The sequence below is a fragment of the Symphodus melops genome (genome assembly GCF_947650265.1).
Source record: "Symphodus melops genome assembly, chromosome: 2".
NCBI lineage: Eukaryota > Metazoa > Chordata > Actinopteri > Labriformes > Labridae > Symphodus > Symphodus melops.
The window spans coordinates 25345301-25417389 of NC_136692.1; the positions used below are offsets into that span (position 1 = coordinate 25345301).

Sequence of the window (72089 nt, forward strand, 5' to 3'; positions counted from 1 at the left end):
ATGCAGTTGAGAAAAGTAAAAAGCTAACGTTATGCTATAACGAACTACACCGCGATGGGTTGATTTCAACAAGTCCCCAAATCTATAGGACCGTAGAAGTCGTCTGTCATGTAATACGACCAATAGGAGCGTTTCCCAAATTAGCGCCCCAACCAGGGAACGTGGAAATGCCAGTAAATCTTCACCCTGCGCCGTCACACTGCTTGATGTGCTTACCAAGGTAAGTGGTAATTAACTATTAAGTTAGCTAGCTTGGACTTAGGTTTGGGTTAGGGGTCAAACGTCATTCGATAACAAACACACATTCACCGGATCAAGGTTATTTATACGTCCGCGAGAGGTCACTTGCATCTAAAATGTAAATATGGGTCGTAATTTGACGCTCGCACAAACAACCAGTGGAGTCGTATAGGTTGGAGGACAGGCTAGTTGATTTTGACGTCACGACTGTGCTTCATCGATCTAATCAGCGGTTTTGACAAGTTCGCGAAACCGTAGCTTATTAAGTTGTTTTTTAACCTAATATTTACAAGAGCACTGAAAAACATGACTAAAGGCTGTAAGGTGGATCAGAGATGAGTTCCCTGCGTGACAACATTTAATCTCCCCGACAACCACTGTAGTTTCAGTTAGCTACTTTTTAGCAACTGCCGTTTTAAGTTGTTGTTAGCGTCTCTGTGTTTCCCTCCGTGCTTTCGTCTTTTATTTTTGGACTTTCGAGATTCAGTAACTAAGTAAGTTTTTGTTTTTGCCTTTTTGTTTAAATAAATATTTTTTTGTCCAATATCTGCACTTGGGTCGAGTTAGCTCTTTCAACTCGTGACATATATCTCTCCATGGAGGAGGTTTAAAGAAACATTTCACGCCCGAACACCTCTGCTAATGCAAGTGTCGGCAACAGAGATAGTGCCAACTCTTTCATTCACCTGAGCAAAGCGTTGTCTTCTGCCCCACAGAATAACACTGAGGAAATAATAGACAAAAACATCAGAGAGTATGAACCTTTGGAGCCAAGTTGCCTGAGACAGTCCAGGAATAAACTGAGATGACTTGGGACTCATCCAGGGACAGACCAGGAATCAAATGAGACAGTACAGGAATCACTTCAAAAAACTGAAGACACTACAAGGGACCAACTTGAGACAGTCCAGAAATTAGCCAGGACAACTGGGGACACTTCCAAGAACCCATTTGAGACAATTCAGGAACATGCTGAGACAACCTGAGACACTACGAGGGACTGGTTTGAGAGACCAAAGTTCAGGTTTGGGAAAAAATGATGTTTGACCCACATCCTACCTGTTATTATTGAGAAGGTGGGGTGTATGACCTTGTCCCGTCCATTTTTTTCGCAGTCTGTGGCCCGGATATGTGAATGCTAGGTAAGCAAGCTAATAACGTTTACAGTAACGTAATTACTAAAATATAATTTCTGGCAATATTCATAACCAAAGTCTAAAATGGAATTAAATGGGACACAGCTAGTGTGTATTACATTTTGGGTTGTTTACATTTATATAATAGAAAGTGGCCTTTGATCTATGATGTCACAGGTCGGAATCTTAAACCTTAGACAGAGGCTGATTAATGTGACTGACTGACTTAGTTAGGACGTCAGTATAGACATTGACCGGTATAGTGATGACATATTTTTGTTGGCCAAGAAATGGCGCCGGTGGTTCCTAAGAGAATTCGCCTATGGGATTTTTGCATTGGATTTTGGATGATTGCAGAAAATAAGCTGTGTCAAACACACATTTCTGATGCATACTTTTTTGTTCAGCTGCATAACCTTTACAGATGAACACCATTGTTATGAAGTTTGAAGAGTTAATGCAGTTGAGAAAAGTAAAAAGCTAACGTTATGCTATAACGAACTACACCGCGATGGGTTGATTTCAGCAAGTCCCCAAATCTATAGGACCGTAGAAGTCGTCTGTCATGTAATACGACCAATAGGAGCGTTTCCCAAATTAGCGCCCCAACCAGGGAACGTGGAAATGCCAGTAAATCTTCACCCTGCGCCGTCACACTGCTTGATGTGCTTACCAAGGTAAGTGGTAATTAACTATTAAGTTAGCTAGCTTGGACTTAGGTTTGGGTTAGGGGTCAAACGTCATTCGATAACAAACACACATTCACCGGATCAAGGTTATTTATACGTCCGCGAGAGGTCACTTGCATCTAAAATGTAAATATGGGTCGTAATTTGACGCTCGCACAAACAACCAGTGGAGTCGTATAGGTTGGAGGACAGGCTAGTTGATTTTGACGTCACGACTGTGCTTCATCGATCTAATCAGCGGTTTTGACAAGTTCGCGAAACCGTAGCTTATTAAGTTGTTTTTTAACCTAATATTTACAAGAGCACTGAAAAACATGACTAAAGGCTGTAAGGTGGATCAGAGATGAGTTCCCTGCGTGACAACATTTAATCTCCCCGACAACCACTGTAGTTTCAGTTAGCTACTTTTTAGCAACTGCCGTTTTAAGTTGTTGTTAGCGTCTCTGTGTTTCCCTCCGTGCTTTCGTCTTTTATTTTTGGACTTTCGAGATTCAGTAACTAAGTAAGTTTTTGTTTTTGCCTTTTTGTTTAAATAAATATTTTTTTGTCCAATATCTGCACTTGGGTCGAGTTAGCTCTTTCAACTCGTGACATATATCTCTCCATGGAGGAGGTTTAAAGAAACATTTCACGCCCGAACACCTCTGCTAATGCAAGTGTCGGCAACAGAGATAGTGCCAACTCTTTCATTCACCTGAGCAAAGCGTTGTCTTCTGCCCCACAGAATAACACTGAGGAAATAATAGACAAAAACATCAGAGAGTATGAACCTTTGGAGCCAAGTTGCCTGAGACAGTCCAGGAATAAACTGAGATGACTTGGGACTCATCCAGGGACAGACCAGGAATCAAATGAGACAGTACAGGAATCACTTCAAAAAACTGAAGACACTACAAGGGACCAACTTGAGACAGTCCAGAAATTAGCCAGGACAACTGGGGACACTTCCAAGAACCCATTTGAGACAGTTCAGGAACATGCTGAGACAACCTGAGACACTACGAGGGACTGGTTTGAGAGACCAAAGTTCAGGTTTGGGAAAAAATGATGTTTGACCTACATCCTACCTGTTATTATTGAGAAGGTGGGGTGTATGACCTTGTCCCGTCCATTCTTTTTGCAGGCTGTGGCCCGGATATGTGAATGCTAGGTAAGCAAGCTAATAACGTTTACAGTAGCGTAATTACTAAAATATAATTTCTGGCAATATTCATAACCAAAGTCTAAAATGGAATTAAATGGGACACAGCTAGTGTGTATTACATTTTGGGTTGTTTACATTTATATAATAGAAAGTGGCCTTTGATCTATGATGTCACAGGTCGGAATCTTAAACCTTAGACAGAGGCTGATTAATGTGACTGACTGACTTAGTTAGGACGTCAGTATAGACATTGACCGGTATAGTGATGACATATTTTTGTTGGCCAAGAAATGGCGCCTGTGGTTCCTAAGAGAATTCGCCTATGGGATTTTTGCATTGGATTTTGGATGATTGCAGAAAATAAGCTGTGTCAAACACACATTTCTGATGCATACTTTTTTGTTCAGCTCCATAACCTTTACAGATGAACACCATTGTTATGAAGTTTGAAGAGTTAATGCAGTTGAGAAAAGTAAAAAGCTAACTTTATGCTATAACGAACTACACCGCGATGGGTTGATTTCAACAAGTCCCCAAATCTATAGGACCGTAGAAGTCGTCTGTCATGTAATACGACCAATAGGAGCGTTTCCCAAATTAGCGCCCCAACCAGGGAACGTGGAAATGCCAGTAAATCTTCACCCTGCACCGTCACACTGCTTGATGTGCTTACCAAGGTAAGTGGTAATTAACTATTAAGTTAGCTAGCTTGGACTTAGGTTTGGGTTAGGGGTCAAACGTCATTCGATAACAAACACACATTCACCGGATCAAGGTTATTTATACGTCCGCGAGAGGTCACTTGCATCTAAAATGTAAATATGGGTCGTAATTTGACGCTCGCACAAACAACCAGTGGAGTCGTATAGGTTGGAGGACAGGCTAGTTGATTTTGACGTCACGACTGTGCTTCATCGATCTAATCAGCGGTTTTGACAAGTTCGCGAAACCGTAGCTTATTAAGTTGTTTTTTAACCTAATATTTACAAGAGCACTGAAAAACATGACTAAAGGCTGTAAGGTGGATCAGAGATGAGTTCCCTGCGTGACAACATTTAATCTCCCCGACAACCACTGTAGTTTCAGTTAGCTACTTTTTAGCAACTGCCGTTTTAAGTTGTTGTTAGCGTCTCTGTGTTTCCCTCCGTGCTTTCGTCTTTTATTTTTGGACTTTCGAGATTCAGTAACTAAGTAAGTTTTTGTTTTTGCCTTTTTGTTTAAATAAATATTTTTTTGTCCAATATCTGCACTTGGGTCGAGTTAGCTCTTTCAACTCGTGACATATATCTCTCCATGGAGGAGGTTTAAAGAAACATTTCACGCCCGAACACCTCTGCTAATGCAAGTGTCGGCAACAGAGATAGTGCCAACTCTTTCATTCACCTGAGCAAAGCGTTGTCTTCTGCCCCACAGAATAACACTGAGGAAATAATAGACAAAAACATCAGAGAGTATGAACCTTTGGAGCCAAGTTGCCTGAGACAGTCCAGGAATAAACTGAGATGACTTGGGACTCATCCAGGGACAGACCAGGAATCAAATGAGACAGTACAGGAATCACTTCAAAAAACTGAAGACACTACAAGGGACCAACTTGAGACAGTCCAGAAATTAGCCAGGACAACTGGGGACACTTCCAAGAACCCATTTGAGACAGTTCAGGAACATGCTGAGACAACCTGAGACACTACGAGGGACTGGTTTGAGAGACCAAAGTTCAGGTTTGGGAAAAAATGATGTTTGACCCACATCCTACCTGTTATTATTGAGAAGGTGGGGTGTATGACCTTGTCCCGTCCATTTTTTTCGCAGTCTGTGGCCCGGATATGTGAATGCTAGGTAAGCAAGCTAATAATGTTTACAGTAACGTAATTACTAAAATATAATTTCTGGCAATATTCATAACCAAAGTCTAAAATGGAATTAAATGGGACACAGCTAGTGTGTATTACATTTTGGGTTGTTTACATTTATATAATAGAAAGTGGCCTTTGATCTATGATGTCACAGGTCGGAATCTTAAACCTTAGACAGAGGCTGATTAATGTGACTGACTGACTTAGTTAGGACGTCAGTATAGACATTGACCGGTATAGTGATGACATATTTTTGTTGGCCAAGAAATGGCGCCGGTGGTTCCTAAGAGAATTCGCCTATGGGATTTTTGCATTGGATTTTGGATGATTGCAGAAAATAAGCTGTGTCAAACACACATTTCTGATGCATACTTTTTTGTTCAGCTGCATAACCTTTACAGATGAACACCATTGTTATGAAGTTTGAAGAGTTAATGCAGTTGAGAAAAGTAAAAAGCTAACGTTATGCTATAACGAACTACACCGCGATGGGTTGATTTCAGCAAGTCCCCAAATCTATAGGACCGTAGAAGTCGTCTGTCATGTAATACGACCAATAGGAGCGTTTCCCAAATTAGCGCCCCAACCAGGGAACGTGGAAATGCCAGTAAATCTTCACCCTGCGCCGTCACACTGCTTGATGTGCTTACCAAGGTAAGTGGTAATTAACTATTAAGTTAGCTAGCTTGGACTTAGGTTTGGGTTAGGGGTCAAACGTCATTCGATAACAAACACACATTCACCGGATCAAGGTTATTTATACGTCCGCGAGAGGTCACTTGCATCTAAAATGTAAATATGGGTCGTAATTTGACGCTCGCACAAACAACCAGTGGAGTCGTATAGGTTGGAGGACAGGCTAGTTGATTTTGACGTCACGACTGTGCTTCATCGATCTAATCAGCGGTTTTGACAAGTTCGCGAAACCGTAGCTTATTAAGTTGTTTTTTAACCTAATATTTACAAGAGCACTGAAAAACATGACTAAAGGCTGTAAGGTGGATCAGAGATGAGTTCCCTGCGTGACAACATTTAATCTCCCCGACAACCACTGTAGTTTCAGTTAGCTACTTTTTAGCAACTGCCGTTTTAAGTTGTTGTTAGCGTCTCTGTGTTTCCCTCCGTGCTTTCGTCTTTTATTTTTGGACTTTCGAGATTCAGTAACTAAGTAAGTTTTTGTTTTTGCCTTTTTGTTTAAATAAATATTTTTTTGTCCAATATCTGCACTTGGGTCGAGTTAGCTCTTTCAACTCGTGACATATATCTCTCCATGGAGGAGGTTTAAAGAAACATTTCACGCCCGAACACCTCTGCTAATGCAAGTGTCGGCAACAGAGATAGTGCCAACTCTTTCATTCACCTGAGCAAAGCGTTGTCTTCTGCCCCACAGAATAACACTGAGGAAATAATAGACAAAAACATCAGAGAGTATGAACCTTTGGAGCCAAGTTGCCTGAGACAGTCCAGGAATAAACTGAGATGACTTGGGACTCATCCAGGGACAGACCAGGAATCAAATGAGACAGTACAGGAATCACTTCAAAAAACTGAAGACACTACAAGGGACCAACTTGAGACAGTCCAGAAATTAGCCAGGACAACTGGGGACACTTCCAAGAACCCATTTGAGACAGTTCAGGAACATGCTGAGACAACCTGAGACACTACGAGGGACTGGTTTGAGAGACCAAAGTTCAGGTTTGGGAAAAAATGATGTTTGACCTACATCCTACCTGTTATTATTGAGAAGGTGGGGTGTATGACCTTGTCCCGTCCATTCTTTTTGCAGGCTGTGGCCCGGATATGTGAATGCTAGGTAAGCAAGCTAATAACGTTTACAGTAGCGTAATTACTAAAATATAATTTCTGGCAATATTCATAACCAAAGTCTAAAATGGAATTAAATGGGACACAGCTAGTGTGTATTACATTTTGGGTTGTTTACATTTATATAATAGAAAGTGGCCTTTGATCTATGATGTCACAGGTCGGAATCTTAAACCTTAGACAGAGGCTGATTAATGTGACTGACTGACTTAGTTAGGACGTCAGTATAGACATTGACCGGTATAGTGATGACATATTTTTGTTGGCCAAGAAATGGCGCCTGTGGTTCCTAAGAGAATTCGCCTATGGGATTTTTGCATTGGATTTTGGATGATTGCAGAAAATAAGCTGTGTCAAACACACATTTCTGATGCATACTTTTTTGTTCAGCTCCATAACCTTTACAGATGAACACCATTGTTATGAAGTTTGAAGAGTTAATGCAGTTGAGAAAAGTAAAAAGCTAACTTTATGCTATAACGAACTACACCGCGATGGGTTGATTTCAACAAGTCCCCAAATCTATAGGACCGTAGAAGTCGTCTGTCATGTAATACGACCAATAGGAGCGTTTCCCAAATTAGCGCCCCAACCAGGGAACGTGGAAATGCCAGTAAATCTTCACCCTGCACCGTCACACTGCTTGATGTGCTTACCAAGGTAAGTGGTAATTAACTATTAAGTTAGCTAGCTTGGACTTAGGTTTGGGTTAGGGGTCAAACGTCATTCGATAACAAACACACATTCACCGGATCAAGGTTATTTATACGTCCGCGAGAGGTCACTTGCATCTAAAATGTAAATATGGGTCGTAATTTGACGCTCGCACAAACAACCAGTGGAGTCGTATAGGTTGGAGGACAGGCTAGTTGATTTTGACGTCACGACTGTGCTTCATCGATCTAATCAGCGGTTTTGACAAGTTCGCGAAACCGTAGCTTATTAAGTTGTTTTTTAACCTAATATTTACAAGAGCACTGAAAAACATGACTAAAGGCTGTAAGGTGGATCAGAGATGAGTTCCCTGCGTGACAACATTTAATCTCCCCGACAACCACTGTAGTTTCAGTTAGCTACTTTTTAGCAACTGCCGTTTTAAGTTGTTGTTAGCGTCTCTGTGTTTCCCTCCGTGCTTTCGTCTTTTATTTTTGGACTTTCGAGATTCAGTAACTAAGTAAGTTTTTGTTTTTGCCTTTTTGTTTAAATAAATATTTTTTTGTCCAATATCTGCACTTGGGTCGAGTTAGCTCTTTCAACTCGTGACATATATCTCTCCATGGAGGAGGTTTAAAGAAACATTTCACGCCCGAACACCTCTGCTAATGCAAGTGTCGGCAACAGAGATAGTGCCAACTCTTTCATTCACCTGAGCAAAGCGTTGTCTTCTGCCCCACAGAATAACACTGAGGAAATAATAGACAAAAACATCAGAGAGTATGAACCTTTGGAGCCAAGTTGCCTGAGACAGTCCAGGAATAAACTGAGATGACTTGGGACTCATCCAGGGACAGACCAGGAATCAAATGAGACAGTACAGGAATCACTTCAAAAAACTGAAGACACTACAAGGGACCAACTTGAGACAGTCCAGAAATTAGCCAGGACAACTGGGGACACTTCCAAGAACCCATTTGAGACAGTTCAGGAACATGCTGAGACAACCTGAGACACTACGAGGGACTGGTTTGAGAGACCAAAGTTCAGGTTTGGGAAAAAATGATGTTTGACCCACATCCTACCTGTTATTATTGAGAAGGTGGGGTGTATGACCTTGTCCCGTCCATTCTTTTTGCAGGCTGTGGCCCGGATATGTGAATGCTAGGTAAGCAAGCTAATAACGTTTACAGTAGCGTAATTACTAAAATATAATTTCTGGCAATATTCATAACCAAAGTCTAAAATGGAATTAAATGGGACACAGCTAGTGTGTATTACATTTTGGGTTGTTTACATTTATATAATAGAAAGTGGCCTTTGATCTATGATGTCACAGGTCGGAATCTTAAACCTTAGACAGAGGCTGATTAATGTGACTGACTGACTTAGTTAGGACGTCAGTATAGACATTGACCGGTATAGTGATGACATATTTTTGTTGGCCAAGAAATGGCGCCTGTGGTTCCTAAGAGAATTCGCCTATGGGATTTTTGCATTGGATTTTGGATGATTGCAGAAAATAAGCTGTGTCAAACACACATTTCTGATGCATACTTTTTTGTTCAGCTGCATAACCTTTACAGATGAACACCATTGTTATGAAGTTTGAAGAGTTAATGCAGTTGAGAAAAGTAAAAAGCTAACGTTATGCTATAACGAACTACACCGCGATGGGTTGATTTCAACAAGTCCCCAAATCTATAGGACCGTAGAAGTCGTCTGTCATGTAATACGACCAATAGGAGCGTTTCCCAAATTAGCGCCCCAACCAGGGAATGTGGAAATGCCAGTAAATCTTCACCCTGCACCGTCACACTGCTTGATGTGCTTACCAAGGTAAGTGGTAATTAACTATTAAGTTAGCTAGCTTGGACTTAGGTTTGGGTTAGGGGTCAAACGTCATTCGATAACAAACACACATTCACCGGATCAAGGTTATTTATACGTCCGCGAGAGGTCACTTGCATCTAAAATGTAAATATGGGTCGTAATTTGACGCTTGCACAAACAACCAGTGGAGTCGTATAGGTTGGAGGACAGGCTAGTTGATTTTGACGTCACGACTGTGCTTCATCGATCTAATCAGCGGTTTTGACAAGTTCGCGAAACCGTAGCTTATTAAGTTGTTTTTTAACCTAATATTTACAAGAGCACTGAAAAACATGACTAAAGGCTGTAAGGTGGATCAGAGATGAGTTCCCTGCGTGACAACATTTAATCTCCCCGACAACCACTGTAGTTTCAGTTAGCTACTTTTTAGCAACTGCCGTTTTAAGTTGTTGTTAGCGTCTCTGTGTTTCCCTCCGTGCTTTGGTCTTTTATTTTTGGACTTTCGAGATTCAGTAACTAAGTAAGTTTTTGTTTTTGCCTTTTTGTTTAAATAAATATTTTTTTGTCCAATATCTGCACTTGGGTCGAGTTAGCTCTTTCAACTCGTGACATATATCTCTCCATGGAGGAGGTTTAAAGAAACATTTCACGCCCGAACACCTCTGCTAATGCAAGTGTCGGCAACAGAGATAGTGCCAACTCTTTCATTCACCTGAGCAAAGCGTTGTCTTCTGCCCCACAGAATAACACTGAGGAAATAATAGACAAAAACATCAGAGAGTATGAACCTTTGGAGCCAAGTTGCCTGAGACAGTCCAGGAATAAACTGAGATGACTTGGGACTCATCCAGGGACAGACCAGGAATCAAATGAGACAGTACAGGAATCACTTCAAAAAACTGAAGACACTACAAGGGACCAACTTGAGACAGTCCAGAAATTAGCCAGGACAACTGGGGACACTTCCAAGAACCCATTTGAGACAGTTCAGGAACATGCTGAGACAACCTGAGACACTACGAGGGACTGGTTTGAGAGACCAAAGTTCAGGTTTGGGAAAAAATGATGTTTGACCCACATCCTACCTGTTATTATTGAGAAGGTGGGGTGTATGACCTTGTCCCGTCCATTCTTTTTGCAGTCTGTGGCCCGGATATGTGAATGCTAGGTAAGCAAGCTAATAATGTTTACAGTAACGTAATTACTAAAATATAATTTCTGGCAATATTCATAACCAAAGTCTAAAATGGAATTAAATGGGACACAGCTAGTGTGTATTACATTTTGGGTTGTTTACATTTATATAATAGAAAGTGGCCTTTGATCTATGATGTCACAGGTCGGAATCTTAAACCTTAGACAGAGGCTGATTAATGTGATTGACTGACTTAGTTAGGACGTCAGTATAGACATTGACCGGTATAGTGATGACATATTTTTGTTGGCCAAGAAATGGCGCCGGTGGTTCCTAAGAGAATTCGCCTATGGGATTTTTGCATTGGATTTTGGATGATTGCAGAAAATAAGCTGTGTCAAACACACATTTCTGATGCATACTTTTTTGTTCAGCTGCATAACCTTTACAGATGAACACCATTGCTATGAAGTTTGAAGAGTTAATGCAGTTGAGAAAAGTAAAAAGCTAACGTTATGCTATAACGAACTACACTGCGATGGGTTGATTTCAACAAGTCCCCAAATCTATAGGACCGTAGAAGTCGTCTGTCATGTAATACGACCAATAGGAGCGTTTCCCAAATTAGCGCCCCAACCAGGGAACGTGGAAATGCCAGTAAATCTTCACCCTGCACCGTCACACTGCTTGATGTGCTTACCAAGGTAAGTGGTAATTAACTATTAAGTTAGCTAGCTTGGACTTAGGTTTGGGTTAGGGGTCAAATGTCATTCGATAACAAACACACATTCACCGGATCAAGGTTATTTATATGTCCGCGAGAGGTCACTTGCATCTAAAATGTAAATATGGGTCATAATTTGACGCTCGCACAAACAACCAGTGGAGTCGTATAGGTTGGAGGACAGGCTAGTTGATTTTGACGTCACGACTGTGCTTCATCGATCTAATCAGCGGTTTTGACAAGTTCGCGAAACCGTAGCTTATTAAGTTGTTTTTCAACCTAATATTTACAAGAGCACTGAAAAACATGACTAAAGGCTGTAAGGTGGATCAGAGATGAGTTCCCTGCGTGACAACATTTAATCTCCCCGACAACCACTGTAGTTTCAGTTAGCTACTTTTTAGCAACTGCCGTTTTAAGTTGTTGTTAGTGTCTCTGTGTTTCCCTCCGTGCTTTCGTCTTTTATTTTTGGACTTTCGAGATTCAGTAACTAAGTAAGTTTTCTTTTTTGCCTTTTTGTTTAAATAAATATTTTTTTGTCCAATATCTGCACTTGGGTCGAGTTAGCTCTTTCAACTCGTGACATATATCTCTCCATGGAGGAGGTTTAAAGAAACATTTCACGCCCGAACACCTCTGCTAATGCAAGTGTCGGCAACAGAGATAGTGCCAACTCTTTCATTCACCTGAGCAAAGCGTTGTCTTCTGCCCCACAGAATAACACTGAGGAAATAATAGACAAAAACATCAGAGAGTATGAACCTTTGGAGCCAAGTTGCCTGAGACAGTCCAGGAATAAACTGAGATGACTTGGGACTCATCCAGGGACAGACCAGGAATCAAATGAGACAGTACAGGAATCACTTCAAAAAACTGAAGACACTACAAGGGACCAACTTGAGACAGTCCAGAAATTAGCCAGGACAACTGGGGACACTTCCAAGAACCCATTTGAGACAGTTCAGGAACATGCTGAGACAACCTGAGACACTACGAGGGACTGGTTTGAGAGACCAAAGTTCAGGTTTGGGAAAAAATGATGTTTGACCTACATCCTACCTGTTATTATTGAGAAGGTGGGGTGTATGACCTTGTCCCGTCCATTCTTTTTGCAGGCTGTGGCCCGGATATGTGAATGCTAGGTAAGCAAGCTAATAATGTTTACAGTAACGTAATTACTAAAATATAATTTCTGGCAATATTCATAACCAAAGTCTAAAATGGAATTAAATGGGACACAGCTAGTGTGTATTACATTTTGGGTTGTTTACATTTATATAATAGAAAGTGGCCTTTGATCTATGATGTCACAGGTCGGAATCTTAAACCTTAGACAGAGGCTGATTAATGTGATTGACTGACTTAGTTAGGACGTCAGTATAGACATTGACCGGTATAGTGATGACATATTTTTGTTGGCCAAGAAATGGCGCCGGTGGTTCCTAAGAGAATTCGCCTATGGGATTTTTGCATTGGATTTTGGATGATTGCAGAAAATAAGCTGTGTCAAACACACATTTCTGATGCATACTTTTTTGTTCAGCTGCATAACCTTTACAGATGAACACCATTGCTATGAAGTTTGAAGAGTTAATGCAGTTGAGAAAAGTAAAAAGCTAACGTTATGCTATAACGAACTACACTGCGATGGGTTGATTTCAACAAGTCCCCAAATCTATAGGACCGTAGAAGTCGTCTGTCATGTAATACGACCAATAGGAGCGTTTCCCAAATTAGCGCCCCAACCAGGGAACGTGGAAATGCCAGTAAATCTTCACCCTGCACCGTCACACTGCTTGATGTGCTTACCAAGGTAAGTGGTAATTAACTATTAAGTTAGCTAGCTTGGACTTAGGTTTGGGTTAGGGGTCAAATGTCATTCGATAACAAACACACATTCACCGGATCAAGGTTATTTATATGTCCGCGAGAGGTCACTTGCATCTAAAATGTAAATATGGGTCATAATTTGACGCTCGCACAAACAACCAGTGGAGTCGTATAGGTTGGAGGACAGGCTAGTTGATTTTGACGTCACGACTGTGCTTCATCGATCTAATCAGCGGTTTTGACAAGTTCGCGAAACCGTAGCTTATTAAGTTGTTTTTCAACCTAATATTTACAAGAGCACTGAAAAACATGACTAAAGGCTGTAAGGTGGATCAGAGATGAGTTCCCTGCGTGACAACATTTAATCTCCCCGACAACCACTGTAGTTTCAGTTAGCTACTTTTTAGCAACTGCCGTTTTAAGTTGTTGTTAGTGTCTCTGTGTTTCCCTCCGTGCTTTCGTCTTTTATTTTTGGACTTTCGAGATTCAGTAACTAAGTAAGTTTTCTTTTTTGCCTTTTTGTTTAAATAAATATTTTTTTGTCCAATATCTGCACTTGGGTCGAGTTAGCTCTTTCAACTCGTGACATATATCTCTCCATGGAGGAGGTTTAAAGAAACATTTCACGCCCGAACACCTCTGCTAATGCAAGTGTCGGCAACAGAGATAGTGCCAACTCTTTCATTCACCTGAGCAAAGCGTTGTCTTCTGCCCCACAGAATAACACTGAGGAAATAATAGACAAAAACATCAGAGAGTATGAACCTTTGGAGCCAAGTTGCCTGAGACAGTCCAGGAATAAACTGAGATGACTTGGGACTCATCCAGGGACAGACCAGGAATCAAATGAGACAGTACAGGAATCACTTCAAAAAACTGAAGACACTACAAGGGACCAACTTGAGACAGTCCAGAAATTAGCCAGGACAACTGGGGACACTTCCAAGAACCCATTTGAGACAGTTCAGGAACATGCTGAGACAACCTGAGACACTACGAGGGACTGGTTTGAGAGACCAAAGTTCAGGTTTGGGAAAAAATGATGTTTGACCTACATCCTACCTGTTATTATTGAGAAGGTGGGGTGTATGACCTTGTCCCGTCCATTCTTTTTGCAGGCTGTGGCCCGGATATGTGAATGCTAGGTAAGCAAGCTAATAACGTTTACAGTAGCGTAATTACTAAAATATAATTTCTGGCAATATTCATAACCAAAGTCTAAAATGGAATTAAATGGGACACAGCTAGTGTGTATTACATTTTGGGTTGTTTACATTTATATAATAGAAAGTGGCCTTTGATCTATGATGTCACAGGTCGGAATCTTAAACCTTAGACAGAGGCTGATTAATGTGACTGACTGACTTAGTTAGGACGTCAGTATAGACATTGACCGGTATAGTGATGACATATTTTTGTTGGCCAAGAAATGGCGCCTGTGGTTCCTAAGAGAATTCGCCTATGGGATTTTTGCATTGGATTTTGGATGATTGCAGAAAATAAGCTGTGTCAAACACACATTTCTGATGCATACTTTTTTGTTCAGCTCCATAACCTTTACAGATGAACACCATTGTTATGAAGTTTGAAGAGTTAATGCAGTTGAGAAAAGTAAAAAGCTAACTTTATGCTATAACGAACTACACCGCGATGGGTTGATTTCAACAAGTCCCCAAATCTATAGGACCGTAGAAGTCGTCTGTCATGTAATACGACCAATAGGAGCGTTTCCCAAATTAGCGCCCCAACCAGGGAACGTGGAAATGCCAGTAAATCTTCACCCTGCACCGTCACACTGCTTGATGTGCTTACCAAGGTAAGTGGTAATTAACTATTAAGTTAGCTAGCTTGGACTTAGGTTTGGGTTAGGGGTCAAACGTCATTCGATAACAAACACACATTCACCGGATCCAGGTTATTTATACGTCCGCGAGAGGTCACTTGCATCTAAAATGTAAATATGGGTCGTAATTTGACGCTCGCACAAACAACCAGTGGAGTCGTATAGGTTGGAGGACAGGCTAGTTGATTTTGACGTCACGACTGTGCTTCATCGATCTAATCAGCGGTTTTGACAAGTTCGCGAAACCGTAGCTTATTAAGTTGTTTTTTAACCTAATATTTACAAGAGCACTGAAAAACATGACTAAAGGCTGTAAGGTGGATCAGAGATGAGTTCCCTGCGTGACAACATTTAATCTCCCCGACAACCACTGTAGTTTCAGTTAGCTACTTTTTAGCAACTGCCGTTTTAAGTTGTTGTTAGCGTCTCTGTGTTTCCCTCCGTGCTTTGGTCTTTTATTTTTGGACTTTCGAGATTCAGTAACTAAGTAAGTTTTTGTTTTTGCCTTTTTGTTTAAATAAATATTTTTTTGTCCAATATCTGCACTTGGGTCGAGTTAGCTCTTTCAACTCGTGACATATATCTCTCCATGGAGGAGGTTTAAAGAAACATTTCACGCCCGAACACCTCTGCTAATGCAAGTGTCGGCAACAGAGATAGTGCCAACTCTTTCATTCACCTGAGCAAAGCGTTGTCTTCTGCCCCACAGAATAACACTGAGGAAATAATAGACAAAAACATCAGAGAGTATGAACCTTTGGAGCCAAGTTGCCTGAGACAGTCCAGGAATAAACTGAGATGACTTGGGACTCATCCAGGGACAGACCAGGAATCAAATGAGACAGTACAGGAATCACTTCAAAAAACTGAAGACACTACAAGGGACCAACTTGAGACAGTCCAGAAATTAGCCAGGACAACTGGGGACACTTCCAAGAACCCATTTGAGACAGTTCAGGAACATGCTGAGACAACCTGAGACACTACGAGGGACTGGTTTGAGAGACCAAAGTTCAGGTTTGGGAAAAAATGATGTTTGACCCACATCCTACCTGTTATTATTGAGAAGGTGGGGTGTATGACCTTGTCCCGTCCATTCTTTTTGCAGTCTATGGCCCGGATATGTGAATGCTAGGTAAGCAAGCTAATAACGTTTACAGTAACGTAATTACTAAAATATAATTTCTGGCAATACTCATAACCAAAGTCTAAAATGGAATTAAATGGGACACAGCTAGTGTGTATTACATTTTGGGTTGTTTACATTTATATAATAGAAAGTGGCCTTTGATCTATGATGTCACAGGTCGGAATCTTAAACCTTAGACAGAGGCTGATTAATGTGACTGACTGACTTAGTTAGGGCGTCAGTATAGACATTGACCGGTATAGTGATGACATATTTTTGTTGGCCAAGAACTGGCGCCTGTGGTTCCTAAGAGAATTCGCCTATGGGATTTTTGCATTGGATTTTGGATGATTGCAGAAAATAAGCTGTGTCAAACACACATTTCTGATGCATACTTTTTTGTTCAGCTGCATAACCTTTACAGATGAACACCATTGTTATGAAGTTTGAAGAGTTAATGCAGTTGAGAAAAGTAAAAAGCTAACTTTATGCTATAACGAACTACACCGCGATGGGTTGATTTCAACAAGTCCCCAAATCTATAGGACCGTAGAAGTCGTCTGTCATGTAATACGACCAATAGGAGCGTTTCCCAAATTAGCGCCCCAACCAGGGAACGTGGAAATGCCAGTAAATCTTCACCCTGCAACGTCACACTGCTTGATGTGCTTACCAAGGTAAGTGGTAATTAACTATTAAGTTAGCTAGCTTGGACTTAGGTTTGGGTTAGGGGTCAAACGTCATTCGATAACAAACACACATTCACCGGATCCAGGTTATTTATACGTCCGCGAGAGGTCACTTGCATCTAAAATGTAAATATGGGTCGTAATTTGACGCTCGCACAAACAACCAGTGGAGTCGTATAGGTTGGAGGACAGGCTAGTTGATTTTGACGTCACGACTGTGCTTCATCGATCTAATCAGCGGTTTTGACAAGTTCGCGAAACCGTAGCTTATTAAGTTGTTTTTTAACCTAATATTTACAAGAGCACTGAAAAACATGACTAAAGGCTGTAAGGTGGATCAGAGATGAGTTCCCTGCGTGACAACATTTAATCTCCCCGACAACCACTGTAGTTTCAGTTAGCTACTTTTTAGCAACTGCCGTTTTAAGTTGTTGTTAGCGTCTCTGTGTTTCCCTCCGTGCTTTCGTCTTTTATTTTTGGACTTTCGAGATTCAGTAACTAAGTAAGTTTTTGTTTTTGCCTTTTTTTTTAAATAAATATTTTTTTGTCCAATATCTGCACTTGGGTCGAGTTAGCTCTTTCAACTCGTGACATATATCTCTCCATGGAGGAGGTTTAAAGAAACATTTCACGCCCGAACACCTCTGCTAATGCAAGTGTCGGCAACAGAGATAGTGCCAACTCTTTCATTCACCTGAGCAAAGCGTTGTCTTCTGCCCCACAGAATAACACTGAGGAAATAATAGACAAAAACATCAGAGAGTATGAACCTTTGGAGCCAAGTTGCCTGAGACAGTCCAGGAATAAACTGAGATGACTTGGGACTCATCCAGGGACAGACCAGGAATCAAATGAGACAGTACAGGAATCACTTCAAAAAACTGAAGATACTACAAGGGACCAACTTGAGACAGTCCAGAAATTAGCCAGGACAACTGGGGACACTTCCAAGAACCCATTTGAGACAGTTCAGGAACATGCTGAGACAACCTGAGACACTACGAGGGACTGGTTTGAGAGACCAAAGTTCAGGTTTGGGAAAAAATGATGTTTGACCTACATCCTACCTGTTATTATTGAGAAGGTGGGGTGTATGACCTTGTCCCGTCCATTCTTTTTGCAGGCTGTGGCCCGGATATGTGAATGCTAGGTAAGCAAGCTAATAACGTTTACAGTAGCGTAATTACTAAAATATAATTTCTGGCAATATTCATAACCAAAGTCTAAAATGGAATTAAATGGGACACAGCTAGTGTGTATTACATTTTGGGTTGTTTACATTTATATAATAGAAAGTGGCCTTTGATCTATGATGTCACAGGTCGGAATCTTAAACCTTAGACAGAGGCTGATTAATGTGACTGACTGACTTAGTTAGGACGTCAGTATAGACATTGACCGGTATAGTGATGACATATTTTTGTTGGCCAAGAAATGGCGCCGGTGGTTCCTAAGAGAATTCGCCTATGGGATTTTTGCATTGGATTTTGGATGATTGCAGAAAATAAGCTGTGTCAAACACACATTTCTGATGCATACTTTTTTGTTCAGCTCCATAACCTTTACAGATGAACACCATTGTTATGAAGTTTGAAGAGTTAATGCAGTTGAGAAAAGTAAAAAGCTAACGTTATGCTATAACGAACTACACCGTGATGGGTTGATTTCAACAAGTCCCCAAATCTATAGGACCGTAGAAGTCGTCTGTCATGTAATACGACCAATAGGAGCGTTTCCCAAATTAGCGCCCCAACCAGGGAACGTGGAAATGCCAGTAAATCTTCACCCTGCACCGTCACACTGCTTGATGTGCTTACCAAGGTAAGTGGTAATTAACTATTAAGTTAGCTAGCTTGGACTTAGGTTTGGGTTAGGGGTCAAACGTCATTCGATAACAAACACACATTCACCGGATCCAGGTTATTTATACGTCCGCGAGAGGTCACTTGCATCTAAAATGTAAATATGGGTCGTAATTTGACGCTTGCACAAACAACCAGTGGAGTCGTATAGGTTGGAGGACAGGCTAGTTGATTTTGACGTCACGACTGTGCTTCATCGATCTAATCAGCGGTTTTGACAAGTTCGCGAAACCGTAGCTTATTAAGTTGTTTTTTAACCTAATATTTACAAGAGCACTGAAAAACATGACTAAAGGCTGTAAGGTGGATCAGAGATGAGTTCCCTGCGTGACAACATTTAATCTCCCCGACAACCACTGTAGTTTCAGTTAGCTACTTTTTAGCAACTGCCGTTTTAAGTTGTTGTTAGCGTCTCTGTGTTTCCCTCCGTGCTTTCGTCTTTTATTTTTGGACTTTCGAGATTCAGTAACTAAGTAAGTTTTCTTTTTTGCCTTTTTGTTTAAATAAATATTTTTTTGTCCAATATCTGCACTTGGGTCGAGTTAGCTCTTTCAACTCGTGACATATATCTCTCCATGGAGGAGGTTTAAAGAAACATTTCACGCCCGAACACCTCTGCTAATGCAAGTGTCGGCAACAGAGATAGTGCCAACTCTTTCATTCACCTGAGCAAAGCGTTGTCTTCTGCCCCACAGAATAACACTGAGGAAATAATAGACAAAAACATCAGAGAGTATGAACCTTTGGAGCCAAGTTGCCTGAGACAGTCCAGGAATAAACTGAGATGACTTGGGACTCATCCAGGGACAGACCAGGAATCAAATGAGACAGTACAGGAATCACTTCAAAAAACTGAAGACACTACAAGGGACCAACTTGAGACAGTCCAGAAATTAGCCAGGACAACTGGGGACACTTCCAAGAACCCATTTGAGACAGTTCAGGAACATGCTGAGACAACCTGAGACACTACGAGGGACTGGTTTGAGAGACCAAAGTTCAGGTTTGGGAAAAAATGATGTTTGACCCACATCCTACCTGTTATTATTGAGAAGGTGGGGTGTATGACCTTGTCCCGTCCATTCTTTTTGCAGTCTATGGCCCGGATATGTGAATGCTAGGTAAGCAAGCTAATAACGTTTACAGTAACGTAATTACTAAAATATAATTTCTGGCAATACTCATAACCAAAGTCTAAAATGGAATTAAATGGGACACAGCTAGTGTGTATTACATTTTGGGTTGTTTACATTTATATAATAGAAAGTGGCCTTTGATCTATGATGTCACAGGTCGGAATCTTAAACCTTAGACAGAGGCTGATTAATGTGACTGACTGACTTAGTTAGGGCGTCAGTATAGACATTGACCGGTATAGTGATGACATATTTTTGTTGGCCAAGAACTGGCGCCTGTGGTTCCTAAGAGAATTCGCCTATGGGATTTTTGCATTGGATTTTGGATGATTGCAGAAAATAAGCTGTGTCAAACACACATTTCTGATGCATACTTTTTTGTTCAGCTGCATAACCTTTACAGATGAACACCATTGTTATGAAGTTTGAAGAGTTAATGCAGTTGAGAAAAGTAAAAAGCTAACTTCATGCTATAACGAACTACACCGCGATGGGTTGATTTCAACAAGTCCCCAAATCTATAGGACCGTAGAAGTCGTCTGTCATGTAATACGACCAATAGGAGCGTTTCCCAAATTAGCGCCCCAACCAGGGAACGTGGAAATGCCAGTAAATCTTCACCCTGCAACGTCACACTGCTTGATGTGCTTACCAAGGTAAGTGGTAATTAACTATTAAGTTAGCTAGCTTGGACTTAGGTTTGGGTTAGGGGTCAAACGTCATTCGATAACAAACACACATTCACCGGATCCAGGTTATTTATACGTCCGCGAGAGGTCACTTGCATCTAAAATGTAAATATGGGTCGTAATTTGACGCTCGCACAAACAACCAGTGGAGTCGTATAGGTTGGAGGACAGGCTAGTTGATTTTGACGTCACGACTGTGCTTCATCGATCTAATCAGCGGTTTTGACAAGTTCGCGAAACCGTAGCTTATTAAGTTGTTTTTTAACCTAATATTTACAAGAGCACTGAAAAACATGACTAAAGGCTGTAAGGTGGATCAGAGATGAGTTCCCTGCGTGACAACATTTAATCTCCCCGACAACCACTGTAGTTTCAGTTAGCTACTTTTTAGCAACTGCCGTTTTAAGTTGTTGTTAGCGTCTCTGTGTTTCCCTCCGTGCTTTCGTCTTTTATTTTTGGACTTTCGAGATTCAGTAACTAAGTAAGTTTTTGTTTTTGCCTTTTTGTTTAAATAAATATTTTTTTGTCCAATATCTGCACTTGGGTCGAGTTAGCTCTTTCAACTCGTGACATATATCTCTCCATGGAGGAGGTTTAAAGAAACATTTCACGCCCGAACACCTCTGCTAATGCAAGTGTCGGCAACAGAGATAGTGCCAACTCTTTCATTCACCTGAGCAAAGCGTTGTCTTCTGCCCCACAGAATAACACTGAGGAAATAATAGACAAAAACATCAGAGAGTATGAACCTTTGGAGCCAAGTTGCCTGAGACAGTCCAGGAATAAACTGAGATGACTTGGGACTCATCCAGGGACAGACCAGGAATCAAATGAGACAGTACAGGAATCACTTCAAAAAACTGAAGACACTACAAGGGACCAACTTGAGACAGTCCAGAAATTAGCCAGGACAACTGGGGACACTTCCAAGAACCCATTTGAGACAGTTCAGGAACATGCTGAGACAACCTGAGACACTACGAGGGACTGGTTTGAGAGACCAAAGTTCAGGTTTGGGAAAAAATGATGTTTGACCCACATCCTACCTGTTATTATTGAGAAGGTGGGGTGTATGACCTTGTCCCGTCCATTCTTTTTGCAGTCTATGGCCCGGATATGTGAATGCTAGGTAAGCAAGCTAATAACGTTTACAGTAACGTAATTACTAAAATATAATTTCTGGCAATACTCATAACCAAAGTCTAAAATGGAATTAAATGGGACACAGCTAGTGTGTATTACATTTTGGGTTGTTTACATTTATATAATAGAAAGTGGCCTTTGATCTATGATGTCACAGGTCGGAATCTTAAACCTTAGACAGAGGCTGATTAATGTGACTGACTGACTTAGTTAGGGCGTCAGTATAGACATTGACCGGTATAGTGATGACATATTTTTGTTGGCCAAGAAATGGCGCCGGTGGTTCCTAAGAGAATTCGCCTATGGGATTTTTGCATTGGATTTTGGATGATTGCAGAAAATAAGCTGTGTCAAACACACATTTCTGATGCATACTTTTTTGTTCAGCTCCATAACCTTTACAGATGAACACCATTGTTATGAAGTTTGAAGAGTTAATGCAGTTGAGAAAAGTAAAAAGCTAACGTTATGCTATAACGAACTACACCGTGATGGGTTGATTTCAACAAGTCCCCAAATCTATAGGACCGTAGAAGTCGTCTGTCATGTAATACGACCAATAGGAGCGTTTCCCAAATTAGCGCCCCAACCAGGGAACGTGGAAATGCCAGTAAATCTTCACCCTGCACCGTCACACTGCTTGATGTGCTTACCAAGGTAAGTGGTAATTAACTATTAAGTTAGCTAGCTTGGACTTAGGTTTGGGTTAGGGGTCAAACGTCATTCGATAACAAACACACATTCACCGGATCCAGGTTATTTATACGTCCGCGAGAGGTCACTTGCATCTAAAATGTAAATATGGGTCGTAATTTGACGCTTGCACAAACAACCAGTGGAGTCGTATAGGTTGGAGGACAGGCTAGTTGATTTTGACGTCACGACTGTGCTTCATCGATCTAATCAGCGGTTTTGACAAGTTCGCGAAACCGTAGCTTATTAAGTTGTTTTTTAACCTAATATTTACAAGAGCACTGAAAAACATGACTAAAGGCTGTAAGGTGGATCAGAGATGAGTTCCCTGCGTGACAACATTTAATCTCCCCGACAACCACTGTAGTTTCAGTTAGCTACTTTTTAGCAACTGCCGTTTTAAGTTGTTGTTAGCGTCTCTGTGTTTCCCTCCGTGCTTTCGTCTTTTATTTTTGGACTTTCGAGATTCAGTAACTAAGTAAGTTTTCTTTTTTGCCTTTTTGTTTAAATAAATATTTTTTTGTCCAATATCTGCACTTGGGTCGAGTTAGCTCTTTCAACTCGTGACATATATCTCTCCATGGAGGAGGTTTAAAGAAACATTTCACGCCCGAACACCTCTGCTAATGCAAGTGTCGGCAACAGAGATAGTGCCAACTCTTTCATTCACCTGAGCAAAGCGTTGTCTTCTGCCCCACAGAATAACACTGAGGAAATAATAGACAAAAACATCAGAGAGTATGAACCTTTGGAGCCAAGTTGCCTGAGACAGTCCAGGAATAAACTGAGATGACTTGGGACTCATCCAGGGACAGACCAGGAATCAAATGAGACAGTACAGGAATCACTTCAAAAAACTGAAGACACTACAAGGGACCAACTTGAGACAGTCCAGAAATTAGCCAGGACAACTGGGGACACTTCCAAGAACCCATTTGAGACAGTTCAGGAACATGCTGAGACAACCTGAGACACTACGAGGGACTGGTTTGAGAGACCAAAGTTCAGGTTTGGGAAAAAATGATGTTTGACCCACATCCTACCTGTTATTATTGAGAAGGTGGGGTGTATGACCTTGTCCCGTCCATTCTTTTTGCAGTCTATGGCCCGGATATGTGAATGCTAGGTAAGCAAGCTAATAACGTTTACAGTAACGTAATTACTAAAATATAATTTCTGGCAATACTCATAACCAAAGTCTAAAATGGAATTAAATGGGACACAGCTAGTGTGTATTACATTTTGGGTTGTTTACATTTATATAATAGAAAGTGGCCTTTGATCTATGATGTCACAGGTCGGAATCTTAAACCTTAGACAGAGGCTGATTAATGTGACTGACTGACTTAGTTAGGGCGTCAGTATAGACATTGACCGGTATAGTGATGACATATTTTTGTTGGCCAAGAAATGGCGCCTGTGGTTCCTAAGAGAATTCGCCTATGGGATTTTTGCATTGGATTTTGGATGATTGCAGAAAATAAGCTGTGTCAAACACACATTTCTGATGCATACTTTTTTGTTCAGCTCCATAACCTTTACAGATGAACACCATTGTTATGAAGTTTGAAGAGTTAATGCAGTTGAGAAAAGTAAAAAGCTAACGTTATGCTATAACGAACTACACCGTGATGGGTTGATTTCAACAAGTCCCCAAATCTATAGGACCGTAGAAGTCGTCTGTCATGTAATACGACCAATAGGAGCGTTTCCCAAATTAGCGCCCCAACCAGGGAACGTGGAAATGCCAGTAAATCTTCACCCTGCACCGTCACACTGCTTGATGTGCTTACCAAGGTAAGTGGTAATTAACTATTAAGTTAGCTAGCTTGGACTTAGGTTTGGGTTAGGGGTCAAACGTCATTCGATAACAAACACACATTCACCGGATCCAGGTTATTTATACGTCCGCGAGAGGTCACTTGCATCTAAAATGTAAATATGGGTCGTAATTTGACGCTTGCACAAACAACCAGTGGAGTCGTATAGGTTGGAGGACAGGCTAGTTGATTTTGACGTCACGACTGTGCTTCATCGATCTAATCAGCGGTTTTGACAAGTTCGCGAAACCGTAGCTTATTAAGTTGTTTTTTAACCTAATATTTACAAGAGCACTGAAAAACATGACTAAAGGCTGTAAGGTGGATCAGAGATGAGTTCCCTGCGTGACAACATTTAATCTCCCCGACAACCACTGTAGTTTCAGTTAGCTACTTTTTAGCAACTGCCGTTTTAAGTTGTTGTTAGCGTCTCTGTGTTTCCCTCCGTGCTTTCGTCTTTTATTTTTGGACTTTCCAGATTCAGTAACTAAGTAAGTTTTTGTTTTTGCCTTTTTGTTTAAATAAATATTTTTTTGTCCAATATCTGCACTTGGGTCGAGTTAGCTCTTTCAACTCGTGACATATATCTCTCCATGGAGGAGGTTTAAAGAAACATTTCACGCCCGAACACCTCTGCTAATGCAAGTGTCGGCAACAGAGATAGTGCCAACTCTTTCATTCACCTGAGCAAAGCGTTGTCTTCTGCCCCACAGAATAACACTGAGGAAATAATAGGCAAAAACATCAGAGAGTATGAACCTTTGGAGCCAAGTTGCCTTAGACAGTCCAGGAATAAACTGAGATGACTTGGGACTCATCCAGGGACAGACCAGGAATCAAATGAGACAGTACAGGAATCACTTCAAAAAACTGAAGACACTACAAGGGACCAACTTGAGACAGTCCAGAAATTAGCCAGGACAACTGGGGACACTTCCAAGAACCCATTTGAGACAGTTCAGGAACATGCTGAGACAACCTGAGACACTACGAGGGACTGGTTTGAGAGACCAAAGTTCAGGTTTGGGAAAAAATGATGTTTGACCCACATCCTACCTGTTATTATTGAGAAGGTGGGGTGTATGACCTTGTCCCGTCCATTCTTTTTGCAGTCTATGGCCCGGATATGTGAATGCTAGGTAAGCAAGCTAATAACGTTTACAGTAACGTAATTACTAAAATATAATTTCTGGCAATACTCATAACCAAAGTCTAAAATGGAATTAAATGGGACGCAGCTAGTGTGTATTACATTTTGGGTTGTTTACATTTATATAATGGAAAGTGGCCTTTGATCTATGATGTCACAGGTCGGAATCTTAAACCTTAGACAGAGGCTGATTAATGTGACTGACTGACTTAGTTAGGGCGTCAGTATAGACATTGACCGGTATAGTGATGACATATTTTTGTTGGCCAAGAAATGGCGCCGGTGGTTCCTAAGAGAATTCGCCTATGGGATTTTTGCATTGGATTTTGGATGATTGCAGAAAATAAGCTGTGTCAAACACACATTTCTGATGCATACTTTTTTGTTCAGCTCCATAACCTTTACAGATGAACACCATTGTTATGAAGTTTGAAGAGTTAATGCAGTTGAGAAAAGTAAAAAGCTAACGTTATGCTATAACGAACTACACCGTGATGGGTTGATTTCAACAAGTCCCCAAATCTATAGGACCGTAGAAGTCGTCTGTCATGTAATACGACCAATAGGAGCGTTTCCCAAATTAGCGCCCCAACCAGGGAACGTGGAAATGCCAGTAAATCTTCACCCTGCACCGTCACACTGCTTGATGTGCTTACCAAGGTAAGTGGTAATTAACTATTAAGTTAGCTAGCTTGGACTTAGGTTTGGGTTAGGGGTCAAACGTCATTCGATAACAAACACACATTCACCGGATCCAGGTTATTTATACGTCCGCGAGAGGTCACTTGCATCTAAAATGTAAATATGGGTCGTAATTTGACGCTTGCACAAACAACCAGTGGAGTCGTATAGGTTGGAGGACAGGCTAGTTGATTTTGACGTCACGACTGTGCTTCATCGATCTAATCAGCGGTTTTGACAAGTTCGCGAAACCGTAGCTTATTAAGTTGTTTTTTAACCTAATATTTACAAGAGCACTGAAAAACATGACTAAAGGCTGTAAGGTGGATCAGAGATGAGTTCCCTGCGTGACAACATTTAATCTCCCCGACAACCACTGTAGTTTCAGTTAGCTACTTTTTAGCAACTGCCGTTTTAAGTTGTTGTTAGCGTCTCTGTGTTTCCCTCCGTGCTTTCGTCTTTTATTTTTGGACTTTCCAGATTCAGTAACTAAGTAAGTTTTTGTTTTTGCCTTTTTGTTTAAATAAATATTTTTTTGTCCAATATCTGCACTTGGGTCGAGTTAGCTCTTTCAACTCGTGACATATATCTCTCCATGGAGGAGGTTTAAAGAAACATTTCACGCCCGAACACCTCTGCTAATGCAAGTGTCGGCAACAGAGATAGTGCCAACTCTTTCATTCACCTGAGCAAAGCGTTGTCTTCTGCCCCACAGAATAACACTGAGGAAATAATAGACAAAAACATCAGAGAGTATGAACCTTTGGAGCCAAGTTGCCTGAGACAGTCCAGGAATAAACTGAGATGACTTGGGACTCATCCAGGGACAGACCAGGAATCAAATGAGACAGTACAGGAATCACTTCAAAAAACTGAAGACACTACAAGGGACCAACTTGAGACAGTCCAGAAATTAGCCAGGACAACTGGGGACACTTCCAAGAACCCATTTGAGACAGTTCAGGAACATGCTGAGACAACCTGAGACACTACGAGGGACTGGTTTGAGAGACCAAAGTTCAGGTTCGGGAAAAAATGATGTTTGACCCACATCCTACCTGTTATTATTGAGAAGGTGGGGTGTATGACCTTGTCCCGTCCATTCTTTTTGCAGTCTATGGCCCGGATATGTGAATGCTAGGTAAGCAAGCTAATAACGTTTACAGTAACGTAATTACTAAAATATAATTTCTGGCAATACTCATAACCAAAGTCTAAAATGGAATTAAATGGGACGCAGCTAGTGTGTATTACATTTTGGGTTGTTTACATTTATATAATGGAAAGTGGCCTTTGATCTATGATGTCACAGGTCGGAATCTTAAACCTTAGACAGAGGCTGATTAATGTGACTGACTGACTTAGTTAGGGCGTCAGTATAGACATTGACCGGTATAGTGATGACATATTTTTGTTGGCCAAGAAATGGCGCCGGTGGTTCCTAAGAGAATTCGCCTATGGGATTTTTGCATTGGATTTTGGATGATTGCAGAAAATAAGCTGTGTCAAACACACATTTCTGATGCATACTTTTTTGTTCAGCTCCATAACCTTTACAGATGAACACCATTGTTATGAAGTTTGAAGAGTTAATGCAGTTGAGAAAAGTAAAAAGCTAACGTTATGCTATAACGAACTACACCGTGATGGGTTGATTTCAACAAGTCCCCAAATCTATAGGACCGTAGAAGTCGTCTGTCATGTAATACGACCAATAGGAGCGTTTCCCAAATTAGCGCCCCAACCAGGGAACGTGGAAATGCCAGTAAATCTTCACCCTGCACCGTCACACTGTTTGATGTGCTTACCAAGGTAAGTGGTAATTAACTATTAAGTTAGCTAGCTTGGACTTAGGTTTGGGTTAGGGGTCAAACGTCATTCGATAACAAACACACATTCACCGGATCCAGGTTATTTATACGTCCGCGAGAGGTCACTTGCATCTAAAATGTAAATATGGGTCGTAATTTGACGCTTGCACAAACAACCAGTGGAGTCGTATAGGTTGGAGGACAGGCTAGTTGATTTTGACGTCACGACTGTGCTTCATCGATCTAATCAGCGGTTTTGACAAGTTCGCGAAACCGTAGCTTATTAAGTTGTTTTTTAACCTAATATTTACAAGAGCACTGAAAAACATGACTAAAGGCTGTAAGGTGGATCAGAGATGAGTTCCCTGCGTGACAACATTTAATCTCCCCGACAACCACTGTAGTTTCAGTTAGCTACTTTTTAGCAACTGCCGTTTTAAGTTGTTGTTAGCGTCTCTGTGTTTCCCTCCGTGCTTTGGTCTTTTATTTTTGGACTTTCGAGATTCAGTAACTAAGTAAGTTTTTGTTTTTGCCTTTTTGTTTAAATAAATATTTTTTTGTCCAATATCTGCACTTGGGTCGAGTTAGCTCTTTCAACTCGTGACATATATCTCTCCATGGAGGAGGTTTAAAGAAACATTTCACGCCCGAACACCTCTGCTAATGCAAGTGTCGGCAACAGAGATAGTGCCAACTCTTTCATTCACCTGAGCAAAGCGTTGTCTTCTGCCCCACAGAATAACACTGAGGAAATAATAGACAAAAACATCAGAGAGTATGAACCTTTGGAGCCAAGTTGCCTGAGACAGTCCAGGAATAAACTGAGATGACTTGGGACTCATCCAGGGACAGACCAGGAATCAAATGAGACAGTACAGGAATCACTTCAAAAAACTGAAGACACTACAAGGGACCAACTTGAGACAGTCCAGAAATTAGCCAGGACAACTGGGGACACTTCCAAGAACCCATTTGAGACAGTTCAGGAACATGCTGAGACAACCTGAGACACTACGAGGGACTGGTTTGAGAGACCAAAGTTCAGGTTTGGGAAAAAATGATGTTTGACCCACATCCTACCTGTTATTATTGAGAAGGTGGGGTGTATGACCTTGTCCCGTCCATTCTTTTTGCAGTCTATGGCCCGGATATGTGAATGCTAGGTAAGCAAGCTAATAACGTTTACAGTAACGTAATTACTAAAATATAATTTCTGGCAATACTCATAACCAAAGTCTAAAATGGAATTAAATGGGACACAGCTAGTGTGTATTACATTTTGGGTTGTTTACATTTATATAATAGAAAGTGGCCTTTGATCTATGATGTCACAGGTCGGAATCTTAAACCTTAGACAGAGGCTGATTAATGTGACTGACTGACTTAGTTAGGGCGTCAGTATAGACATTGACCGGTATAGTGATGACATATTTTTGTTGGCCAAGAACTGGCGCCTGTGGTTCCTAAGAGAATTCGCCTATGGGATTTTTGCATTGGATTTTGGATGATTGCAGAAAATAAGCTGTGTCAAACACACATTTCTGATGCATACTTTTTTGTTCAGCTGCATAACCTTTACAGATGAACACCATTGTTATGAAGTTTGAAGAGTTAATGCAGTTGAGAAAAGTAAAAAGCTAACTTTATGCTATAACGAACTACACCGCGATGGGTTGATTTCAACAAGTCCCCAAATCTATAGGACCGTAGAAGTCGTCTGTCATGTAATACGACCAATAGGAGCGTTTCCCAAATTAGCGCCCCAACCAGGGAACGTGGAAATGCCAGTAAATCTTCACCCTGCAACGTCACACTGCTTGATGTGCTTACCAAGGTAAGTGGTAATTAACTATTAAGTTAGCTAGCTTGGACTTAGGTTTGGGTTAGGGGTCAAACGTCATTCGATAACAAACACACATTCACCGGATCCAGGTTATTTATACGTCCGCGAGAGGTCACTTGCATCTAAAATGTAAATATGGGTCGTAATTTGACGCTCGCACAAACAACCAGTGGAGTCGTATAGGTTGGAGGACAGGCTAGTTGATTTTGACGTCACGACTGTGCTTCATCGATCTAATCAGCGGTTTTGACAAGTTCGCGAAACCGTAGCTTATTAAGTTGTTTTTTAACCTAATATTTACAAGAGCACTGAAAAACATGACTAAAGGCTGTAAGGTGGATCAGAGATGAGTTCCCTGCGTGACAACATTTAATCTCCCCGACAACCACTGTAGTTTCAGTTAGCTATTTTTTAGCAACTGCCGTTTTAAGTTGTTGTTAGCTTCTCTGTGTTTCCCTCCCGTCTTGATTACCCTGATTGTCGTCACCTGTTTCATTAGTCTTACCTGTGTCTGATTACCCATGTCGATGAGGTCCCTGTGTTTCCTACCTTCTGTGTCGGTTCATTGTCTTCGGTCACCTGTCTCCTGTTGGATTGTGTTTGTGGTTGGACGTGTGTTCTTAGTTTCCTGTGCCTTGTGTTTCTCCGTGCTTTCGTCTTTCATTTTTGGACTTTCGAGATTCAGTAACTAAGTAAGTTTTTGCCTTTTTGTTTAAATAAATATTTTTTTTGTCCAATATCTGCACTTGGGTCGAGTTAGCTTTTTCAACTCGTGACGTATATCTCTCCATGGAGGAGGATAAAGAAACATTTCACGCCCGAACACCTCTGCTAATGCAAGTGTCGGCAACAGAGATAGTGCCAACTCTTTCATTCACCTGAGCAAAGCGTTGTCTTCTGCCCCACAGAATAACACTGAGGAAATAATAGACAACTGATGACTTGGGACTCATCCAGGGACAGACCAGGAATAAAATGAGACAGTACAGGAATCACTTCAAAAAACTGAAGACACTACAAGGGACCAACTTGAGACAGTCCAGAAATTAGCCAGGACAACTGGGGACACTTCCAGGAACCCATTTGAGACAGTTCAGGAACACGCTGAGACAACCTGAGACACTACGAGGGACTGGTTTGAGAGACCAAAGTTCAGGTTTGGGAAAAAATGATGTTTGACCCACATCCTACCTGTTATTATTGAGAAGGTAGGGTGTATGACCTTGTCCCGTCCATTCTTTTTGCAGTCTATGGCCCGGATATATGAATGCTAGGTAAGCAATCTAATAACGTTTACAGTAACGTAATTACTAAAATATAATTTCTGGCAATATTCATAACCCAAGTAAAAAATGGTATGGAATGGGACACAGCTCGTGTGTTTTAAATGTTGGATTGTTTACATTTAATTAATAGGCAGTGGCCTTTGATCTATGATGTCACAGAACAGAATCTTAAACCTTCGACAGAGTTGATGTGACTGGTTGACTTATAGGATGTCAGTAAAGACTTATATTGAATTGATTGACAATAGATTATACAGAACAATGTCAGAAGAAATTTCAAGAGGCTCATTGTTAATAGGAGTATTGGAAAGCAGAAACAGAACAAATCTTCAACAGCAGGGCAAACACAGTCTGGTGGACTGTGGGTCCCTGTTTCTTTCTCTCCAGCCATTTTTTGAAGCGTTGGATTTTTCAATCCGCTTCAGGCCAGATTATTATTTACTTACAGCAAAACAAACAAAATGAAAAAACAAACAAACAAAAGTTCTCTCTGAAAGTATGACTGCAAAAGCCATTGCCTATGAAATGAGAATATAACACTTTTTGAGTTTAACAACGCACATTGTTGGACACAAAATGAGGTTTCTCCATGACCCCTGTTTTGAAATAATGACCTTTGAATCTTAATTAAAGGTCACGTTAGAAGGTTTATATAGATAGATAGATAGTTTATTGATCCCGAGGGAAATTCAAGACATATCTCAGCAACAAAAGGGGCTATAGACATGGGAGTCACTTTTTTAGAGAGGTCTCTGATCAAAGTATCAAAACAACAAGGAGTGCTGCTAAATATGGTTATACATTTGTTAAAATACATTTTAACAAATGTATCAAATAATTTTTAAATATATGGTAACATGCGTTAACCATCCAATTAAACTCCTATTTATATCCTCAATTAAATATTACTTATTATTTGAGGGAAACGCTGAGATGTGTATACCTTTCTTTGAGTGAAATCACACAGCTTGATACAGACTGGTGCCACAATTGTAATATTTTAAGTTTCAAAGGGTTATAATAGGCTTACTAAAGATACATATATATATATATATATATATATGTATTCAGTGAATATGTCACACATTTCGTGTAGTCGTATTTGGATATTATTTATTGCATTGTACATAAACGGTCATTTTGGTCCGTATGTCTGGTGTTTTGCAAAGTGGGAACAAAATTAGGGTTGTTAAAACACTCATTCCTGACTCCCTACTATATAGTGTTGGGACTACCATATAACTACATAGTGAGTTTAATGTAGTGAACATGGACACTCAAATGTAAAACGTGCAGTGAAAGGAGAGCATTGCAATAATCTAGCCTGCTTGTTATAGGAGTGTGCATTAGTTTGTGTTGCGCAAGATTGTTGTCTTTTCTCAACAAGATCGAAGATTATCTTTCACTCATCGTCAGATAAGTGAAGAATTGTTTCTGTGTTAAATGCTCGGCAGAGGGAATAGTCTTATTCGCTCCGCTGAATCGTAATGCCTACTTCTAAAACAAAGATGATGCAAAGAAATACATTTTCTATTACCCTTAAGTTATTTTATTATCATAATTTATTGATCATAGTAGTGTCAAAATATCTTGAAAAGACCAGTTCACTCAATGTGCATACCCACATACTTTCACACCTTTAGCTGTAAGCAGCCCTGCAGATGGTCTTAAGTCTACTTGTTTCAGTGTGGTTGGTTCACTTTTTTTGAAGGGTTATCTCTCTGCATTGAATAATGGAAGTTTGCAGAACTGACATTCAAATAAATTTAACAGTAATTCAAATAATTATTCTTAGTTACTCAGCTCAATCAATAAATATTTGCTGAAGAAACTGTCCCTCAGGTACAACACTCTTGATACCACATCACTGCAGGGACAGACACTGCTGAGGTAAAGTTAGAAAGTATTTGGAGTTGAGTGAACGCAGCCCTTGCATTTGAAGAATAAAAATATAATGAAGTCAAAGAGAGCTCTGACATGATCTTTTGAGCAGCAAAACATCCTTAAAACCAGTTGTTAAAAGCAGAGAAGCAGCTCCCCTTTTCATTCATAATCATAATTTTTTCTATAAAAGCAAACAATACTTGGTGACTGGCTTAAGCCCCGTTTCCACTGAGCGGTCCGGCTCGGTTTGTCTCGGTACGGAGCGCATTTTTCGGGGTTTCCATAGACTAATCCCGGGAAAGATTCCCAAATAACTGATCCGTACTGTCCCACTTTTTGGGACCCTTCCGTTGGGGTGCCAAGAATATCAAGCAGACTCTAAAAGGTGGAGCTAAACACTGCAGTCCGTTGATTGGTTAAAAGAATTGTCACTTCCTGTGTGACTATACTATACTATTACTATACAGTAAACAAAACCCCGCCATGTTTAAACAATACACATCCGATTGTTTACGTCTACATTTCTCCTCGCTTCACACAGTCTTCTCTGAAACAAAGCTTGATTTAGTTTTTGTAATAAAGATCCACATGTCAGTGACAGAGTAGATGAACTGCTGGATGCCTTCCATCGTTGGTTTTGGTGCTGCTATCATATCACGCTATTTAGTGTATGTAGCGACTATCGTCATCCTGCTTACACGCCGCCTACCAAATAGGACACAAGCTGTGGAAACGCAAACGGGATCAGGCTCAATCGAACCAAACCGTACCTAACTGTACTGATCCATACCGGACTTCTGTGTGGAAACGGGGCTTTAGTGACTGGTAAGCTTTTACCAGTCCCTTTCATCAGGCTGTCGGTAAGGTACGCCTAAAATACTAAAAACATCCTTCTCTGTCAGTGTAGAAAGTGGACTGCCACCGTGCACCTTCAAGCTTCCCTGACGCACCACATCCTTGTTCAGTGAGTGCTCCGACAAGCTCATGTTTTTGGTCTTTGCTAAGGCCCTCATCGAGCGGTTAAAGTGTGCTGAGCCGGTGAAATACATGATAGCACAGGCAAACTCATTGTAAGGCACTACGATGATGTCCAGCCTCCGATGGCGTTGGCCGGGTCCTGGCAGTCGGCAAACGCCCATGTACTTCTTCTGCTCCCCATTGTCCTCATGGCTCACCAGGTCATCTGTCAAAAAGCCTTCAAAATAACAGTCCCATCAGAGACACAAACAAAACAAATGTGAATATGATGCAGGAGAATAGTATTAGTAAAAGAACCAAGCTTACCACTGTCATGGAGGCTCTGCAACAACTTGCTAAAAACGCCTTTGTGGGACTTGCCATCAGGATGAGTGATAAGCACATCAACATCTCCACATGTGGTCTTCCCTCGACGGTAGGAGCCACATGCCATCGCCACCAGCTGTGGGTCTAGAGCATGGGCAGCATCCACAACCTTAAAAACACCAGAGGACACACAAAAACATTTTTTTTTTAATTCATCTCAAGAGTGATGGAGTCTTTTGAAATCTTTAGATTCTCAATAACTGAAAAGTAGTGTTTACTTTGCACGCTCTCTTGTTTTTAATCACACCCCACAAGTACACTTTCAAAACAAGTCATCTTTGACGTGTTTCCAGACAAAAACTTGGAAGCAGGCTCTTTAAAGAATCACACATTACTTTTACAAACCTGAGGGAGTACACATGCTTTCATAATCTAGTTCATGAGCATTTTTTATCTGGCAGCTTTGTAGGAAATGGAAAATGCAAGAAATACAATATGAATACCACCACAGATGTACTCTGGGCTCGGGAGTGAACAGGTCTCTGGCTAAAATAAGATGCAGCACGATTCAAAAGTGAGTTTTCTCCTCTGGGATGCTCCACTTAGTGAGAACGCAGCCTGGTTTTTCCATCAGCTGGCAGTCAAGGAAAGGGGAAACAAACGTTTTCCTACTTCATGGGCTCTGCTTTAGAAACCTCTGTGGGTTTAAGTAGAGACCTTTCATTTTTTCTCGACAACACTCCTCTTTATACTTTATACTACACATGAAGACGTTACCACTTTCTCTATGGCTCCGGCTTCTTCTCGCGGCATGCGGTCCAGAAAGTCATCGTAGTGCTGGAGTCCAATCTTCTGAGTGTTGCTGAGGTGAGCCTTAGTGCGGATGTCATCCAATGTGCGAAATCCCTTTAAAGACAAATCATATTTTTAAGAGAATCTTTAGTGAGGGAAAAGAAAAAAAAGATATTTGGAAGACATTTGCTTTACAGAGACTCCTTGCTTTTTTTTGTCAACTGAAACAGGATTACATTCATGTCCCAACTTGGGCTGTCAGCCTAAACTTACTAATCATTATGCAATTTAATGCAGTGGAGGTAATTTAAATACAAATAAAATGCAAAAAAAGATTAACCGACGAAATTCAGCGATCAATCATGATTTAACAAATAATCGTCTGACAGCTCGTCTCAACACTATGACTGTCCACAAAACTGGAAGAACTGGTCATTCTTTTGTTCACTGTGATCTGTAAATAAGGTATTGATTAACTAAATCATAATCATCCATTAGAGATTTCTTCATGCATAGCACAAACAAACATTTAAGATAATAGGTTAATAAATATTCATTATGACGCGTCCTGTTGACATTAAGAGTTTGAATTCCTCAGCAGTGAGAGGGAGATCTGTGACATCCTTCTATGACGTCTTAATAATCACAAACTTTTCCAGCTCTTATCTGTATTTTCTGTCCGGCTATGATCCATGTGTAAATCCAGACTGTATTCATATGACATCTCACGATCATGGAACCATGTCTTAAACCACAAAGTGATGCAAAACATTTGTTGTTAATGAATCAATACAATGATAATCTCTAAAGAGAAAGTGAAAGCTTAAAGAAGGTCTTCTCAGAGCTTACACATAAGTGCATGTTTTTTTCTTTCCATTCTCACCTGTTGGTACCACAGCTGTGCAGTTTTGGCTCCAGCACCCCAGATGTTGGTAAAAAGCTCCAAAACAGGCACGGCCTCCCCGATGTGGTCGATCTTCCGCAGGTGACCGCTTTCCATGATCTCATCAATTTTGTCAGCCATCCGCTTTCCGATCCCTTGGATCTGGCAAGCCTCCTGAATCAATTAAAAAACCAAAGTTCTGAATTTGTGTTAAATGTAAATAAAATCAGAATGCGATGATTTGCACTGAAACTCCATATTCAGTTCAGAAACAAAGTATAAAGACAAGGTGTCACATGTTAAAAGTGAGAAATGTCATTGTTTTGGAAATATATGTAATTTAAATTTGAAGCCAGCAATATGTGCTTGTTTTTTTTAATTGGGAGAGGGACATGATTACTACTCTGATGTATTGCCTTTTGTGTCAACAACACTTTGAAAGTGTTGTGGGAACTGAAGAGACCCGTTAGCGTAATTATAACCATGTATAACACCTTTAAGACACACTCTGTCTCTACGTTACTAGAGGAGCGATGTCATTAGAAGGTAAAAAGGAGAAATCCTTCCAGCATCTTATCCAATCTCCCCCATCCCATTTTATCATCAATCAGTAAGGTCATTCAGCTGCTCTTTGTAAAGCAGATGGAGATAACACTTGTCATGAATTAGCCCTAAACAAATGATGGATTGATTGTATCATGGACAGATGCCTGTAACCGAGCTCCGACTTTCCTTTTGCCTCTCTACAGAGACGTGAGGATTCGTCTGGACATTATTTTGCTCATGTATGATAAACTAGTAAACATACAAGAGGGCTTTGAAATGTCAATGTGTAGTTTTAATAAACAACGAGCATTGTGAAAACCTTTTGGCTAACCTACTGCCTCTGACGCTCTCCAAAACACTATCAAAGAGGCTAAATAACTTAACCTTTAAAAATACTGCCTTTACAGTGATACAGCATGGCCGTTGGGTGAAGTACCTAACTGCCAAATTATATATAAAGCTACAAGTTACATAATGTATAACTTTTTACATGTATAAACCGTTTTTTTTAATCTCCCACTAACAAGCAAACGTGTAACTGATGTGAAAAAGTAGATGTTCACTGTCAATCTGTGTTGCCTGTATAAAAAAGGTCCTCCTCACTCCACTCTGCTTACGGAAATCAACAGCAGAAAAATTAAGAACTCTATTACATTATGCCAGTAAATATCCAGTGTTTCAGAGGCGATGTTGATGCCGTACATGCGCGCATGACGAGCACGTGAGGCAGAGCGAGCGACAGTTTACTGTTGCAGTTTGCCTGATGGCCATGAGGTGTCACTACATACGCAGTATTTTGAAAGTTAGCGCCTTTAACCGAGAGGCAAGTATCGCTCCAAAAGCAGTATCTTAGGTTCAGCATTAAAAGGAGCTTTTACAAAAAAGCAGCTTACCAATGCCATGTGCACTAATGCAGCCCCACAGCATTACAGATGATGGCGTATGAACTGTGTGCTGATAACAAGCTGCATAAACACTGCAGGGAACTTACGTTTCCTCCCTACATAACATTAAGGAACATCCCTGTAAAATCACCTGATATGACGTCACAGGCTTGTGGTAACTCTTCAGAGCGTTGACAGCCTTGGAGTAGCTGAGCGCCCTCCACTTGTCCCCCTGGTGTGTGTAGGCCTTGGCCAACACTTCTAATTTGTCCGTGAGGTGCTTGTTGAAGTTATTGGTTTTGGACTGAGAGGATTGGGCACAGACCCACTTCCCTGAGACCACCTTCTCAGCAGCAGAGTCTGGATGGGGGTCCAGACTGGGGCCTGGGGTCTCCCCTGTGGGGTGCTGGCCAGTGATGAGAGCTTCTAGGTCACCCTGAGAGACCCCGTCTTCGTCTCCTCGCACCTCCTCTGCAGTGTCAAATGCTGTCTGAGAATGACATTAACAAGAATTACAAAACCAAAATGTGTTTGTGTGTCTTGCTCTTTTCCTTCATTGTGCAAGAAATCTGTTGACGTTTTTCTGTATTCACAAGAAGTGGACCTACCTCCTCTATGTTCACCTCTTGCTCAGTTTGATCAGAAGCTGCGATAGCTTCTTCTGCAGGTTCGACACGTGGCAGCTCTTCTTTAATGCTTCCATGTCGTGTTCCAGATTCCCTAAGTGGACACAGCATGAACAGATTTTACAAAACTGATGACTCATTTAATAGAGAAACAACTTGACCACTTGTGCACTTTAATGTGAAGCCTTATAATGTTGTTGTACTATTGTATAATGACAATAAAGGCATTCTATTCTATTCTACCTGCTTCAGTGAAGTGTGCTAACAATGCCTGCGTGTTAAACATCATAAGACAGAGATAGTATAAAGTATAATTACTTACTGCACTAACATTTCTGGTAAAAGAAGACTGTAGCTGGCAACATCCAGAAGTTGTTTGTCACTGATACACAAGCTCAACCAACTGCATTTCACCAGCTGGACTCCAGAGGGCATACTATCCACTTTCAGCAGGCGCAGAGCTCTGTCTCTGTCCATGTCGTCATTAACCACAACATGAGTGACATTGGGACACAAAGAGCTCTCCGTCTGTCCTCCATTCTGCTGAATTTGTTTCTGGAAGATCTGGCATCTTGCATTTCCTATTCCAGCCGGCAGAATGTACACTGTGACACCATTAAATGTACTTCCTGGGAGAAGAAAGAGAGACACGTGAAAATGCAAATATGTGAATCTGCTGTTTTCAGAGTTTGTTTTTCCTTCTGGACACTTTTTTTTCAGGCTCTTGCACATCCTTTTCAATCTTTCTCTCTTAAGTACATGCACTACAAACTGTAACAACCTGTGGCTTCACATTCATCCACTTTCTTCTTTGCTGGAGGCACATCCTTTCCCTGAAACACTTTGGCTCTTTTCACTTTGGGAAAGGCTTTCATAATGCCATGTCGAGGTTCCATCTTGTCTTTTGAAGGGGCGTGCCAGTGGCCTGTGACAGGAAGTAGTATTAAGGTTATCTACAACTGTGGAGGAATAACATCCACAAATCTGAAAAAAGAATTGAGTTGACACTTATACAGGGTTATACTTACTTAATTATAACATTGATTTACTGTGTTTACTTTAAGATAGTCAAACTGTTTGATACTTCTTGATACCATATGTTTGAAACAGACACGTGCAGCAGTTTGTCTGCAGTTCATTCGACAGTACCAGATACTGCAGTATTCTTTAAGTTGCCATGGTATCAAAACAGATACGGATATTATTGGATTTTTGCTTACATATCAAATTGAAGTTTAAAATTCTGGTATTATGATGATGCTATTCAGAGTGGAGACGCGCTGCCCCTTACATTATTTCTACCAGCTATAAATACCTTCAGATGTTTCAAATCAGTAATAGGAAACCAATGGACTGTAAAAATATTTTAAAAAGTCCTACATTCAAAATGTTAATGAAATTTGAACATTTTATCACCTAGATATACTGAGGGATTAAACATAACAGCAAGCCTGTCTGTAAATACATTTTTGTCCTGGTTTATAATTACACATGTAAGTTGCAGAGTTAGCGAAGAGCACCCAGACCAGTATTTTCTTGAGGCGTCTACTCTAGTTAAGGATGAGAGTATTCTTACTCCTTAAATGACGATCAAATCATGTGATAAATACATAAAGTACACTTGATAAGTATAACATTAAAGACAGACATACAGACACTACTGATCCAAATATAAGTTAAACAGCAACCTAACCTACGTGTCTATCACAGCTGTCAGATAAATGAAGCACAGAATCAAAAACTGAGCTCACCACACCTACATGTTGTCTGATATGACTTCAAGTAAAAATAGTGCAGTAAATATCTGAAGCAAAGTAGAGACACATACAACAGTTTGAGTGTTTACAGCTTTTCTGGCAAACAAAGTAAATATTAAAGCAGAACACAGTAATAGCTACTTTAGCGGGAAAGTATCGGAGCTGTCGCTGCTCGTGTCGTGCACATATCGATCCAGCTGTTTTTTGAAAGAGAAGAAATAAACCTGTAAAGGAACATGATGTTAGCTTATGCTAACGTTTTTAACTGTCGGTATATGGACTCTTTCGGTTATCATTATTTATTTGAAATATAAATATAGCTATAATAAAGCCAAACATATCAACACAATTGTACATTGAAGGTAAAACAACTAAATAAATGTTAACTTTTTTTTTCTTACCCCTGTCGTAAAGGAACCATACAAAACACAATCGAACAATTTTTAAATACTTCACTTCCGGGTCAACTGTTTCGGGCTCATGATTTTAATTTGTATTTTTAATCTGTGGATGTATATTTAAAATTCAAAACTATATTTTATCTTAGTTTATTTAAAAATGTTTATAAAGATATTGAGTTGTGTTATTTCAGTATATATTGTATTCTTGTTTAGTTGATGTTTACCTCCGTTGCCGTGGTTACCATTTGCGTCCGGAAGTGGCTCTGTTCTGCAAGACATATTTAGAAACATGGCTGTGCAAAGCTGGATTGACATCCTGAAATCATCAAAGAAGACCGCCTTGATACATGATGGTGAGTAACTTTGAGGGAGGACTGTTTTTTATTTAAGTAGACAGATTTATTTTTGTCTGATTCTCTCTTCATAATATAGGATGATTTTTGTCACTTAGATCGCGAGCTAGCTGACGAGCTAGCCTGACGTTGCCAGGCAACAAGAACAAGACACAACTGAGATATGTAGCACATTACACAAGTTACAACAAAAGACCATAAAACACTTACAAACAGGAATGGATAAAAAACAGTATGTTGTTATAGACATGGTGCAGTGTGACTGTCTGGGGTTTGATCTTAATTGGGGTTAGCAGCCCTGCTCTTCTCTTCATACAGTTAACCTTTATCAATCTACACTTGTTCCTGTTAATTAAAATCCCATCTTTTGTATTTCTGTGTTAAATGCTTCTGTTGCTGTCTGATAGGTCTCAGTACATGTTTTTTTTTAGGTTTTGTATTTTTGATCTTTACACACCCCTCTTCCAGGAAAGAGAAAGATCCACTACCTCTTCAAAGATGGAAAAGAAATGGCAGAAGAGTATGACTTGAAAACAGATGAACTTATTGGTAAGCAACAAGGTTTAAAGTTCTTTCGTGGCAGCAATCACACAAAGTAAATGCGGACATTTTGAATTTCTTATTGATTAAATCTAAACTTTTGGTTCTTTTTAGTACGGAAGTGGCACAGTAAAAGCACGCTTGGAGCTCAGGGCCCATGGGAGGTCGAGGTCGGGGAGACATTCCCAGGCCCTGTCACTTCTCTAGATACAGAGGTGATCAAGGAGAACTGTTCCAATGTACGTTTTCTTCTTTTATCTGTCTGTTGGAAGTATGAAAGTTGTATTTAATTGTTTCTGTTTGTTCATGTAAATTGTTTTTGGAGAAAACAAACTAACAAACTGTTAAGACATGAATGTTCCTGTGTCCACAGCCGGTGTTCATGCGTAAAGACTCAAAGAGCAGTTTTCAGTGGAGAATTCGTAACCTTCCCTACCCTAAAGATGTCTTCTGTGTGTCTGTGGAGCCGTCTGAGAGATGCATCGTTGTGAAAACCTCAAACAAAAAGTAAATATGCTCCAAAACACTGTTGTTGTTTTTCCATTCTTTTGGCATACACTCGACAATGTAATCATTGTGTGCTACCTATAGATGGCACTGTTTACAATACGTTTGTTCTGGAGTGGCGTTTGAAACCCATGACATCCTCTGCATGTATTCCCAGGTATTATAAGAAGTTTGGCATCGCTGATTTGGATCGCATTCAGCTGCCACTGGACAGCTCCGCTCTCAGCTTCACTCACGCCAATAACACTTTGATTGTCAGCGTAAGTCCTCCACAACAATGAAAAAAGACGAATCAGTACTTCTAATGTTACCAAATAAAGATGTAAGCATTAAAGGCGGCTAATAAGATGTGTTTAAATCTTAAGTGTTAAATTGCATTGAGCAAATCAGCATCATATCATGAATCTGGACATGCACATGAGCCTGCAAAAGTATCTAAACTGAACATCCTGAAAGTTGTCTCCATTACTTGCGTTAAAGTCTATTTAAACAATGTCTGTTTCCATGCTGTTGGACTCTGTTTGTGACAGAATATTAATGGGAATTAAAACACTATAGATTTTTGTCTTTGATTGATAACTGCAGTTTTCCTTATTTGCACTTACTTCCCTCTTACACTCTTACTTCCCCCTAAGTATTTCCTAGTTTCAAGAATTTTTTTTTTTTTTGCAAGTATGACTTGTTCTTTTACCATTTGTGATATTTTGCGCACTCGTTCAGCGTCTGCACAGTGAAGGATTTGCTGGAGGAGGACGGGGAAAACGGTGAAGTAATTATTTTTCTTCTCTGTGGTCCAGTACAAGAAACCCATGGAGATTTTAACCCTTGAACGCGAGCTACTGAAGGAGCTGAAGAAGCTGAAGGGGACCGGTGACGGGGACGTGGACTGCAAAACTCAGTGAATTCAGAGTGCAGAAGTAGGAGAATAATTCTGTTGCGTGCATTTAAAGCAGACCTTGATCGTTCATTTTGCAGTCACTTTATGCTCTCTCCTGTTATATTGTGGAACCCTGCATTTTATGAATACTTTTTCACAGTGCCTTTCCAATGGTCTCATGCTTGTGTTTACAAATTCAGGACTAATTAGTAGAGTTATCAGTGTTGAAAGTTGTCCTGCCATTCAAGTTTGATCAGACATATTCAGTTAAATAAAAAAACAGTGTGTGACGTCTCTAAACTATTTTTCAACGTTTTAGCTGAGAAATAAATGGTTTTCCAAATGTTTGATGTCAAAGAGAGTTATTCACATTCATAGAATTTAAGATGGGACCAGAACAATGTCTATTTTTGCTTCCTGTTACCAAACCTACAAGGGAACAATTTTGATGGGGGTCACATAACCTACCACCCCCACCTTTCATGGATGTCCTTGTAAAACACTCAAAACACACAATGCCTCATCCCTGTTCGTTCCAGGGTCACTGTTACGAGCACATCCCATTTGTGTTAACTGAATACCCTCATGTTCCCTGCATGTAGTGGGCCACCCTGAAAGCCATTACAGCAAGCAAGCTATAGTGTTACTGTTTTCCCTTACAGCGTCGTGTCACTCTGACCCTGTGGTCTCCAACTAAAAGCCCAAACACAAGTAAGAAATAAGTGCAATATATGCAGGGCTTTGTTACCACTGTATTCCATTTTGTATTAAGACATAAAGACATAAGGTGTTTCATGCTTTTGATTTGTTTTAATTCTGTCTGATTTAAATATGACAGAAATAATTGTAAAGACACTTCAAGGTATTTGGTCATGTGTCTAGTTTTTCAAAAAGTTCAACTAAAAAGGCACAAAAAAACCCGTTCCAGTCAGAAATACTTAGACAGTGGATAAAAAAAGAACGCTGCTGTGTAAAAGAGACAATGGCATTTAAATACAGATCATTTCAACCTTTGTGATTCCTTGCATTTTTTGACCACTTGTCCAAACCCAGAGAGCAAGTGCAAAAAGCAGAGACAAAACCACAGTCCTCTCTCACTATTGTGCTTTGTCTTCTTCCAGATGGAAAGAATAGGAATACCAAAAAGCATCTTAAACCCCGCTCTGTCCTGTTGTTTTGCAAATTCTGATGTTTTGTTTTTGCGTTTCACAAACAAAAACACATTCCTACATACTGGATAAGGTATTGTTTGGGAATTTCATCTGACAAGAGTTGTGGTAGCACTACGTTAATATATCAGACGTGTAAAGTCCTCATTTCATAATTGTTTTATAGTCTTCAGAAGTGGCGCTGCTGTCAAAACAAACTCATGCAGAAGCTAACAAACGAACAAATTGGACATCCAGCTCATGCACTGTGAGAGCACGGAGTCCCTCTGTTCGGGGTCTTCTTCCTCCCCTGTCGTTTGGCCTCTGATGGTCATGCTCAACTGCTTCTGGGAAGAGGGTTTCTTTTCTGCCTCCCTTTCATTCCCGAATGCCTCTTCCCAGCCATTCCCCCTCTTTCAGCCGATGCCACATTTTGCCACACAGGCCCCGATGCCCCCCCACCCTCTCCTTACCCCTCCCTGTGTGACTGGCTTCTTTTTGATAACTGACCCCTCCTCGTGTTATTATTCGAACCCACTATTGTATAACATGCCCTTTTATATGAGGTTTCACAAAGGGCCCATTTGATCAGAGGGTTACGGTGTGCGATCGTGAGAAATGCAACTACATGGTGGTAACCTTTGTTTGGGCCAAAATGGTGGGCTGACCTCATCGCTTTTAATGCATAGCCTGGGCCATTCAGGCCCAAGTCTCACTTGCTGAGCACATTGAATTCAGTAGCCTGTCACAGATATTGCCCCTCAGTTATCTGGGTCTCCAGTTTGAAGAAGAAGAAGAGAAAAAAACTGTTTTTGGGGGCGACCAACAATGTATGCTAGCTTTCGGTCCCAAAACAACCACACAAGAGAGCCAGGCAGCTGGAGTACGGGTTCTTTAGTGGTTTTAATATACACTCTACAATAAATATTTCCATCATTTGACACCATTTACATTTTTACAGTAAAAATATATTCATATATGTAAAAAAAAAAAAAAGGGTTAAAATGGCCTCCTAAAGGCATAAAAGCATGTCGACTGAGACTCAGATGCTGTAACTACAAGTTCCACTGATAGCTGCCGTGTCTCTCTTCATTGTACCCCATTAAAGACTCGTTAATGACTCTTTGTTGCTGAGCTGGCAGCAACTTCTACCCACAGTATTCTTTTCTACAAATGAAAACATAGTTGAGCTTTTGTGTACATTAATCCTCTTTGATTTCATCAGAAATTCTCTCCTAAATCTGAAATAACTAACAGATTAGATAGTCAATGTTTACATACAATCCAGTAGAAGGAATTACAGAGTACACAAAATGAGGCAAAATATGTATGGGCACTTGACTGTTACAGTTAATTTCTCTTGTAGTGGTTCTTTTGTGCTAGTTTGTCCACAGTTTTTCCTCCGTGGTTTCAGTCCTCAGCGGCCCCCTGAGCGCTGATGATGGGAATTTTTAGTCCGTTTGCCTAAAGGATGCACGGGGACAGCGAGAGGAAGGACATCAAACGGCCTCCTCTCGCTCAGCAAGTGCCCCCTTGGTAGTCTCTTCATGAAGTGAGCCTCCCTCTGGTGCTGCTTGGTCTTGGAGGCCTTCCTTGGACGGCCCTTGCGTGTGAAAGCCATGTACCAGCCCTCGTACTTGGCGTTCTGGAGTGCCGTGTAGTTGTTTTCCAGAACGATCTCAGTGAAGATGCAGTCTTTGCCTCGTCCTTTCCTCTGGGAAAGAAAAAAAAAAGTGGGAAAACTTATTTTGTCCGATTTCCAGGGAGTTAAACAGCGTCTTTATTTCCAATCATGTATCCTTAGAAACCTCACGGGGCCTGCTCTGAAAAATCTCAAAATTAAATTTGTTCTGGCTTCAAATGTGTCTCAACATGTCGCCATGAGCTGCATGTCTGGAGTAACATTTCCAAGAAATAAACAAAATTCAAGATGTTGCTGTAGTCAAATGCAGCCACAGAACTATGAATTCCAGATTACCTTCCCGATCAGCTTTCCCCTCTTGTTCATACATATGTAGTATCCCGTCTTCACCCCTTTAATACGAATACGGCTTCCAAAAGAGTCCGTCTCCACCTCCAGTTTAGCTGCACAGTCCAAACAGAACAAAAATAATGAGATGACATGGTGCAAGCATGCAGATTATGATGTTACAGTGAGTGAGACAAATGAGCTCTGCACATCTTTCCAGTGAATATATCCTTTTATGTATGCTTGACACTGTAATAAAGTGGAATTACATCATAGCATTTTTAAATGGCATTAAATGGCTTTGAAAGGATCAGGACCAGTGGACGAGGATCATGACGACCACGTATAAAATTCACTTTTAACCTTTTAATGTGCCAGTAGCCTCCTTTAACAATGGCATGCAAGCTGTCCAAAATAGCACCAAATGATAGTGATTTTGCACAGTGTGATTGTTGTTGAATGTCCGTAAATGCCGTGCTGTGATTCAGTTCAGACTGGGGATAAAGGAGAGTGAGAATACTGCGGTTAGGGACACAGCCACAAGCACAGAAGAGCGGTCAGGTTTGGGCTGGTTACAAAAGTGACACCCACTTAGGACGTGCAGCCAATGTGTGCATGACTGACTGACTGACTCTCTCTCTCTCTCTCTCTCTCTCTCTTTCTCTGTCTGTCTGTGCCTGGGTGAGAATGTGTGTGTGTAGGCTGAGAAATTTAAAAGACAAAAGAGCACACAGGAGAGGCAAGGAGAGGAAAAGGTATAAAGCGAAGATGCTGACTTCACCACTCCTTATAAATTGAGTCATACGTTGAGTTGTATTGCAATGAAAATTCCTCATTAAATCAGCCTCCAAGAGGCAGGCATCAAGGAGTGGATGGATGGTGGGTGGATGTGAAAAAAAAATCCTTTGGTGACAGGGATTCTGTTGCCTTTAGGTCACCTAATGTTGATGCAGTAAAAAATAAATACAATGGTCTCTCTCTAAAGTCTTACATAACAGGTAGGCTAACAATTAACTATAAAACATGGCCTTATTAAGACTATTTATTATGTTTGAAATTGTTGCTATTGTTTCTCCCGTTTCTATCAATTTCTTCCACTTTAAATAAGTATAAACTGCTATTTAACACAACCTCATGAAACAGTGCATGTAAATAAAAACCCTGTTTGTAAGGTGAGCATGTGTCCAATTTGAACGTTTTGAAGAAGGTTTTAAAGTATTTAAATGTGAGAAACGATAACCATGAGCTGTCAACAGCTTTCACTGCTCTGGCCGTCCTACATGGAGCTTTGACTAAAGTTGTTTCATCATTTCAAAGCCAATAAAAAAATGGCCTCCCTGAGTGGATTAACATATGTGAGCTTTCATTCAGCTATTTATAACTATGCATAAAAAATTGGTTTATACAAGCCACTTCAGGTAATTGTAGTAATTAATTTAGCATGAAATTCAGAAGGTAAATTCCTGACGTATTTAAATAACGTTTTCTCGAGATATGTTTATGTTGTAAAACCATCTAACAGCTCCCTATTAAGACGAAAATTAGTCAAACGAACTGCATGTTTATTAAATTAAAACCAGTCTTATTGACTGAAAAACGCATTATTATCACTCTTTCCTGGCGTCTTTCTCACCGTGCACTGCTCCATCGTCTCCGTTGGCGTTGACCCTCTTGTTGGCCAGGACCTGGACGTGTTTCCCGCTGGTGCGGCTGTAGAGCTGGTAGGTTCGTGTCAACCTGCGGCTCATTCGGTCCGACAGCCGGCTCTGCTCCGTGACATGGTGCTTGAAATTAGGAGGAGACTGCTCAGTGTTCTGCCGGACGACAGGAAACACATGTCATGGAAGGTGAAATAACTTTTTAATGTCGTTTATTGTTAGCCTACTTTATTTTTATAACTCGGGTAAGTCTGAGAAATGTCAACTTTGAGGAGACTTAAAGTTGCCAATCAAAGAGCCAAGGCCTGGGCTCACAGTTAATCATGTCATTCAACACATACTCGTTTACCATCTATCTTGTTTTCTGTCATTTATTTCAATGGATAGCCTGATGTAGACCTTTCTCTTTGGAGATGCTTTCATGGACCCTCGGGGATGACATTTCTCTCTGATAGGTTGTTTTTACCACCATTGATCTTTCACCTCTTCTTGACTTCTTTTTTTCTCATTTCAGCCCTTCTCTATCCACATGTGTTTTAACAATCACTTCAAGGCTAGAGCTTACCTCTTTTCAAGATGTTTGAAATGTTGCCAATTGCCATAGCACTCGTAATAAAATGTTTTCATTGTTATTGCAGCCTATTGCAGATGTAGACACACTGAACTATAAGCCGCTAAGCAAGGCGCCTGCATACCTGTTAACTTTTACCTTCTTAGTTAGAGAACTTTATGCAACATTAATGTTTTTTATTGAAGCGGAAATGTGAGTTACCTGTGCGTAAAAGCAAAGCGCCGTGAACTGAATTAACCTAAGGAGAAAAAAAGAAATATTAAATCATGAGTTAAATTCAACAAGATACAATGGCTTTTGTACAATGTTTACACAACTTTACTTACAGATAACCCAACCTCGATGTTCTCAGCCTCATCTTGTAATAGTCCAAATATTGCTTCATGAATACTCCGCTGAGTCGGTGCTGGAAGCTCTCGAAAATAAAGTTCCTTCTGATGGGGATTTCAGCTCTGTTTTATCTCCCTCTGGTTACACATAGAAGGTGATAGCCATGGCAATTAAGGGATCCACAACTGGAAGGTTCCCACGCAGGTAAAGGATCCACTCTCCTCGCTACAATAAAAAAAAGTCTAGGAGATATAAAGGCGCTCCGGAGCAAATCCACACTGAAAGTCCGGGAGAAGTGTCGCTGTCACCGAAAGAGCTCCATCAGATCCTCCTCTTGTCAATCATTCTCTCGGTTAAAACGGGTCCTGTCTCAGGTTTCATGTAAAAAAGAAATCCTGCCCGGCTTTGTTCGACAGAACAGTGCCGACAATTTTTAGTTTTACGCACGGATCTTTACGCATCAGCCGTCAGATGTTCACTTCAAATATCCTGAAAGTTCGTCATTAAATGAAAAAAAAAATCCCAGGAGTAGCTGTATTTGTTTTTCTGTGCAGTTAAAGCAGTGATGCTACAGCTGTCCGTCTGTAAGATGTACAGATAGTAAAACTCCAACGTCAACCATCCTCCTACACGTGTGTTTCTTGCGGTTGCCTCAAGCGCACACAGCATCTGTCTCCCTCTACATTTAAATACTTAAACTTGCGGGAAAGTCAATATCCTCGGCGAGAGCAGGCGGAGCGTTCAAGCTGGAGCCAGTCTGAAACTGAATACTTATTAAAACACTTTGCATGCGAGTAATTGCTTACAAATCCTCAAACACATAATCAAGAAGTTGCATGTACAGTAATTTGACAACCTTTGAGATAAAAGATAGTTGAAATGCTTTGAGTTAACTCCACCCAAAATACATCTTGATTCTATTTAAGAAGTAATTAATTATCATACTTGTGTTTCTCATCAATGCAAATGTCATGATGTTACTTTATCTTCATCCTTGTAAAATCCTAATGCATTTTTACAAGCAGAGATGTCCACATGGGAAATGATCTGGCATGTCTTTAAGAAAATCTATACTTTAACCTATTCCCTGACTGCAGGCTCGAGGTTGTTTGGCGTTCCCTCAGGACAAACCTCAATGTAGTTTTTCATCCTACATATGTAAGTAATACATGTTCCATGTGAACACATGACACAGAATGGTTTTCACATAACATCTAAAGCATTTGCTCTGGATACAAATGCTCTCTTGCTCATAATCTTTCTTCCATAACTTTTCTGAATCCTGGTTTTCAAAGAGCTACTGGTTCCTGGCCTGCTGCATATACGACTGGATTCATACACTACAGCATGCAATTGTATATTGTAATTATTCTGTATCAATAAAGCAGCAGGGCTTACTTCAAGAGAACACCTCAGACAGACAAGAGAGATGGGACAGAGATTTTTTTTAAAAACTCTGGTTGTCAGAATCTATAAACTTCCTAATTTGAGAAACCACAGTTTTTAATGAGGAAAAAATAGATATGTATAACGATCATGAATAAGCATCACACACACACACACAGCAGATGAAAATAAATACTCATGTGTAGCCATAAGTAAGGTCCTTTACCTGCTTTTTGTAAACATAACGATGAGCATGGTCTTGTTACCTGCTCTTTTGTTAATGTTAACAAACAGTAAGGTCCTTTACCTGCTTATTGCAAAGTGTCTCGAGATAACATCTGTTATGAATTGATGCTACACAAATAAAGATTGATTGATTGATTGATTGATTGATGTGCAGAAGGGCTCTGCACTGAATCCAGTTTGTCATTACTGGGATATGACCCATTACAATAAACACATGGGGATAGTCTGACTTCATCGCAAAAAAAAAGGAAAAAAAAGTAATCAATCAGTGCTTACTCACTCAGCATGTGTTTATCGCACATATTGGATAAAGGCCTGAGTGTTTTTCATGCTTTCAAACCATTTGGATGACATCAGATAAAGCAACAGCAAACTATCAGCTAACTATTTTAGTGTCTGTTAAGTTGAGGAAAATAAAGGGGCTTTGGGATGTTTCAGGAGGGACTTCATGCAAACACGTGTAGTGAACATTAAGAACAGCAGAAAACCAAAACAAACTGACCTATAGCTATACGCACGCTTTATTTTTTGTTTATCGCTATTTATATCGTTATTGCATTTATAATTTTTTTTATTGCACTTTGCTTATTTTATCATATTGTGTAGGCCTAATGTGCAGCATTAAAGTACATGTAATGTATCATTAATCCAGATTTTGAGAAAAAATTACTTTTGATTTAGAAATTTTTAAAGCAGAGAAATGTTTTATCTTTAAACTTTCGTAACTTAAATAAATGAAGGGTTTAGGGTTGAAGTAAAACGGACCTCTCTCCCTGCTGTTCATGAGTTCAGAATAAAAACAAAAATAAGAGCGCAAAGAAATGTTGAACACACACTAATACAGAAACAATATTTTTAACTCCTCTACTCCTACATATCTTAATCATCATGACACCAAAGGCTACAGAGGACATTGAAGTTAAAATCACAATGAAGGTTTTATACCTATTTGTTAGATTTGTCCTATCCTCAAATGAGATGTTGAACCCAATAATGGGCCATAACTGATTCTTTGTCACCTTTTCTTACCTGTTAGAGTTCATCCATGCACACTCATGTTCTCTGTGTATTTGAAAAGTATGAGAACCTCCTGCACTCTTCATGCAGCTGTCTAAGAGTAAAGTTCAATATAAATTTAATTATATGAGTTTGGTCAATGTCTTAGCTGTAAATCAGTCATTTCAGCCAGTGGAGGGGATTTAGTGAGTGAAAATGGACCTGCCTTATTGGTTCCAGTGGGACATTGCAATAAGTGACTTTGCCACCTGGAACAATTCAGCACTTTGTTCCTTTATATTTTGACCCGTATAAAGCAACAGTCATGCATGCAAATATGAGATCCACATGCATGATAATTAAAGAGATTGAGTTTAATGGAGACCACACAGGGACTCTTCCAAAGATCACTTTTTATCAGTCTGAACTGACAGATTGATTTGGTCATGAGTTATTCATATACAATTAGATTAAGAAGAAGAAACCGGGGGAATTCCAGATGTCGAGTGTCAGAATGTGTGATATCCATTTGAACAGCCTAATAAATTGAACTTCAACTTTCTTTTTGAGCAGCAAAGTTAAATACAAACATTGTGGGTTTTCATTTGACAGAACATGAATACCATCACTTCATTGAAGCTACTTTCAGCCTCATCCTTTCACACAGACCTGATACAAATCAATCAGTTCTAAAATCAACATCACTGTATATATTCAATCTACAAACAGGCTGCTTAGTCTCATAGGAAGGAGATAAATTGTTTAACGAGGATGGGGATAAAAGAACATTACTTTTATTAGATTTGTGTTATTTTTTAGGCAGATTCGTCAGTGTGTGATAACTCCTGAAGATGAACATATTACACATCGTTCATAAGTCTATTCGATCAGTATTTTCATTTATTCTGACATGTAGGCTACTTTAACAGAAATCTCATTAACGTGAAGGGATACCTTTGATAAAAAACGTGTATTCTTTTATATCATGGGAGGTGTCATCCTACATGTCTGTACATTAAATGTCAGTTCACAATAATTGGATGGATACATCACTGTGACTCAGGGGAGCTAACAGACAAGAAATGTTGCGCCCTAGTATAGCTATTACTTTTTAGTTACTACTACTATTACTTTTAGATGTGCAGTGCGCTTGCCCCATGTACGACGGCTATAGTTCTCCGAGCGGGTGGCCTGGTTTCGAATCCAACCTGTGGCTCCTTTCCCTGCATATCTTTTACCGCTCACTGTCTCCCTGAGTTTTGACTCTATTCACTGTCCTGTCTCTACAAACAACAGCATTTAAAGCCCCAAAATAAAACAAGTAATCAAGGGGCTATTAGAAGTACATGCACTCTGCTAACCATTTTCCACTCTTTACGCTAAGCTATGCTAATCTGGTCCTGGTTTCTCCTCAAGCAATCTTTTCATTTTTATCTATCCAAGAAATCTGAAAGTATATGTGTTAATGTGTTTAATTATTCATTTATATACTAAAGAATCACATTCTTAGTTAGTTAAGTTTCCTTTCCTTTTTTCTCTCCAGTCTTTAACAAGTCTTGACTTTGAACATTTGCTCCTCTACAGCGCAGACCATACATCTCTTTATAAGTCACCAACAGCCACTTACAATTGCGAAACAATTCCATCTCTGGGAACTGAAATGACATTTGGTAAAGGTGAACTGTCAGACAGGTTTGGCTAAAATTTTCCAGACTACATATTAAAAGGCTCCTGTGAAACATGATCAAAAGCTATCATTTTTTATGCTAGTTTTTCACATACCTAACTGTCTGCTGCCCCACTGCTGAGATTCTCTAGTGACCAGCCTTTCTGGCCTCTTAATTTGTTTGAGAAGAGTTGAAACAGGTCCAAGTTTTGCCCTAGATCCCAACCCTTTTCTCTCAGTCTCCCAATGCTGCTTTTCTCATTTGGATCGCAGTTTGCTAACTAATTCAAAGCCCTGGTATCAGCGAATAAGGTACAAAAACAGCAATCAAGAGAAATGCTGTGAAAAAGAAATCACAGAGAGGAACTTTTTGGCAAAGATGCACTTTGGTTATTCTTAGAAGAGGAGTGACTGAATGTCTGAAAAGGCCCCAGTGCAGACTACCATTCAGTGAGAGGTATTATTCCCCGAGCTAATGTGAGACATAAAAATACACAGTCTTGCATAAGACCAAGCCAATGGAAAGGTAGACACCATGGAGGAGAAAAAAAAGAGCCAGAGAGGAGGACGCACAGCATATGAGAGAGAGAATGTGTGTGTGTGTGTGTGTGTGTGTGTGTGTGTGCGCGTGTGCGTGTGTTTGTGTGTGTGCATGGAAAGATTCTGTGTGATTCTCAGTGTCATCTGGAAGCAGTGTTGCTTACTGTCCAAACCTCAGTGGCTTTTGAGAAAAGAAACTCACCAATCACCTGTTGTAATTACGCACTGCTGCTTTGTTGCAACAACCTGAACCACATAATGTGCCTGCAACCACATCGCCACACACACCACTAACTTACCTTGACCTGGCTCGAGTGTGCTGGCCCACATATTCAGAATCAGTGAAATAGTTGTTTCCTGCTGCGTGGAGTTTGCAGGAGAACATGGAGGATTAGTCACCCACACTGTGTGAACAGTTCACACGTTTTATAAGAGGAGAACAGATATTTAGATTACTTATCTTTCAAGTTGTGACTTCTGGCTTTATTAACGCTCAATCATCAACTAATGCTTTGTGATAAGAACTATTTCTTGGATGCCAGGTTATGACCTTTTTTCCCATTACAGCACTTGCTTTGTCGGTTGAGCCCTTCAGCTCATCAAGAAGTCTGCTCTAAAGTTCTGTTAGTATCCAGCCTTCAAATAAATGATGCTTGATCTAACTCAAAAAATGTTTTGTAATGATGAGATGAAGATTAATAAACATATCACTATAATACATGTGTATGCTTAAATTAATACATACAGTTAAAAAAAACAAGGCACCTCACAGGACAGTCTACAAGGCAGAAGACAAAAGAATAAACAAACTAACATGCAGCTGTGGCTCAATTGGTAGAGGCTCAACCGGAAGGCCATGGGTTCGATCCCCAGCTGCTGCAGACACTCAAACCCAAGTTACTTGTCGCTGCTTCGTCTGCGTGACTGAGATAAGTTACTTTACAGAGCAGCCTCAGCCATAATGCGTGGATGGGCAGGTGTGACCTGCTAGTCAGAAGATTAGGAAAGTGCTATACAAGTCCATTCACCATTTAAACATAAAATGAACACGCGTCAAACTGAATAAAAAATGAATAGTTGGGGACAGACCCCAGAAGAGGAGCCGGAGATTTTGAATGAGTACATGACTAGTTTGTTTCATAGCCAATAACTGAGTTTTCTGTAGTTGTCACAGTTTGTGAAATGTACTAGTTATTTGTTCCAGGAATGTGTGTCCTAACAGACACCAACTTTTGATTCAATTGTGGTGTATGATATCTGCTTTTCCGTTGTCTGGTAACGGGATTAGTCAAAAATTATTTTATTTGCACAAAATCAAAACATAAGTAATTACAACACTTCACATACATATCAGTCGGAACACTTTGTTATATTATTAGAGTGGGTATAACAAACTTCCTTTAAACTGAACTATCAAGCAGATCCAGACTCACTGATAAACAGCCATGTGCCACAACCAGCTGGGCTCATAAAGTGGGAAAGAGGGAGAAATGTATAGAGACAAACAGGCAGTTTTTAACATGCATAAAGGGGAAATAATGCATATTAAAAGAGAAAGGAGCCAGTCCTCACCAAGAGCTTAATAATAAAAAGGTTTTAAATCTTGTGTTATGTAATCCTTTTCAGACTGATTTTTTAATTGTAGCAAAGCTCAGCCATCATCATGTCCTTATACATCCAAACTGATTCCTTCATGGCGTAATATTGGTGTCCCAGTCCATGAATTCACATTGCATTTCGGTGTTGCAGAAGCATGGCACAGCCGGAGCTCCCCCAAAAAAACAGGTGGATATCTGTGCCAACAACATTTGAGAGAATTCAGACAATGATTTATTCAGCCAATCAACTTTAGAACTCTGACTACATGGAACAATAATAATACATTTATAATGTATAACACATTTCACTGGGCCAGGTCACAAAGTGCTTTGCAAAATATTATCAACAGTCATAACAACATTAACATCATAAAAGGTAAGCACAGAAAAACAACACTTTTAAAAAGTGCCTTCATTTTCTAACAACCAGATTAAAGATGGTCAGAAGCCAAATGGAAAAGTTGAGTCTCACAGCTTCATGTAAAAGCATCAATTGAAACTTCAGAGCGTACATGCAGAGGAAGAGAGTTTCATAGTGTTGGAGCCACAAATTCAAAAGAGCGATCACCTTTGGTTTCAATCTCACATGAAGCACATCAAGTCAACTCTGATCAGAAGATCTGAAGATCTCCTGAGGAACAAAGGATGGACAAGGTCAGAAATCTAAACAGATGCCTGATAATGCAGGGCTTTATAAACAAATGCATCAGAAAAGATTGATCCAATGTCTATTTAAAAAAACAATCATTTTAAAAAGTAATTTTTCCTTGTCTAGAACTGACAACGCTTGACTTTAAATTTTTTTTTTTTTTTTTAATAAACCTGTTAAATTATGTTGTTAATTTGACTTTTACAGAGTTTAGATTCAATTTGGTTGTTACACCGCCGATGTGAGCCAGAGTGAAGCTGCTGTATAACTTAAAATTCTACTTTTGAATCTAAACTCAGTAAAAGTCGCTTGGAAAAGCAAGTCTTGCCTGCAATCTTTGAACTCTAACCTCTGGCTTCACCAGATTAATGGGGAAATTCACATTCATTTCCAGAGGCATATATTGTCAATCAGACGAGGATTTCTGATCGGCTCTGAGATTTCCTACACACTAACTTCTATAGATAACTTCACTGGAGAGGCTCCTGATAAATGGAGGTATTATCTCTCATACTACATTTCAGGGTCTTTTGGTAACACAAGCAGGCCGGCACCCTGAGAGCACAATGTTTTAGAGGGCCTTGAGCAGAGATGTTAAGATAAGCAATACATGATATGTTCTCATTGTCAGTGCCCACGATGCAGTATTTTAGACCAGCTACCAAAATACCAAAGACTATGTAGAGACTTTTTGAAAAAAGAAATGCATGGCTTTCTTCATCATTAACAGGATGTTTCAGGTGATTTCTTTTTTTACAATGTAAAGTTTGAAATCCAGCTGTCCTTGAAATTCATTTCATGTTGACCATGTAGGACATATCTAATTATAACTCCTAGATAAAGGACTTACAAAATGACTACATTGACTTTGTTTGAGGCAACTGCACACTAACTGCACACTGTGTAGCACCAGTAGAACCAGGACTCTTGTGCCGGATCATTTAAAATAAATCCTGAAAAAAACTGACTGTGCTTTCTGTATTTAATATTTGAAAGGTCTTGATTTAGACCCTCTAAAAGAAGACCAAAAGATACCTCAGAATCCAGGATAAAACTGATTTTGTATTGCAGCGGTACAGTCTCAAACTAATTTATCATGAATCAAAGTTCAGAAACCCAGTTTTGTAACCCCTCCATGGTGTTAGGGTTGCTTGAGGTCTTGGGATGCTCGGGAATTGTCTGCTTTGTTTTGATGATTATCTTTACTTCCATTGATTTATGACCATTAAAGATGCCAGATTAGCACGGCTGGAAGAGCCAAGTCCATCTATCCATCTGATCAGGGACAAAAAGTCAATTTCCCCTTCAAAAACAGAACGTTATGAGTCTATTAATATTAAAAACAGACAATTGGTTTCTTATTTATTATTAAATCATTAGTTTTATAATGTGCTCTTCTAAATACTTAAAGAGATTTTGAGAAAAACAACAACTAAAAAATACAAAACGAGTGATGTAAGGGGGGAGGATGGGAGTAGTAGGCAGTGTTGAAGAGGTGATTTTTTAGGGATTTTCTGATTTCTTACTGTTGATCCTTAACTTACTAGTATTAATAACAGCCGACTTGATGGTTCATTGCTGTGTATTGCCCTTAGATTAACCACAGCTGACACGGTGTGCATTAAAGAGTTGGTTTTATTTCAACTAAGGCTGGGCCTGATCCTCAACTCCTGCAGTCACATGTTAAAGTGTCCTTGGCTGAGACACTGAACTCCCTCTGTTGCGTCGGTGGCAAGTGAATTTGGGTGAATGGAATAGTTTAGTTAGCAGCACCAGTGTTTGGATAATCTGTGAAAGGGTTAATGTGACATGTCGTGTAAAAGAGCTACAAGTCTATCTATCACCCTTTACTGATCACTTCCAATATTTTACACTGCAGATTGGTGGTTCATTTAAAAAATAGAAATAATAATGAGAACTAGACAATTCCAGCAGAAATTGTGAGGGTGGTTGCCGTCTGTGTACGTGTTTCTGAGTTATACTGCAGTAAAACTGTTTAACTGTAGTCAGCTAACAGCTAAGACAGAACTTTGTCCCAATGCTATGGTCCCACTCAAATGATGATGTCATCACTCTATCTGTGAACACCTGCTGCTCACTGATTGGTTGACATTCAGCTTTGATCTGCCAGAGTGCCAGAACATTCTATCAATGTATTTGAATGGGCTTACCACTGCTCGCAAAACCTCAAATATCTTAAAAACTAAACATGGTATCACCAATCTGTTTGGACTGTGAGCGACAGCACAAATAGGCACACGTTTTGATATATTTTATGTGTATTTAACATTCAGACTGGGACCACAGTGGCGATTTTAAAACATGAGTGAAAATTGTGAAATTCTGGACATCACTAGAGTGAGAGCCCAATGTGTGTGTATGTGGTGCGTGACTGTCAAACAAATTCCTCCCCTGGGAGACTGAAACATTTTATGTTTTTACTTTTTGCTTTATGAGTGAGGGGACACTAAGAGCTTTATTTTGATGTATTTTGTTTATATATGTGAGCAACAATGACTTCAGGATGGCGATTTACAAATATGCTTCCAAAACTGAAGTTTTTGGCAGTTACACTCTAGGATTTCAAATTTTGCCATTCATTTTCAATGGGGCAATTTTTTGTCGTTTAAACTCGATTTGTGTCCACACCGTGTGTCCGAGGTTTCCACAAAGTAATAGCACACTTTTTGGGGCCGAGCCGGTCGTTTTGATACCTTTCTTGTGTGTGTGGCGCAAACGCTGTGGGAGGAGTAGCGCGGCCCGTTTTGAGGATATAATAATAACTAGAAAATTTGCATTTCCCTGCGGAAAATGCGTGTGAATGCTTCCTGCTGAAATGTTGCGGAAACACTGCTGAATGAAGAAGAACCAGCAGAAGATGAAGAAAAAGTGGAAGAAGAGGAAATAGCAGAAGAAATGTAGAAGAAGACAAACAGTAGTAAAAGTACAACAAGAAGCTGAAGAAGTTAAATTATCTGCAGAAGAACAAGAAATAGTAATGGAAGAAGAAGATGTAGTAAAAGCAGGAACACAAGAAGCAGAAGAAGAGGAAATAGCAGAAAAAGACAGAAGCAAAACTCAAACAAGAAGCAGAAGAAGTTATCTGCAGAAGAACAAGAAATAGTAATGGAAGAAGAAGATGTAACAAAAGCAGAAAACAAGAAGCAGAAGAGGAAATAGCAGAAAAAGACAGCAGCAAAACTAAAACAAGAAGCAGAAGAAGTAAAAGTATCTGCAGAAGAAGAAGAAATAGTAATGGAAGAAGAAGATGTAGCAAAAGCAGAAATACGAGAAGGAGAAGAAGAGGAAATAGCAGAAAAAGACAGTAGCAAAACTAAAACAAGAAGCAGAAGAAGTAAAAGTATCTGCAGAAGAACAAGAAATAGTAATAGAAGATGTTGCAAAAGCAGAAATACAAAAAGCAGAAGAAGGGGAAATAGCAGAAAAAGACTGTGGCAAAACTAAAACAAGAAGCAAAAGTATCTGCAGAAGAACAATGGACATGTTGCTCGCAGGAGCTGGGGATCGAACTCTCGACCTTCCGATTGAGGGGCAACGACTCTACCAAGTGAGCCACAGCCTCCAATCATGAAGAAAAGCATTTACAGTATAAAGTTCAATGCATGTGTGTGCGTGTGTGGAGGGGAGGGTGTTTGTGTGTGTAAGTGCAATCAAGAGCAACTGCATTCAGCTGGCAGCTTCGACTGAGAAAATGGGGGAACATCTCCCAATTCAGTGCTCATTTTAAGGGGTAAAATGAAGAGTTCGCGGCTGAATGATGATTTTATGAGCAAGAGGAGAGATAGCTGAACGCGTTGATGTAATTTTTATGTCTGGCATCCAAGAAATGTTGGAACTACAGCGATGTAAAAACTTAGTCAATTTTTCTTTCATCTGACATTTTTCGTTTCTTTTAACATTATCGCAGATGGAGAGTTTTTTGGACCACCTGCCGCTTTGAAGGTCACAGTGTCCAAACCGTAGCTCCGTTTGTCCTGAAATCTTAATGTGAGCGAGAGGACAAGTTTTCCTACGTTTTGAGGATAAATTTAGTCATGTGGTGTGAAAATTGTGGTCGCTAGAGCAATTTGTTCGGGAGATTTTGAAATAATCTCACAACTCTGCCGCACTCTCGCGATGATGTCACGCACTCTAGCTCTGAACATTCCACCACATAGACACCCATTCAAAAACGGGGAAGACAGCAAAAAACATCACAAAACAGTTGGAAGTATAGTTTAAAAAGTATAAAAGATAGCAAAACAATGTAAATGTAGTAAAAGTAGTGGAGAAACGTGTGAACGTTTTAAAGCAAAAATGAAGTCTCTACGTGGAACACAGCAAAAGTTATAAGGCTGAGAAAAAGGTGGAACAGTGGAAAAAAATCCCATTCATTTCAATGGGGAAAAAATTTGTGAAAATTTGTGGAAAAAGTGAAATAACTTAAAAAGTAAAAGTAGTAAAAACGTGAAAAGATATAGCACACATGTCCAGAAGAAGCAGAACAGTATGATAGTTGAACGGTGAATGTAGCACAAACGGTTGAAGAGTAGAAGAGCAGTGAAAAACGTACGGAAGTAGAATAATAATAATAACTAGAAAATTTGCATTTCCCTGCGGAAAATGCGTGTGAATGCTTCCTGCTGAAATGTTGCGGAAACACTGCTGAATGAAGAAAAATCTGCAGAAAAAGAGGAAATTTAGCAGAAGATGAAGAAAAACTGGAACAAGTAGAAGAAGAGGAAATAGCAGAAGAAAAGTGGAAGAAGAGGAAATAGTAGAAGAAAAGTGGAAGAAGAGGAAATAGCAGAAGAAAAGTGGAAGAAGAGGAAATAGCAGAAGAAAAGTGGAAGAAGAAAAACAGTAGTAAAAGGAGAAAATGAAGTAGAAGAAAGTGAAAGTATCTGTACAAGAACAAGAAATAGTGATAGAAGAAAATGTAGTAAAAGAAGTGGAAGCAGAAAAAGAAGTAAAAGCAGAAGAACAAGCAGTAGAAGAAGAGGAAATAGCAGAAAAACAGTAGTAAAAGGAGAAAAGGAAGTGAAAGTATCTGTACAAGAACAAGAAATAGTGATAAAAGAAAATGTAGTAAAAGTAGGAATAGTAAAAGTAGAACAAGTAAACTAAGAAAGCAAAAGTGTCTGTACAAGAACAAGAAATAGTGATAGAATAAGAACATGTAGTAAAAGAAGTGGAAGCAGAAAAAGAAGTAAAAGCAGAAGAACAAGCAGTAGAAGAAGAGGAAATAACAGAAAAACAGTAGTAAAAGGAGAAAAGGAAGTGAAAGTATCTGTACAAGAACAGGACACATCGGACATGTTGCTCGCAGGAGCTGGGGATCGATCCCTCAACCTTCTGATTGAAGGGCGACGACTCTACCAACTGAGCCACAGCCGCCAAACATGAAATAAAGCATTTACAGTATAAAGTTCAATGCATGTGTGTGCGTGTGTGGAGGGGAGGGTGTTTGTGTGTGTAAGTGCAATCAAGAGCAACTGCATTCAGCTGGCAGCTTCGACTAGGAAAACGGGGGAACATCTCCCAATTCAGTGCTCATTTTAAGGGGTTAAATTAAGAGTTAGTGGCTGAATGATGATTTTATGAGCAAGAGGAGAGTTAGCTGAACGCGTTGATGTAATTTTTATGTCTGGGATCCAAGAAATGTGGGAACTACAGCGATGTAAAAACCTTGTCAAGAGAGATCAGTTTCCAGATTAATCGGTGGATCTTAACATTATCGCAGATGGAGAGTTTTTTGGACCACCTGCCGCTTTGAAGCTCACTGTGTCCAAACCGTAGCTCCGTTTGTCCTGAAATTTTAATGTGAGCGAGAGGACAAGTTTTCCTACGTTTTGAGGGTAAATTTAGTCATGTGGTGTGAAAATTGTGGTCGCTAGAGCAATTTGTTCGGGAGATTTTGAAATAATCTCACATCTCTGCCGCACTCTAAGCGATGATGTCATCACTCTAGCTCTGAACATTCCACCACATAGACACCCATTCAAAAAGGGAGAAAACTGTAAAAAACATCACCAAACATTTGGAGGTATAGTTTAAAAAGCATAAAAGATAGCAAAACAATGTATATGTAGTAAAAGTAGTGGAGAAACGTGTGAACGTTTTAAAGTAAAAATGAAGTCTCTACGTGGAAGAGAGCAAAAGTTATAAGGCTGAGAAAAAGGTGGAACAGTGGAAAAAAATCCCATTCATTTCAATGGGGAAAAAATTTGTGAAAATTTGTGGAAAAAGTGAAATAACTTAAAAAGTAAAAGTAGTAAAAACGTGAAAAGATATAGCCATAATGAGCAGAAAAAGCTGAACAGTATGATAGTTGAACGGTGAAAGTAGCACAAACGGTGCAAAAGTAGAAGAGCAGCAAAAAACGTACGGAAGTAGAAGAATAATAATAATAATAACTAGAAAATTTGCATTTCCCTGCGGAAAATGCGTGTGAATGCTTCCTGCTGAAATGTTGCGGAAACACTGCTGAATGAAGAAAAATCTGCAGAAAAAGAGGAAATTTAGCAGAAGATGAAGAAAAACTGGAACAAGTAGAAGAAGAGGAAATAGCAGAAGAAAAGTGGAAGAAGAGGAAATAGTAGAAGAAAAGTGGAAGAAGAGGAAATAGCAGAAGAAAAGTGGAAGAAGAGGAAATAGCAGAAGAAAAGTGGAAGAAGAAAAACAGTAGTAAAAGGAGAAAATGAAGTAGAAGAAAGTGAAAGTATCTGTACAAGAACAAGAAATAGTGATAGAAGAAAATGTAGTAAAAGAAGTGGAAGCAGAAAAAGAAGTAAAAGCAGAAGAACAAGCAGTAGAAGAAGAGGAAATAGCAGAAAAACAGTAGTAAAAGGAGAAAAGGAAGTGAAAGTATCTGTACAAGAACAAGAAATAGTGATAAAAGAAAATGTAGTAAAAGTAGGAATAGTAAAAGTAGAACAAGTAAACTAAGAAAGCAAAAGTGTCTGTACAAGAACAAGAAATAGTGATAGAATAAGAACATGTAGTAAAAGAAGTGGAAGCAGAAAAAGAAGTAAAAGCAGAAGAACAAGCAGTAGAAGAAGAGGAAATAACAGAAAAACAGTAGTAAAAGGAGAAAAGGAAGTGAAAGTATCTGTACAAGAACAGGACACATCGGACATGTTGCTCGCAGGAGCTGGGGATCGATCCCTCAACCTTCTGATTGAAGGGCGACGACTCTACCAACTGAGCCACAGCCGCCAAACATGAAATAAAGCATTTACAGTATAAAGTTCAATGCATGTGTGTGCGTGTGTGGAGGGGAGGGTGTTTGTGTGTGTAAGTGCAATCAAGAGCAACTGCATTCAGCTGGCAGCTTCGACTAGGAAAACGGGGGAACATCTCCCAATTCAGTGCTCATTTTAAGGGGTTAAATTAAGAGTTAGTGGCTGAATGATGATTTTATGAGCAAGAGGAGAGTTAGCTGAACGCGTTGATGTAATTTTTATGTCTGGGATCCAAGAAATGTGGGAACTACAGCGATGTAAAAACCTTGTCAAGAGAGATCAGTTTCCAGATTAATCGGTGGATCTTAACATTATCGCAGATGGAGAGTTTTTTGGACCACCTGCCGCTTTGAAGCTCACTGTGTCCAAACCGTAGCTCCGTTTGTCCTGAAATTTTAATGTGAGCGAGAGGACAAGTTTTCCTACGTTTTGAGGGTAAATTTAGTCATGTGGTGTGAAAATTGTGGTCGCTAGAGCAATTTGTTCGGGAGATTTTGAAATAATCTCACATCTCTGCCGCACTCTAAGCGATGATGTCATCACTCTAGCTCTGAACATTCCACCACATAGACACCCATTCAAAAAGGGAGAAAACTGTAAAAAACATCACCAAACATTTGGAGGTATAGTTTAAAAAGCATAAAAGATAGCAAAACAATGTATATGTAGTAAAAGTAGTGGAGAAACGTGTGAACGTTTTAAAGTAAAAATGAAGTCTCTACGTGGAAGAGAGCAAAAGTTATAAGGCTGAGAAAAAGGTGGAACAGTGGAAAAAAATCCCATTCATTTCAATGGGGAAAAAATTTGTGAAAATTTGTGGAAAAAGTGAAATAACTTAAAAAGTAAAAGTAGTAAAAACGTGAAAAGATATAGCCATAATGAGCAGAAAAAGCTGAACAGTATGATAGTTGAACGGTGAAAGTAGCACAAACGGTGCAAAAGTAGAAGAGCAGCAAAAAACGTACGGAAGTAGAAGAATAATAATAATAATAACTAGAAAATTTGCATTTCCCTGCGGAAAATGCGTGTGAATGCTTCCTGCTGAAATGTTGCAGAAACACTGCTGAATGAAGAAGAACTAGCAGAAGTAGAGGAGAATTAGCAGAAAATGAAGAAAAAGTGGAACAAGTAGAAGAAGAGGAAATAGCAGAAGAAAAGTGGTAGAAGAGGAAATAGCAGAAGAAAAGTGGAAGAAGAGGAAATAGCAGAAGAAAAGTGGAAGAAGAAAAACAGTAGTAAAAGGAGAAAAGGAAGTAGAAGAAAGTGAAAGTATCTGTACAAGAACAAGAAATAGTGATAGAAGAAAATGTAGTAAAAGAAGTGGAAGCAGAAAAAGAAGTAAAAGCAGAAGAACAAGAGGTAGAAGAAGAGGAAATAGCAGAAGAAAAGTGGAAGAAGAAAAACAGTAGTAAAAGGAAGTAGAAGAAATTGAAAGTATCTGTACAAGAACATGACACATCAGACATGTCACTCGCAGGAGCTGGGGATCGAACCCTCAACCTTCCAATTGAGGGGCGACGACTCTACCTACTGAGCCACAGCCCCCAATCATGAAAAAAAGCATTTACAGTATAAAGTTCAATGCATGTGTGTGCGTGTGTGGAGGGGAGGGTGTTTGTGTGTAAGTGCAATCAAGAGCAACTGCATTCAGCTGGCAGCTTCGACTGAGAAAATGGGGGAACATCTCCCTATTCAGTGCTCATTTTAAGGGGTAAAATGAAGAGTTTGCGGCTGAATGATGATTTTATGAGCAAGAGGAGAGATAGCTGAACGCGTTGATGTAATTTTTATGTCTGGCATCCAAGAAATGTTGGAACTACAGCGATTCAAAAACTTAGTCAATTTTTCTTTCATTTGACATTTTTCGTTTCTTTTAACATTATCGCAGATGGAGAGTTTTTTGGACCACCTGCCGCTTTGAAGGTCACAGTGTCCAAACCGTAGCTCCGTTTGTCCTGAAATCTTAATGTGAGCGAGAGGACAAGTTTTCCTACGTTTTGAGGGTCAATTTAGTCATGTGGTGTGAAAATTGTGGTCGCTAGAGCAATTTGTTCGGGAGATTTTAAAATAATCTCACAACTCTGCCGCACTCTCGCGATGATGTCACGCACTCTAGCTCTGAACATTCCACCACATACACACCCATTCAAAAACGTGGAAGACAGCAAAAAACATCACAAAACAGTTGGAAGTATAGTTTAAAAAGTATAAAAGATAGCAAAACAATGTAAATGTAGTAAAAGTAGTGGAGAAACGTGTGAACGTTTTAAAGTAAAAATGAAGTCTCTACGTGGAACACAGCAAAAGTTATAAGGCTGAGAAAAAGGTTGAAAAGTGGAAAAAAATCCCATTCATTTCAATGGGGAAAAAAATTGTGAAAATTTGTGAAAAAAGTGAAATAACTTAAAAAGTAAAAGTAGTAAAAACGTGAAAAGATATAGCCATAATGAGCAGAAAAAGCTGAACAGTATGATAGTTGAACGGTGAAAGTAGCACAAACGGTTGAAGAGTAGAAGAGCAGCGAAAAACGCACGGAAGTGGAATAATAATAATAATAATAATAAAGATTTGGATAACAATAGTGTGAATGCTTTCAAGCATTCACACTAATAATAAAGAACTGGATAACAATAGTGTGAATGCTTTGAAGCATTCACACTAATAATAAAGAACTGGATAACAATAGTGTGAATGCTTTGAAGCATTCACACTAATAACTAGAAAATTTGCATTTCCCTGCGGAAAATGCGTGTGAATGCTTCCTGCTGAAATGTTGCGGAAACACTGCTGAATGAAGAAAAATCTGCAGAAAAAGAGGAAATTTAGCAGAAGATGAAGAAAAACTGGAACAAGTAGAAGAAGAGGAAATAGCAGAAGAAAAGTGGAAGAAGAGGAAATAGTAGAAGAAAAGTGGAAGAAGAGGAAATAGCAGAAGAAAAGTGGAAGAAGAGGAAATAGCAGAAGAAAAGTGGAAGAAGAAAAACAGTAGTAAAAGGAGAAAATGAAGTAGAAGAAAGTGAAAGTATCTGTACAAGAACAAGAAATAGTGATAGAAGAAAATGTAGTAAAAGAAGTGGAAGCAGAAAAAGAAGTAAAAGCAGAAGAACAAGCAGTAGAAGAAGAGGAAATAGCAGAAAAACAGTAGTAAAAGGAGAAAAGGAAGTGAAAGTATCTGTACAAGAACAAGAAATAGTGATAAAAGAAAATGTAGTAAAAGTAGGAATAGTAAAAGTAGAACAAGTAAACTAAGAAAGCAAAAGTGTCTGTACAAGAACAAGAAATAGTGATAGAATAAGAACATGTAGTAAAAGAAGTGGAAGCAGAAAAAGAAGTAAAAGCAGAAGAACAAGCAGTAGAAGAAGAGGAAATAACAGAAAAACAGTAGTAAAAGGAGAAAAGGAAGTGAAAGTATCTGTACAAGAACAGGACACATCGGACATGTTGCTCGCAGGAGCTGGGGATCGATCCCTCAACCTTCTGATTGAAGGGCGACGACTCTACCAACTGAGCCACAGCCGCCAAACATGAAATAAAGCATTTACAGTATAAAGTTCAATGCATGTGTGTGCGTGTGTGGAGGGGAGGGTGTTTGTGTGTGTAAGTGCAATCAAGAGCAACTGCATTCAGCTGGCAGCTTCGACTAGGAAAACGGGGGAACATCTCCCAATTCAGTGCTCATTTTAAGGGGTTAAATTAAGAGTTAGTGGCTGAATGATGATTTTATGAGCAAGAGGAGAGTTAGCTGAACGCGTTGATGTAATTTTTATGTCTGGGATCCAAGAAATGTGGGAACTACAGCGATGTAAAAACCTTGTCAAGAGAGATCAGTTTCCAGATTAATCGGTGGATCTTAACATTATCGCAGATGGAGAGTTTTTTGGACCACCTGCCGCTTTGAAGCTCACTGTGTCCAAACCGTAGCTCCGTTTGTCCTGAAATTTTAATGTGAGCGAGAGGACAAGTTTTCCTACGTTTTGAGGGTAAATTTAGTCATGTGGTGTGAAAATTGTGGTCGCTAGAGCAATTTGTTCGGGAGATTTTGAAATAATCTCACATCTCTGCCGCACTCTAAGCGATGATGTCATCACTCTAGCTCTGAACATTCCACCACATAGACACCCATTCAAAAAGGGAGAAAACTGTAAAAAACATCACCAAACATTTGGAGGTATAGTTTAAAAAGCATAAAAGATAGCAAAACAATGTATATGTAGTAAAAGTAGTGGAGAAACGTGTGAACGTTTTAAAGTAAAAATGAAGTCTCTACGTGGAAGAGAGCAAAAGTTATAAGGCTGAGAAAAAGGTGGAACAGTGGAAAAAAATCCCATTCATTTCAATGGGGAAAAAATTTGTGAAAATTTGTGGAAAAAGTGAAATAACTTAAAAAGTAAAAGTAGTAAAAACGTGAAAAGATATAGCCATAATGAGCAGAAAAAGCTGAACAGTATGATAGTTGAACGGTGAAAGTAGCACAAACGGTGCAAAAGTAGAAGAGCAGCAAAAAACGTACGGAAGTAGAAGAATAATAATAATAATAATAATAAAGAACTGGATAACAATAGTGTGAATGCTTTGAAGCATTCACACTAATAAAGATTTGGATAACAATAGTGTGAATGCTTGAGCATTCACACTAATAATAATAATAAAGATTTGGATAACAATAGTGTGAATGCTTGAGCATTCACACTAATAATATTAACAATTGTAGTAGTGTGGTTTGCCTTTCAGGCAACCACCCTAAATATTGTCTTTTTTTTTTTCTAATTCAATATTACATTTTGAATCAGGACATTTTAGAAAAAACAACAGAAAGATTATAATTTATGTTACGATGTAAAAATGATTAATGAGTAGTCAAGTGAAATGAACAATAATAGTTATCTGACTTATTAGAAACTTGTGAAGATTGAAGTGTTTATGTAAATGTGTAAAAACATAATTATGCGGACATGTTCTTGAATTAGTGATGTTACATTGTAAAGGCAAATCCTTTCTGTGTTGGTACATGACTTGTGTTCTTTTTAATCAGGGTTGCATAGAGTCAGTAGTTATTATATCAATTGGTAAGGGTCTTACATGAAAATATTCCAAATGTGTCATCTTAGAATAAAATCTGAACCAATGGAAGACAGTAATTGTTCTGTACTGTGCCATTGAAATGAGGTGGCTGGGGTGTCTGTCTACCTTTCAGTGACTCGGAGCGCCTCACTCACACACTGATGATTTGCTGAGTGTGTTCCCTGTATGAGTTAATGCGTATGCGCTGGTGTCACATTGCCAGCGCCTGAGAAAATTGTTACTGTGAGAAAATTTGGAAAATCAAGTCAAAGTTTTCGCCACCAAATGACGTTTGATGTACTTACTCGTGTTTGAGCGGAGCTGGGAGCTCCAATGATTTTTTAACTAGATGAAACGACTGTCTGGGAATGACCTTGGTGTGTAGAAGTGATTAAGGAGACGCAATTTTGCCATAACCCAAAGTGTTTGCATAACTGCTTTAAGTGGTGTTTCTAGTGATATTAAATACAGCTCTCTGCTGAAGAACTTAACAACTGTCGAGCTTAGCAGCTCTGTTTGGCAATTTCTCTTTGCAGGCTTGTTTATGGGGATGTTTAAAACAATTTTATCAACCATTAAGTCTGAACTGGTTAATTATGCTTTTGTCGGAGCAAATTAAAATGAAAGCAATGAAAACAAAGGCCCAGTTGCATCAATATTGGTTCCCTTTGCAGAAAGGTGTGTGAGCGTCTGTGTGTGAGCGTGTGTGTGCATGTGTGTGTGTGTGGAGTGAACTTCAGGCAGTGAAGTTGAAAGCTGTGAAGTTGTCTTTGGCTCTGTCAAAGTGCTCTTCCTTCCCAGTAACTTGGACGTTTCCCCTGTATTTCACCCGACCAACCCCCCACCCCGAACGAAGCGTGATTTACTGTCTTGTAAACACATAGGAAGTAGCATTGAAAATGGTTTAACAAAGTCAATAAAAGCAGACATCATTCCTGGTATCAGGGGGTGGAAGGAGGAGGAGGAGGAGATGAGGGTGGAGGTTTGGGTGGCTGAGGGCAGGTAGCCCCCCCCCCCCCCCCCCTCCTCCCTGTTCCTCCCTCTCATCTTCATCTCGGTCCTTTCTCCTTGTCTGTCATCTGTGTCCTCTGTTCCCTTTCTCCCTCTCTTTGAGTTTCTCTTTACCAATGTTTTCATGTCCTCTTTTTTTCCCTCTCCCCCCACCCCCACCCCCCCACCCCCCCCTTTTTCCTCCTTCTGACTATTTTTTTATTTGGGCAGTGGACAGCCAGAGCAATGGCTTTAACAGACCTACCTGCAGGGCTGCTTAGGGCGGCTCTTTCATCTGGGCTCTGGAGAGAGAAGCCCCCAGCCCTGAAACAGCTGTGCAGACCTGGGAGTGAGAGAGCCATGAAAAACGCAGAGAAGAAAGAAAGGAAATTCAAAGGTCCTCTGGGAATCATACCTCTCTGTGCCTCTCTTTTTCTCTTTTCTACATCCCTCTCTCTCTACCTTTCTGTCTTCTCTCTTGATTGCAAATCATCATGCAAAGCATTCACGTCTTTAAGTGACTCCACTTTTTTACCTTCCGCCTCCGTAACCCTCCTTTAGTTTCATAATTATTTTTACTTTTTACCAAAAAGTTATAGTTGCAACTTGTGTCTTAAAGTATGAAACAGCTTAGGTGTATAGTCACATTTTTGCAAAACCTTTTCTGCAACTATATTAGTTTATATATATATTGGATTATATTGGAAATAAATGCAGACATAAAGGTGACAGTAATGCATTTACATACATACATACATACATACATACATACATACATACATACATACATACATACATACATACATACATACATACAAAAGCTTTTCTGTAATTCTGTGAACATGTTTTTATTCCTGGACAGATGATCGACAGTTCTTGTCTTTAAAGAGAAATACATGATGCGATTTGTGACCTTTAGGGCTGGCCCTGGACTTCATCCAAAATGAGCAGACACTCGTCCAGTCTCATAAACTTCAAGTGGCAAATTCACAGTAGCAGGCATGAATGCATGGCTATTGTGACTGCTAAATCTGTGCAAATGAAACAACAAGGAACTGTCTTATCGTCAAAGCACCTGTAAAGGGCTTAATGCACCCATAACTGCACTGCTGCTGTTAGCAAGTTTTTATGTCTGTATCATGCAGTCATTCAGGGTAATATTTGCTTTCCACTGGTCATGGTAAGAATTTCACCTTTTTGTCTCCTTTGTGATGATTAATGGAAATAAATTGCAGTAAATTCTGCTGCAATCCCTTGTTTGTGTATTCTTCACCAGTCCATAGAAAGATCCTACCTAATGTTTGAGGATGAGTATGAGTGAAATTTTTGTGACCTGGTGACACTGATTGTCTTTTATTTTAATAGATTCTGAGAGAGACAGGAGATGTGGGGAGAGAAACAGAGACAGGTGTGATATGCTGTGAAGTGTGACTCCAATGGGAATCAACCCTGCAACCTCTGAAACTACTGGTACTTCTATTCATGGGGCGTCTGCTCCAGAAACTTAGCTAAACCAGCAGCCCAAATACTGTATGTGAGCAACTTTAAATCATATGAATTAATCGTAGTGGAACTTAATAAATATTTCCTAATTTCTGGCTCTGTAAGAGTGAACATCTCTGTACCGATTGCTTGCTGTTACCTAGTTAACTATCAAAGTTATTTCCCTTATTGAAAGCTCTGAGTTATCATTTACACCACTAGCGGAGCTTTGGACAGCGAGGAAGAGAACTTTTACTTACAAGGGGTGGCGTTGGGGCCAATTGAAAATTCCCGTGGTGAGAAGCCACAAAGTGAGTGTTGGGGCTGAAAGTGTGGACAATGGAATCGCACTAAGCTGTGTCTCTGTGCATTAGCAGTCAGTATCACAAAACTATTTTTTGTTGCCCTGGAGACTCAAATGTGCAGATCAGAGCAGCGAAAAAGGCATAGCATGCAAATATTATGACAGTGTCCTGATACTATTGGAGTACAACACGATAGATGTAGTTCCACATGCTTATTATTTATCTTGTATAATTTGTTGTATGGACACAAGAGTTTTGAAAGGATGTGCAGGTTTGGTAAACAAAGAAGAAAAATAGTAGGTAGGGAGTTGGAGGACTGAGTTCACGGAGAAGGTCCAAATTTGCCAATTCAATTTGACAATACTTAAGAGACACTGAGATTAAAACAGTTTAAATAAATATAGAAAAGTATGAATGCAACAAGAGACCATAAAACACATCGTGAGAAACAGTTTAAAATCTTGTAGAGTTTTGTTTCATATTTTTGTCTCATGGTCTGACAAATAAAAAGAGGAGCTGGAGTTTTGAAGCAATACGTAATGTCCCTTATGTATCATCACCATCAGTCCTTTCTGTGATGAGATCATCGTCCTGTTTTAATAATTCCTCAAACTCCTCCAAGAGGTGGGGTATAATAAAAACTTTAAGCAATTGGTGACACTCCATACAATCCCCCGAGGGTTATTGCTCCAATAGCTTTAAGGACTTTTTAAGGACTTTCAATCCTGACGCTGCCTCAATGTGCATACTGTACCAGTACATGCAGACTGTCTTTCTTTACTGTTTGTTTGTGTGGGAAAGTCTTTCTTGCGTGGTGTTTATCATTGTAGTGGCTTTTTTATGATTGTTTTAGAGTGTGTGAGAGAATAAGATCAGTCAAGTTCAAAGAAGCTCAATTTGGTGTAATCGACTTTTATCAGTGGGCTGGAGTTAGCGTATATAGCCCAACATTTAACCACATATTGAACATGGACATTTGCTACTCTACTGATAATCTGCATGCAATATATTAACATGCATTTTTTGAACACCAATTTCTCCTTGAGAATAATAAATACTTCAAGTCGCAGTATTTCATATTTATTAAGATGGCATTCATCTGCTGAAAATCAAAAACTGACTTAGTTGAATAGAGCAACGTTTCTGTCCGACGTGTTTAACCATCAATGGAAACCAGAAAACCAAGCACAATTTGAATAGACCTTCACATTTTCCATTCCCTTAGTGTCAAATGTTTTAAAGGCCACTTAACAGAGGGGACTTTAACAGTATCAAAACTCTTGTAGATTACCAGTTAAGTTTTCTAGCAGCTCTGTCTCCCCTCACAGTTTAAAGCCAACTTTAGAAGATGTAAAAACCTGACCTGTGAATCACCTAGCCTTCCTCCCTCTCTGCTTGCTCTCCCCACCCTTCCTCCCCAAGAGAATCTGTTCAGAAATTTTGGCTGCAAATTACGAGACAAAAAAGGAAGATGAAGGAATGAGAAATATGGCTGGGAGGGCGGCTGGTTAACACAAGGGGCTAAGCATGGCTGGTAACAGAGTGATAAAGCAGAGAAGGAAAGTCCACTTTTAGGCAAGAAGGAAACAGCTATGATAGTGGACGGGGCTGGTGTTGAGTCCTGTTGTGTTTGTTTAGTCCCCTTCAAAGGCAAGCTTAATTATTTTACCATGCTGTGTCTGCAGAGACTGCAGGATTCATGGCTCCTCTCATCCCCTATCTCCTCCAACCAACTGAGGGATTAACCCTTGAGACACTTCAAACCTTCATGTCCAACTATCATTATGAGTTCAGTAGAAGTAAAGATTACCTTGAATTATAACATCAAAATATACAATTTTCTTAATAAATTAGGTTTTATTCTCTAAACTCACTTTATAAGCCGCCTTCCTTTTTGCAGAAAAATTGGCTTTTGGCATTTGGTGCAACAACTATGAACTGGAAACAGGTCAGTAACAGTGTTTCAGCCTGTAAGAATGTAAACTACTGAGTCAGTACAGTAAGTGCAAGCTTCCACCCTGTTGCGTCTTCACTGAACTTACATAAAGAATATGACTTTTCAAACATTAAAAT

General features: G+C 39.8%; 3 protein-coding genes across 5 annotated transcripts; 1 reads left to right on the plus strand and 2 right to left on the minus strand.

Annotated features, from left to right (window-relative positions):
* Positions 1–32369: 32369 nt before the first annotated feature.
* poll (polymerase (DNA directed), lambda) lies at positions 32370–40057 on the minus strand. 3 transcript variants are annotated; one of them, XM_079334450.1, is made up of 9 exons: positions 39901–40057; positions 38524–38667; positions 38074–38371; positions 37725–37836; positions 37268–37606; positions 35687–35860; positions 34789–34917; positions 34012–34180; positions 32370–33922 (listed from the first exon to the last, which is right to left on the minus strand). In XM_079334450.1, exons 2-9 carry the CDS (start codon positions 38636–38638, stop codon positions 33561–33563), a joined length of 1698 nt encoding a protein of 565 aa, XP_079190576.1. In that variant the 5' UTR covers positions 38639–38667; positions 39901–40057; the 3' UTR covers positions 32370–33560. The 3 variants fall into 3 exon arrangements, with proteins under 3 accessions (XP_079190576.1, XP_079190577.1, XP_079190575.1); XM_079334451.1 differs by having other exon boundaries at positions 37740–37836; positions 38065–38371; XM_079334449.1 differs by having other exon boundaries at positions 38065–38371.
* A 77-nt stretch (positions 40058–40134) lies between these two features.
* On the plus strand, positions 40135–42520 carry dpcd (deleted in primary ciliary dyskinesia homolog (mouse)). The gene is made up of 6 exons (XM_079334479.1): positions 40135–40253; positions 40722–40802; positions 40908–41032; positions 41167–41300; positions 41458–41560; positions 42098–42520. Exons 1-6 carry the CDS (start codon positions 40190–40192, stop codon positions 42200–42202), a joined length of 612 nt encoding a protein of 203 aa, XP_079190605.1. The 5' UTR covers positions 40135–40189; the 3' UTR covers positions 42203–42520.
* A 1605-nt stretch (positions 42521–44125) lies between these two features.
* On the minus strand, positions 44126–48505 carry fgf8b (fibroblast growth factor 8b). Its single transcript, XM_079337981.1, has 5 exons — positions 47850–48505; positions 47725–47761; positions 46928–47108; positions 45304–45410; positions 44126–45039 (listed from the first exon to the last, which is right to left on the minus strand). The coding sequence occupies exons 1-5, from the start codon at positions 47906–47908 to the stop codon at positions 44743–44745; spliced, it is 681 nt and encodes a 226-aa protein (XP_079194107.1). The 5' UTR covers positions 47909–48505; the 3' UTR covers positions 44126–44742.
* Positions 48506–72089: the final 23584 nt, after the last annotated feature.

Bases quoted from the DNA above. Each gene is read 5' to 3' on its own strand.
- poll (XM_079334449.1), bottom strand. From the start codon at position 38,638: ATGGAACCTCGACATGGCATTATGAAAGCCTTTCCCAAAGTGAAAAGA. The intron at 37,837-38,064 runs GTAAGTAATTAT...GTGTCCACTTAG, and splicing joins TTACCAGAAATGTTAGTGCA to GGAATCTGGAACACGACATG. The intron at 33,923-34,011 runs GTAAGCTTGGTT...GTTATTTTGAAG, and splicing joins GCAGAGCCTCCATGACAGTG to GCTTTTTGACAGATGACCTG.
- dpcd (XM_079334479.1), top strand. From the start codon at position 40,190: ATGGCTGTGCAAAGCTGGATTGACATCCTGAAATCATCAAAGAAGACC. The intron at 40,254-40,721 runs GTGAGTAACTTT...CCCCTCTTCCAG, and splicing joins GACCGCCTTGATACATGATG to GAAAGAGAAAGATCCACTAC. The intron at 40,803-40,907 runs GTAAGCAACAAG...GGTTCTTTTTAG, and splicing joins GAAAACAGATGAACTTATTG to TACGGAAGTGGCACAGTAAA.
- fgf8b (XM_079337981.1), bottom strand. From the start codon at position 47,908: ATGAAGCAATATTTGGACTATTACAAGATGAGGCTGAGAACATCGAGG. The intron at 45,411-46,927 runs GTGAGAAAGACG...TGGACTGTGCAG, and splicing joins AGACGATGGAGCAGTGCACG to CTAAACTGGAGGTGGAGACG. The intron at 45,040-45,303 runs GTAATCTGGAAT...TTTCTTTCCCAG, and splicing joins GGGGAAAGCTGATCGGGAAG to AGGAAAGGACGAGGCAAAGA.